This window comes from Haliotis rufescens, unplaced genomic scaffold, assembly GCF_023055435.1.
Source record: "Haliotis rufescens isolate VD_foot unplaced genomic scaffold, xgHalRufe1.0.p SCAF_15, whole genome shotgun sequence".
Classification (NCBI taxonomy): Eukaryota; Metazoa; Mollusca; class Gastropoda; order Lepetellida; family Haliotidae; genus Haliotis; species Haliotis rufescens.
The window spans coordinates 32,149,730-32,221,818 of NW_025963835.1; the positions used below are offsets into that span (position 1 = coordinate 32,149,730).

The following is a 72,089-nucleotide window of genomic DNA, read 5'->3' on the forward strand; positions in this document are numbered from 1 at the left end:
CAACCAGATCCTAGCTTCCGTACTGACCGGTGCTCTGAGTGCACTCAACCAGGTCCTAGCTTCCGTACTGACCGGTGCTCTGAGTGCACTCAACCAGTTCCTAGCTTCCGTACTGACCAGTGCTCTGAGTGCACTCAACCAGATCCCAGATCCTAACTTCCGTACTGACTAGTGCTCTGAGTGCACTCAACCAGATCCTAACTTCCGTACTGACTAGTGCTCTGAGTGCACTCAACCAGGTTCTAACTTCCGTACTGACCGGTGCTCTGAGTGCACTCAACCAGTTCCTAACTTCCGTACTGACCGGTGCTCTGAGTGCACTCAACCAGTTCCTAACTTCCGTACTGACCGGTGCTCTGAGTGCACTCAACCAGGTCCTAACTTCCGTACTGACCGGTGCTCTGAGTGCACTCAACCAGGTCCTAACTTCCGTAATGACCGGTGCTCTGAGTGCACTCAACCAGGTCCTAACTTCCGTACTGCCCGGTGCTCTGAGTGCACTCAACCAGGTTCTAACTTCCGTACTGACCAGGACATATTCTCCTGACACAAGACTTGCTCTGCCTGGAGAACTGGCCGGAGTGTCCCGTGTCTACCTGATTTCCAGTCCTTCCTCCCGGACCCTGCTGGCCCTGCTGGCTACACCAATCACAATGGGCTACTGGACTCAGCTACACCAATCACAATGGGCTACTGGACTCAGCTACACCAATCACAATGGGCTACTGGACTCAGCTACACCAATCACAATGGGCTACTGGACTCGCCGAGACCAGAAATGTCTAACCTCAATCAGTTCCACCATTCATAACTTGGTACAGTTTTCGCTGAGACCAGAATGTCTGAACCCAAGTGGTTCCACCATCCTTACAATAGTCCTATAGTGCAGCTGGATTCGCTGAGACCAGAATGTCTCAACTCAATCAGTTCCACCAGTCATAACTTGGTACAGTTTTCGCTGAGACCAGAATGTCTGAACCTGATTAGTTTCATTATCATAACAAGTCCTATTTGTGCTACTGGATCTGCTGGGACTTGTCTGAACCCGATCAATTCCAGCAGTCATATTGTGCCACTGTGCCCAATCAGTTCTACCATAGTCATAACGTGCTACTAGATTCACTAAGACTGGCACTTGACATATCTTGACAGAGCCGAGACTCGCTCATGTCGTCCGCGAGAGCGTCGACGATGTCCAACAATAGCTCTTTGCTGAGTCGGCGCATCTGGGGAAGACGAGCAACCTGGAACAACAAGTGCAGCTGTACTTCAGCAAAGAGAGGACATGATATGATGATGTTAAGAAATGTGCACAGAGCTCCAGATAAGCTGCGCATCTGCGTAAAATACGCATCAGAAATGCAGAAATACGCAGTAAAATAAAATCCAAGCGTATCAAATACGCAACGAACATTACAGATGCGCTACAAAAATAAAACTTGTGCGTATCATCAAAATATTGTGAAGTAACCCTGCGTATTCGATTCGCAAATCAGCAACTTATTTTGAAATTATAAACGGGCATTCCGCCAACCCTGTCAAACTCCACGATGATAGTAAAATCATGATCATTTGCCATCACACTTTCTTGTGGAAGTATCGTGGTATTTTTGAGTCCTACAAAGCTCTCGAACCCACACGACACCAGTTTGCAGGGACTAGATGAATTTAGTAAAATCTAAATATTTTTTACATTTGTATACTTATCCTGCATTACTCCGTATTGCATTTACTGCTATGTTTGACAGAGAGACGAACTGTGTGAGATCCAGCTGCTGAAGAAAGTTGTCCCAACCAGCCCAGGAGGCAGCGCCCTCTCACAGTCGGCACGTGACCCGGAAGTCATGACGTCACACCAAAAGACATAACTGCTTTAAACATAACATCTGAAACTTCGTGGGGAGGTAGCGTAGCGAAAGGGAGGGAACTTAGACTTCGTAATGCAGGATAAGTATACAAATGTAAAAAATATTTAGATTTTACTAAATTTTTTAACTTATCCTGCATTACTCCGTATTGCATCTTTATCAGACGGCTTGGCCGGTGGGCATACTTGCAGATGTGAACCATATTAAACCCTCGTCAAGGTCCGATGAATCCGCACCGCATACAAGTGATGACCGGAACATCTACGACCATTCCTGTCTTCAGGAAACAAGAGTCGATGCAAAAACGAAACGCCCGAATAGGTAACCGAAATACAATGAGGCGTGTAGCCAAAATATATAACTTACCGAAGAGCGAAAGCGAAACGCAGTAGAACCTAGAGCTAATCTGAGGTGATAAACACCAGAGAGTTCGACGGGCCCCGCTCGGGGAATCGAAGAATCAGCGGCGTCGGCGGCAAAATCTACGACCAATCCCAAGATCGAATGCGAAACGCAGGAGAGCCCTCTAGGCTGGAGGCAAGGAACACCGGTGAGGTCGACGGGCACCGCTCAGGTACCATAGAAGCAGCGGCGTTGGCGTCGGCGCCGGTGTCCACATCTACTACCATTCCTGTCGTCAGGAAACGAGAGTTGATGCAAAAAGTAAAACCCGGATAGGTGACAGCAATAGAATGAGTCGGGTAACCCAAAACTAAAACTGACCTAAGAGCGAATGCGGAACGCAAGAGAGCCGTCTCGTCTGGGGTGATAAACACCAGAAAGGTCGACGGGCCCCGCTCAGGGTATCGGAGAATCAGTGGCGTCGGAGATAGATGACCTGTTGGGCTACAACCAGGGACCAAAACTGTGAACGCCGGCGACAACTTTCAAGGCTACATCACGGAAGTAGTGGTTGGTGAAGGCGGTGTCCGATCGCCACGAACAGGCTTCCCTGAACGACGGGATGGAACAGTATACCGTGAAGAACCAGTGTAAATACGATCGCCCTGATCTCATTTTATTTCAGGTAATAGCCTTTGGGGGGAGGGTCCAATCCGGCGGCTCATACGCTTTAAGGATGACCGCCCGGAGCCACAGGGAAAAGTATTCCGGCTGACCAACGACAGCGACGAAGGGGAGACCGGCAGAAAAAGGTGTTTCCTAGACTTGCGGCAGTCTTTAGATCGTAGAATAACCTTCAGTGCCCTTACTGGGCATAATGACGCTCATCCTCATCCTCGGCACCCACACTGGACGAGGGGGGAGGGGACAAGGAATGATCTATCAGGCTGTCCTGGGCGTTGAGTCTTTACGCTGACGTCCCAGTACGGTCCATGATGAACGGCGCCCTGGGTACCGCATTCGAACCGGGCATGGGAGACGTCGAGGGCGTGCTGTACATGGACTCGAGCGGCAGTAGTCAAAACCAGTAGAAACACCCGTCTTCTACTTAAGGTCGAAGAAGGAAGACGAGGGGAGTGGTTCGAAGGGCATTGAAGACCACATTCAGATCCAACGCAGGCGGTCCGAACTTGGTCTTCAGGTCTTCAAGACTGAACGAGCGCAGCCAGGCCCGTAGGTCGGGAATTTTCGTCTTTCTCCGATCGTCCGGGATGGCCAGAAAGGAGTAGATGGCGACCAGGTATGTGGGGGTGGTAAGCCCTTCAACCGATGGGTGCTACACAAGTACAGAAGGAACTGATCCAGGATCTGCGGTGACGCTGTCATCGGATCCTGGTGTTTGTCAGAACAAAATGCCTGGAACAAGCATCATTTATCAGCATACAGTCCCCCTGTAGATGGACGGTGGGCTGAAGCAATAGCCTTGGTCGCTCTAGCCGAATAGCCCTTGGCTTTCTGCATGTGTGTCAGGCGTGCAGACGATAACATGCGGGTATGAGGGTGTGGCAACAGACCGTGTGGATGGAGCAGAAGGTTGGACCACACCGGAAGTTCCAGGGGTTGTCTCTGGCTATGTTTCGGAGGTCGATAACCCAACTTCTGGCTGACCAATAAGGCGAGACCAAAGTCAATGGCAGGGGTCGAGTGGCCTGGATCTCTGAAGAACCGTGGGAGGGAGAACCGGAGTCGGAAAAGCGTACGCGCGTAATCCTTCTCAGGAACGATGGAAGGCTTCGACTGCCACAGCGGTCGTATCCGGCACAGGTGGAATGGAAGACGACTGCTGGCCACATTCAGATATGAGGCAAACAGATCTAGGGTTGGGGTGTCGACCGTTTCACATAGTCTGGCCCGAGGCGCCGGAGAGCGTGAGGCGTCGGAGAGCTTGAGGCGCCTGGAACGCCTAAGATGGTGATTCTCGGGGGCGCCGGTCGAGTTTGTAGCGCCGGGAGAGGGGCGAGAACTCTGGGTCCGCAAACACCACACTACGGTGACGTCGTCAGTGGACACGTTCAACAGGGCGTGACCGAGAATGCACTGTCAGCAAGTGCCGTCCTGGATAAGCATTTATCTCGAGGCTGTTGCTGTGCCTATGGTGTTGATCTCTGGATCACAGGTGGTCACAATGTGGGCTGGCGTGGGCCACTAGCCACTGACAAGGTGGCAGGGGAGGTAGTCAGCAACAGGGGTCTGCGATTGCGTACCGTCGGTACGATTCGGAAAAAGGTGTGATCGCCTGCGAGCCAACCTCAAGTAGACGAAGTAAACTAGCTTCACAATCGACCGCCGGGGCATCGACGTAACCGGGTAGTAGGAAGTCGAGGCAATATGGCCATTGCACGAAGTAATGAGATCGTTTTCATCCCTGAAGCGGCGTATAAGTACTCCTGTTCTTATATCGAGGTGACGATGGAGGACGACAACACGATACGAGGCAGGTATGCAACAGGGGTCAGTGGGACGGCCGAGGGACTTTAAGTATCAAATCGACACTGTGTCCGGTAGTCAAGGCGGAAGATAGGAAGGTGTCGTAGTCGAAAAGATCAAACCGGACGAAGGAAGGCGATCTTTTCCATCCCTTGAACGCCTATAGGCGCTATCGTTCTTATAGCGAAGGGTTGATGAAACAAGGTTCCTCGTGACAGCCGTGTTGGTAGAGGAGGTCTATTGTTTCCAACATCCGTGCATGGATGGACTGCGACAGGCGCCTGGTTGAGTGGTATCACCAAGCGTACAGGTAGACATGGAAACCAATCTGTAGAAATACATGGCACCCCTTGCCATGGTAAGTTGACCTAAATCCGGTCGGAGTTGTTGACAGTCCGAGTACTTGACACGTGACATGTAAATCACTCTGCGCAGTAGCCGAGAAAACCGCCTTGGAGTCGGAACTGAGGTGCAAACTCCACACACAGACAATCCTCAATGAACTGTGTGAGAGACGATCAAGTGGTGTACCCGAGTTTTGCGATAAAACACGGAACCCCATGGGCGTCGTGTAAAACCCGGGGAGCGCCGAGGAAGAGTCTCTCTCAGGAACGCTGGCGCTAGGGTAGGGTAGAACAGCGTTGATGTCTGCGATGTCGACGAAGTAAACTCTTTGTAAGTGGATGTCGTCATCGAATCTGATACAGACGCTGTTCACATGGCGCTCTGTTTCGATGGAAACCCGCAGGTCATCTCTCCGGAATCATAGCGCTTTAAACGACGGGATTATGGATAACGTCTCAGTGGGCAAGCTGAATCAGACCAACTGTCTATTGGTTGAAATGATTCCACCCAGGAAGTAGTACGATAGTCACGATCCCGAAGACCGACGGGAGAGTAGCGACAGGAGCGGCGACAGTTGTTTCACCATGCTTCTCCGTGTGACGAGTTATGAGACGGCAGCAAGAGAAGAGGGCAGTGGCGCCGGGGAGGCGATTGCCGATGGTGCCCCTTAAGCCGCAGTAGAAGATCGGATGGTCGGCTCGTTGATCTGAGCTTGATAAAGCTTGTTGATCTGAAGCTTGTTGAGCGCCGAAGACATCAGAGGATGCGGAGGCGCCGGAGCGCGGAGACATCAGAGGCGCCGAGACATCAGCGGCGCCGAGTCATCAGAGGCGCCGGTGGCACCGAGTCATCGGAGGCGCCGGGAGCGCCGAGTCATCAGCTTGTCATGAACAAGTCATGAAGCTTGTTGAGCGCCGAGACATCAGCGGCGCCGAGTCATCGGAAGCGCCGGAGGCACCGAGTCATCAGAGGCGCCGAGTCATCGGAGGCGCCGGGAGCGCCGAGTCATCAGAAGCGCCGGAGGCGCCGTGTCATCGGAGGCGCCGGAGGCGCCGCGTCATCGGAAGCGCCGGAGGCGCCGTGTCATCAGAGGCGCCGGAGGCGCCGCGTCATCAGAAGCGCCGGAGGCGCCGTGTCATCAGAGGCGCCGGAGGCGCCGCGTCATCAGAGGCGCCGGAGGCGCCGGGAGCGCCGCGTCATCAGAGGCGCCGGGAGCGCCGTGTCATCAGAGGCGCCGGAGGCGCCGCGTCATCAGAGGCGCCGGAGGCGCCGGGAGCGCCGCGTCATCAGAGGCGCCGGAGGCGCCGGGAGCGCCGTGTCATCAGAGGCGCCGGAGGCGCCGGGAGCGCCGGGAGCGCCGGGAGCGCCGTGTCATCAGAGGCGCCGGGGGCGCCGGAGACATCAGCGTTGACGGTGTTGGAGACCGTGAACGGTCGTATGTCGTGCCAGGGGAGGCAGACTCTACGTTGGGAGCGCTGGAGCCGCCGGTGGAGTAGGAGACCGTGAACGGTCGTATGTCGTGCCATGGGAGGCAGACTCTACGTTGGGAGCGCTGGAGCCGCCAGTGGAGTAGGAGACCGTGAACGGTCGTATGTCGTGCCATGGGAGGCAGACTCTACGTTGGGAGCCGCCGTGAAGCTCCGCTGAGCGCTGCTGCCGTCAACGTAGGTGGGGGTCGACGAGCACGTTGAGCGAGGTGTGTCCTGGATACTCGCATGAGCTGAAGGATCACAGCGACGAATGACTGCAACATCGGCACTGCCTTGTGAAAGTACAGGGCGTCGTACAATCACGGCAGAAAGGGGCGGCCCCGGCCAGATTTGTTCCCGCGGCAACAAGTGCAGCGAGGCAGAAAATCTGGAATTTAAGCAAAACATAACTATGTGGCAAAGCCACAAAGTGCGGGAAGCATAATGTGTGGCCAATCACAAAGTATGGGAAGCATAAAGTAACTCAAAAACAGTATATTTTATTAAAGTTTATGAGATAAACAAGTACGCTAAAAGGGAGCGAAAAGGCAAAGCCTTAAGCAAACACGTAACCATGTGGCAAAACCACAGAGTACGGGAGACATAATGTAACTCATAAACTTCGTATTATATTGAAGTTTATGAGAAGAAACAATTACGCTTAGAGGTAGCGAAAAGGCAAGGCTTTAAGCACACCAAAACAACATACATAAATGTAATGTATTACCCAAGCCAAAGAGAGAATTCAAAACGCAGAACACGACATTACGTGGCCACGTGGTGAATGGCCAAAATGGCGGGAACAACATTGCGCCCGTAAATTACTGTGACGTGAGCCACAGACGAGCGATAAACGTTACAATTTACGAATGGGAAGACCCTAAGGTCACGGCCCATAACAGGTAACAATGTAGCAGCATATAATGAATGTAGAAACACGCAAAATATAAAAAACAAATAATAAGCTTTAATTTCCACAAGGGATACAAAGTACGTCCGTCCGTGGAGGTGACAAAGCAGTTATGTCTTTTGGTGTGACGTCATGACTTCCGGGTCACGTGCCGACTGTGAGAGGGCGCTGCCTCCTGGGCTGGTTGGGACAACTTTCTTCAGCAGCTGGATCTCACACAGTTCGTCTCTCTGTCAAACATAGCAGTAAATGCAATACGGAGTAATGCAGGATAAGTTAAAAAATAGTGTTTTTAAATATTTAACTTAAATACCCACATGTGTAAAAACTAGTGGGTAACAGAAATTTGAATACCCAGATAGAATTACTGATACCCAATGATTTTAAAATGCATGCGTAAAATACCCACAACACCAAGAGCTTATCTGGAGCTCTGGTGCACCTCAACCATTGCACTCTACTTACAAGCTGCTCCACAAGAAAATATAGAGAACAAAATCCAAAATAATGATTGTTCAAAATATCATAGAGAGAATGTAAAGAGTACCTTAGGGAAGTACCGGTAATATACTTCCCAGAAGTATAAGTATATATATAATGTACTATGATATTAAGTGCTCCTGTACTGTGATATTGAGAGCTGCTTACCTTAGGGAAGTAATGTACTATGATACTGAGAACTGCTTACCTTAGGGAAGTAATGTACTGTGATGTTGAGAACTGCTTACCTTAGAGAAGTAATGTACTATGATATTAAGCGCTGCTTACCTTAGGGAAGTAATGTACTATGATATTGAGAGCTGCTTACCTTAGGGAAGTAATGTACTGTGATGCTGAGAACTGCTTACCTTAGAGAAGTAATGTACTATGATATTGAGCGCTGCTTACCTTAGGGAAGTAATGTACTATGATATTGAGAACTGCTTACCTTAGGGAAGTAATGTACTATGATATTGAGAGCTGCTTACCTTAGGGAAGTAATGTACTGTGATGTTGAGAACTGCTTACCTTAGGGAAGTAATGTACTATGATATTGAGAGCTGCTTACCTTAGGGAAGTAATGTACTATGATACTGAGAACTGCTTACTTTAGGGAAGTAATGTACTATGATATTGAGAGCTGCTTACCTTAGGAAAGTAATGTACTATGATATTGAGAGCTGCTTACCTTAGGGAAGTAATGTACTATGATATTGAGAGCTGCTTACCTTAGGGAAGTAATGTACTATGATATTGAGAGCTGCTTACCTTAGGGAAGTAATGTACAATGATATTGAGAGCTGCTTACCTTAGGGAAGTAATGTACTATGATATTGAGAACTGCTTACCTTAGGGAAGTAATGTACTATGATATTGAGAGCATGTTTCCGCATATCCATAGCCTGGATCTTGTCTGCTGCTTCCAAGATCTGGAACCAGAAAGGATTGACTTAAAGTACAAGCAAGACATATAATTTCACTTAAAGGGCAGATCTGTTTCAGTCCATTATTAATGAGGAAATGTGTGAACTGGGTCATTTCTTCCAATAGTTTGAAATAAGGTGCAGCAATCTAATGTTTTTCGCGTGTTTTTTTTTAACGCAGCATTCAGCAATATTACAGTTATATGACGATGGTATGTACAAAAATCAAATCTGGACCTGACAATCAAGAGATTAACATCGTGAGCATTGATCTACGCAGTTGAGATACGATGAATCAAGTCAGCGAGGCTGGCCACTCAATGCCGTTAGTCACCTCTTATGACAAGCATGGTTGCTGAAAGACCAGTTCTATCCCGGAATTTTCTACTTTGTCACTAAGCCCCTGATCCATTGAGTTGCCCCTGAATACAACGGGCATAGGTTGCAGTAGATGTGTGCTAACCCGGAGTGCCACGGGGAATATTCAACTGACATAAATATAAGAATCCAAATGTGTGTGTTACTTAGCGTGATCTCACCTGGACCACATCATAGCAATTGCTACATATCTCACCTGGATCACATCATAGCAATTGCTACATATCTTACCTGGACCACATCATAGCAATTAGCCACATATCTCACCTGGACCACATCATAGCAATTGCTACATATCTTACCTGGATCACATCAAAGCAATTACGTACATATCTCAACTGGATCACATCATAGCAATTAGCTATATATCTTACCTGGACCACATCATAACAATTACCTACATATCTCACCAGGATCACATCAAAGCAATTACGTACATATCTCACCTGGACCACATCATAGCAATTACCTACATATCTTACCTGGATCACATCATAGCAATTACCTACATATCTCACCTGGATCACATTATAGCAATTACCTACATATCTCACTTGGATCACATTATAGCAATTAGCTACATATCTCACACGGATCACATCATAGCAATTACCTACATATCTCACCTGGATCACATTTTGGAAGGAGACATTCATCTCTAAGTTGTGTTTACAAAATGCCTGCAAACAAAAACAAAAATATCGATATTGATTATCGATCAGATCATCTTGACTGGTGCCACTATTTTGTTTGAAGCAAATGTAAGTGATATGAGAGGTGGAATCTGATTGATTCTATAGGAGGGACATAGAAGAGACATAACTACTAATAGCGACTGAGCCAACAAAGTCCAGCCTGGTTCGGCAAGGGTGGAAACTGGACTGTTATAGTCAGTAAACTCCCTTGCTTCAGGAAGATGGGTGCGGGATTTGCCTGTATGACCACCACAAAGCGTGAATGTGGCACAATGGTTAATAAGTGCACAATGACGCAATATAATGTACATTAAAGCTTTTCCTTTTTCAAATGGAATTCAACCATTTACATTTTAGAAATATGTCTCAGGAAAGTTAAATACTCTGAACACGTACTACTTGACCTCCATATAACATCAGTACTGTGATCACAAAACTTGGCTACCTGCAATCTGTTGTTGGTGAAGCCGTAGAAGTAGGGTGCGGGGAAGAGGTAGAGGGAGTCTTCGGGCGGCATGGACACCTCGCCGTAGTAGATGTAGCGGAGTAGGCTGTCGAACGCCTGGCGGGATGGCACCATCTCGCCGATGATGATCTGCTCGGACAAACAGTAACATTACTCTCCTAAAACCAGATGCTAGAATCATCCTTTCAAACACATAAGTTCAGTACACATCAGTTGTTTTTTGCTGGCACCTATATCACAGTTGGCTGTAAGTCTGACCAGACAAACCAGTGATTGACAGTGCATGCCTGGGTGAGGGAATGTTAATGTAACCCTATATGCATTGACACACAATCAACCAAGTCACCATGTCTGACATTCCAATCCATTTGGTTGCCCATGATGGCAATCACAGGTAGCTGGGACCTGTTTTAACCTGAAATCACTAGGGAGACAATCACAGGTAGCTGGGACCTGTTTTAACCTGGAATCACTAGGGAGACAATCACAGGTAGCTGGGACCTGTTTTAACCTGGAATCACTAGGAGAGACAATCACAGGTAGCTGGGACCTGTTTTAACCTGGAAATCACTAGGGGAGACAATCACAGGTTGCTGGGGCCTGTTTTAACCTGGAATGACTAGGGGAGACAATCACAGGTAGCTGGGGCCTGTTTTAACCCGGAATCACTAGGGGAGACAATCACAGGTAGCTGGGGCCTGTTTTAACCCGGAATCACTAGGGGAGACAATCACAGGTAGCTGGGGCCTGTTTTAACCCGGAATCACTATGGGAGACAATCACAGGTAGCTGGGGCCTGTTTTAACCCGGAATCACTATGGGAGACAATCACAGGTAGCTGGGGCCTGTTTTAACCCGGAATCTCTATGGGAGACAATCACAGGTTGCTGGGGCCTGTTTTAACCCGGAATCACTATGGGAGACAATCACAGGTAGCTGGGGCCTGTTTTAACCTGGAATCACTAGGGGAGACAATCACAGATAGCTGGGGCCTGTTTTAACCCGGAATCACTAGGGAAGACAATCACAGGTCGAGGGAACCTGTTTTAACCCGGAATCACTATGGGAGACAATCACAGGTTGAGGGAACCTGTTTTAACCCGGAATCACTAGGGGAGACAATCACAGGTAGCTGGGACCTGTTTTAACCTGGAATCACTAGGGGAGACAATCACAGGTAGCTGGGACCTGTTTTAACCTGGAATCACTAGGGGAGACAATCACAGGTTGCTTGGACCTGTTTTAACCTGGAATCACTAGGGGAGACAATCACAGGTCGAGGGAACCTGTTTTAACCCGGAATCACTAGGGGAGACAATCACAGGTAGCTGGGACCTGTTTTAACCTGGAATCACTATGGGAGACAATCACAGGTAGGTTGGGCCTGTTTTAACCTGGAATCACTAGGGGAGACAATCACAGGTTGCTGGGACCTGTTTTAACCTGGAATCACTATGGGAGACAATCACAGGTAGCTGGGGCCTGTTTTAACCTGGAATCACTAGGGGAGACAATCACAGGTAGCTGGGGCCTGTTTTAACCTGGAATCACTAGGGGAGACAATCACAGGTTGCTGGGACCTGTTTTAACCTGGAATCACTAGGGGAGACAATCACAGGTTGAGGGAACCTGTTAAAACCTGGAATCACTAGGGGAGACAATCACAGGTCGAGGGAACCTGTTTTAACCCGGAATCACTAGGGGAGACAATCACAGGTAGCTGGGACCTGTTTTAACCCGGAATCACTAGGGGAGACAATCACAGGTAGCTGGGGCCTGTTTTAACCTGGAATCACTAGGGGAGACAATCACAGGTAGCTGGGACCTGTTTTAACCCGGAATCACTAGGGGAGACAATCACAGGTAGCTGGGACCTGTTTTAACCTGGAATCACTATGGGAGATAATCACAGGTAGCTGGGGCCTGTTTTAACCCGGAATCTCTATGGGTGACAATCACAGGTTGCTTGGGCCTGTTTTAAAATGGAATCACTAGGGGAGACAATCACAGGTAGCTGGGACCTGTTTTAACCCGGAATCACTAGGGGAGACAATCACAGGTAGCTGGGGCCTGTTTTAACCTGGAATCACTATGGGAGAGAATCACAGGTAGCTGGGGCCTGTTTTAACCCGGAATCTCTATGGGTGACAATCACAGGTTGCTTGGGCCTGTTAAAACCTGGAATCACAATGGGAGACAATCACAGGTCGAGTGAACCTGTTTTAACCCAGAATCACTAGGGAAGACAATCACAGGTAGCTGGGACCTGTTTTAACCCGGAATCACTAGGGGAGACAATCACAGGTCGAGGGAACCTGTTTTAACCCGGAATCACTATGGGAGACAATCACAGGTTGAGGGAACCTGTTTTAACCCGGAATCACTAGGGGAGACAATCACAGGTAGCTGGGACCTGTTTTAACCTGGAATCACTAGGGGAGACAATCACAGGTAGCTGGGACCTGTTTTAACCTGGAATCACTAGGGGAGACAATCACAGGTTGCTTGGACCTGTTTTAACCTGGAATCACTAGGGGAGACAATCACAGGTCGAGGGAACCTGTTTTAACCCGGAATCACTAGGGGAGACAATCACAGGTAGCTGGGACCTGTTTTAACCTGGAATCACTATGGGAGACAATCACAGGTAGGTTGGGCCTGTTTTAACCTGGAATCACTAGGGGAGACAATCACAGGTTGCTGGGACCTGTTTTAACCTGGAATCACTATGGGAGACAATCACAGGTAGCTGGGGCCTGTTTTAACCTGGAATCACTAGGGGAGACAATCACAGGTAGCTGGGGCCTGTTTTAACCTGGAATCACTAGGGGAGACAATCACAGGTTGCTGGGACCTGTTTTAACCTGGAATCACTAGGGGAGACAATCACAGGTTGAGGGAACCTGTTAAAACCTGGAATCACTAGGGGAGACAATCACAGGTCGAGGGAACCTGTTTTAACCCGGAATCACTAGGGGAGACAATCACAGGTAGCTGGGACCTGTTTTAACCTGGAATCACTAGGGGAGACAATCACAGGTAGCTGGGGCCTGTTTTAACCTGGAATCACTAGGGGAGACAATCACAGGTAGCTGGGACCTGTTTTAACCCGGAATCACTAGGGGAGACAATCACAGGTAGCTGGGACCTGTTTTAACCTGGAATCACTATGGGAGATAATCACAGGTAGCTGGGGCCTGTTTTAACCCGGAATCTCTATGGGTGACAATCACAGGTTGCTTGGGCCTGTTTTAAAATGGAATCACTAGGGGAGACAATCACAGGTAGCTGGGACCTGTTTTAACCTGGAATCACTAGGGGAGACAATCACAGGTAGCTGGGGCCTGTTTTAACCTGGAATCACTATGGGAGAGAATCACAGGTAGCTGGGGCCTGTTTTAACCCGGAATCTCTATGGGTGACAATCACAGGTTGCTTGGGCCTGTTTTAAAATGGAATCACTAGGGGAGACAATCACAGGTTTGTCTTGTCCAAACTCAATTATTTAGAGGGGGCAGAGGTGGCCCAGTCGTCTAATGTGCTGCAATTTGCTGTGCAGACTTAAGTCCCTTGGCTACTCCAGAAACCTATGATTGTGGGTTCAAATCCTGGTTCGCCCTGATTATGTTTCTAGGTTTGCCAGCACCATACCCGTGCTCTTTCCGCACGTTCCGCTCTCCAGGCGGATGCTCTACCACTAGACCACTGAGGCGGTATGCTCACTAACAGGACAAACATGTTTCAACACATAAGTTCTTCAGCAATACCGAGACATGAGGTGATTTCCTATTAGTGCAGCCAGACAATCCCGGTGTGTCACTGTACTGCCTGCACTCACTGTGACGGTGTTGTTCTCCGGCATGAAGGAGCGGAACATGGCCTCGAAGTAGCTGCAGCGGGCCGCCAGGATGGCCTTGTGGGACCTGACGGGGGTGCCGTCCAGCATCAGTGTGATGTCACAAAACTCGTGGCCTGCAGACTTGAGGAAGACGTCCATATCCTTCTCCAGGGAGTTGGCTGCAACAGGCACATAACGATCCTTGTGTGTACACATGGACAACACCGTCCATGTCCATACACCTGGGATAACTAGTCATCTGATCTCAGCAGTGTGTGTGTGTGTGTGTGTGTGTGTGTGTGTGTGTGTGTGTGTGTGTGTGTGTGTGTGTTTGTGTGCGTGCGTGCGTGGTGTGTACGTGTGGTCTGTGCGTGGTGTGTGCCTGTCTGTTTCTGTGTGTGGTGTGTGTCTGTTCATGTGTGTCTGTGGTGTGTGTGTGTATGTATGTTTCTGTGTGTAAGTGTCTGTTTCTGTGTGTGGTGTGTGTGTGTCTGTTTCTGTGTGTGTGTGTCTGTTTCTGTGTGTGGTGTGTGCATGTCTGTGTGTGGTCTGTGTGTGGTCTGTGTGTGGTCTGTGCGTGCATGTGTCTGTTTCAGTGTGTCTGTCTGTGCGAGTGAGTGAGTGAGACATGGGGTAAGACATGTCATCATAAGAACAAAAATACATGCGAAAAGTTCAACGCCCTTCGTCTGGCCAGTTTACCGAGCCAAATATACACTCTGAGTGAATATAAGAGCATGGTCAAACAAGGTCAAAATTTTCAATCTTCCCCAAAACAGAACATATGTGTAGAATTGATATTATATTATACATTAACATACCACAGGTATCCAGGTTCTAGTACTTGCTCAAATGCAGATTTATCCATGTGAATCCCACGATAAGCTAAACAAAATGGGTTTTTAGAGTAATAATATCAATGATATTCATCCTGACTCAAACTACATCCTCTACCTTTTGGAAATAAGGTGACATAAGCGATTGGTATGAGTCAGGATAAGGCAAAATTGCTTAATTTCATTACAATTTGAACAAAAATGACTGAGTGATGGCCATAAAGCTGCTTATGACGGAGGGGACTCACTGATGACAGGGTCCTGGTACGTCTCCAACATCCTCTGGTGCGGCTGCTGGCGGCGGCGGATGATCTCCACCATCAGAGGCTGGTCAAGGGTCTCGAACTCCTTGCTCATCACGATCTGGTTGTAGTTGCTCTCTTTCACAATGAACCGCAGACAGTACTCCTGGAACATTAACATGTTACAATGAGCCCCAGACAGTTCTGTAACACACATACCTCCACAATGAACCCCAGACAGTTCTGTAACACTGATGACCAGGTGAGTCTGACAGTGGAGGACCTTGCTATGCTGATCTGCTGAATGCAAATGTAGACACCACTGAGGTTTATGTAAAATAACATGATGTTTGGATAAAACACTACATTTTCACTGGTCTCGGGCTGAAGGTCTAGAGACAGTGTCTATCCATGTGACTCACCTTAAGGAAATCCAGATTAAGTTTGGCAGCATTCCTCAGGGCCACGAGGACGTTCCTGTGTCCGATGCACGCCTCCAGGTAGTGAACACACAGCTGCTCCAGGCGACTCATGTGAAACTGAGGACACCAATAAGGCACATGTGTTACTGCATGCTACTGAGCGCTGTGGCAGCATGTGGTCTTGGTTACATTACAGCAGTGCCACGTCTACGAGGCGTGACATCATCACGCCATCAGTGTATCTGGGTGACGCCATTCTCAGTAAATGATAGACAGCGCCATTACAGATTTTCAGTGTTATTTGCTCCTGCCCCCAAAATACGACAACAAACAAAAGTCAGTCAACACAGTTTTCATAGCCACTATCTTCAATATCACAGTTATGTTTCAGCAGTTTGCAAATCTAGGCCAAAAAAGCCTGTGGCTGATAGTGAGCGAGTGAGTGAGTGAGTGAGTGAGTGAGTTTAACGCCGCTTGTAACAGTATTCCAGTTATAACATGGGGTGTCAGCTAAATTGGGGAGGAAAGCCCGAGGTGATGCAGGTGTGGGACGTTTACAACTTCGGTGAAACCCACGAGCACGGATATGGTGCTGACAAACCTAAAAACATAATCGGGGGGACCGGGATTTGAAACCACAATCATAGGTTTCTGGCGTTCCCAAGGGACGCAACTCTGCACAGTGAATCGAGACGACTGGGCCACCCGTGCCCCCTGTGTCTGATAGCAGGAGCGAGGATGACAGGGAAAACACTGCAACCGCCTGAATCTTACCAGCTTTATAACAAGCATGCCATCATCCTCTGTTTGACAGTATTGCATTGTTTGTTTGTAATTTAATGCCACACTCAGCAAAATTCCAGCCATATGACGGCAGTCTGTAAATAATCGAGTCTGGACCATACAATCCAGTGATTGACATCATGAGCATCGATCAACGCAATTGAGATACGGTGACATGCATCAACCAAACAACAAGTCTGTCCACCCGATCCTGTTAGTCACCTCTTACGACAAGCATAGTCGCCTTTTAGTATTTACCTAAGAACCAGTTTTATCATCCAAAACTGGCTTCCTGCTGATACTGCTGAAGTGAAATTGAATCACAATGCTTTGTAGCTCATTATGATGTCATCGGTTACAATCCCGACAAAATCAAATGACATGACTAATCTCTCTGCCACTGAAGTTGGTTAGCTGTATTTTTTACACTGAAGATACTGGTTATTACAGTTTGAAAACTGAAAAGGTTGAAAAATGATTCTGGATGATAGGTAGAATCTCACTCTTGTATCGTTTGATACCAAATCAACACTCATTGATAAAGCCTTTTAGTTTTCGACCCTTATTGACTCGTGTTGATACAATTGATACCCAACGACACTCAGGGTGGATTCTCTATACCATATCAGACTTCCAAGCATGACGGGGGAACAGGTAGCCCAGTCGTCTAGGGTGCTGCAATTTGCTGTGCAGAGTTGCCTCCCCTGGGTACGCCAGAAACCTATGACTGTGGTTCAATCCCGATTATGTTTCTAGGTTTGTCAGCACCATACCCATGAATGGGTTTCACCAAAGTACGTCTGCATTACTTCAGGCTTTCCCCGACATTAAGCTGACAGTCCATGATATAACTGGAATACTGTTCAAATCGGAGTTAAACCCAACTCTCTCACTCACTCCAAGCATGGGAAGGCACAGGTGGCCCAGTCGTCTAAGGCGCCGCAATTCGCTGTGCAGAGTTGCGTCCCTTTAGCAGGCCAGAAACCTATGATTGTGGGTTCGAATCCCGGTTCGCCTCGATTATGTTTCGAGGTTTGTCAGCACCATACCCGTGCTCGTGGGTTTCATCGAAGTGGTAAACTTCTGAGACCTGCATCACTTCGGGCTTTCCTCCCACATTAAGTTGACACGCCGCGATATAACTGGAATACTGTTAAAAGCGGCGTTAAACCCAACTCACTCACTAACTCACTCACTCACTCCAAGCATGAGAAGACTGACCTGCAGTGCGAGCCTGTACACGTCCATCATGCTGAGGATAACATCATTACTGTGAGGTTCCTGACCTGCAGGGCAAACATCAATGAAAAGACAAATACTGGAGGACAACAATAAAAAACAATACATCTGTCTAAATGCAGGCTATACCCCTTAAAGATTATTTGTATATAATTAATATTCCAACTTTACAGGCACAGAATGATTTTCCTATGAAACCTTGTCAATATACCTTTCTTTGTGGGGTGGATTCTGTCAGTGTAAATGTAGGACAGCACCATCTCAAAAGCGTTGGGACTTGCGTCCGGGAGCGCGACCTCGAGCCGATTGTTCTCCCCGTACTGCTGCTAGGATGAGATCACATGATGTACACACTTCACAACAACATGGTATCATGCACTTAATATCGTGCAGTAGCAGCAACTAGTATTAATACAGTTTCGCCTTCATCTTTTTGTTTATAAATCAATGAACCAAACTACAATAACAGTGATTCCAAGAACACGTCAGGAGAAGGCTCGGCATATTGGCAGTCAAAGAAATCTGAACTCAGTCCTTAAACACACCCTGATTGTTAACTAACTAAAACACTCTAACTGAAGGATGACCCAAATAACATAGTGACATTGTCTCAGTTTCCAAACATGCACTATTTGTTTGTTTGTTGTTTAACGCCACACTCAGCAGCATCCAAGCTACAGTGATCCCTCGCTATTGTGCTCTCCGATAAAGCGCTACCTCGGTTACTACGGTAATGCGGTAACGCATGGCTCCCAAAATTTATGTACACTTTTAATACTGAGAGTTTTACACAGACATGATTGTATTGTTGTTCGTTGTTCACATAACACCTCTCATTGCATAATCAACCGTTTATCGCTGAATGGAGTTCTAATAATCTGTTTGAAAACATCCGTGGCAAGTCCCGGAAATACGATTGTTCTACTAGTTAACTTTTCACACTATACATCCTTTGATTTTAGAAGCACATGCATGCAATAAAAGAGAACCACAAGCGAAGTTTATATTCTTAATTAGTGGGCAATCCAATTTGAGGCGACACTGTCAACTCACATGTTGCTGTCACAACACGACGGTCATTCTTTTTGATTCAGATCAAGTAACCGTATCAAACCAATTAATCTGGCTTGAATGTGTATCTATATTTGTATGAATGTGTATGAATGCGCACATGTAAATATTCTTGTTTTCCATATTTTAAGCAACATGACCAATCAATGCCACTGAAACACTCTGTACTTGTGTAATGAATTGTGATTGGCTCTTCACTCATAGCGTCTGTTACTACCATTATCGATCAATATTTTCATGTAAGTAGACTACATTCACATTGAATGTGACAGTTAAGGCTTGGAAATAATAACCAACGGCGAAAACATAATGGATATATATTTTTACACTATGAACGGTAACAACAACATTGCAATGTGCGAGACAAGGCAAAGATGGTGAGATTTGCCGAGCGCGCTCCCCCGCCTCCGACTCCGCCTCGGTTAAACGGCTCATCGTCTATAACGCCCACAAATTATTTGGACTCCATTGGTAGCATTGTAGCGAGGGACCACTGTATATGACAGCGGCCTGTAAGTAATAGTCCGAACCTGACAATCCAGTGATTGATATTATGAGAAAAGTCAAAGCTGTTGGGGTATGAAGACATGCAATCAACCAAGTCACCGAGGCAAAATTTACAAGCTGCAATATCAAGATGAAGACAGAAAATGGACAATCGATCATCAAGGAAAGTCCATCTTTACATCCTTCAAAAACATAATTTTTATGGCCCCCAACAAAACATCATAACTATGGTCTTGTACAGGCAAATGTTTTGTCTCATAATATGCTTCACTTGACGTACAGTTCCGAGCTGTTCAACTTAATCATATTTAACTACATCTATCTATTCAAACTTTTCCTAAGGATACAGTGAACTTAAGAAGGATACTGTCAAATTAAACATGATATTACCAGACATCCAGCACTTTTTGTCTTGTCTCGCAGCCATCCAGACCGTGCTGCTATCAGTGCGATGTGCGCTGATATCTTCACATTTTCCTACAAGACAAATATCAGTGTTGCTCAGACTGATGGAAAAAGCCTCCTGCAGTTGTCATGCCATACCAGGTACCTCACCTACTTGACCAAAGCCTGGGCCTAGTAAATATTGTCCAGTCCGTATCAACAAAGCTACTTGGACTAATTGGCACTACCTCTGTTGTGCTGCAGCCACAAATCTTAATTAACACTTCAAATTGTTTGGGTTTTCTTTTGTCTTCAAATAAAAGTGATACCTAATTTCTTTAAGCCCAGAAAAACTTGAGTTCTAAATTGGCCATCTCATAACACAAACTACTTGTTGTTTGAGATCTGCCATCACACGGCTACAGTGACTGTCTGCAATATCCCTACTCCACTGCTGTACATGGGACGTTACAGGTGATGGAGTAAGCCGGATGGAGCCAAGAGCTCATCTAGGATGACAAGTTATCTCGCATGACTATAAAAAAAGATTATTTGTGAAACAGACTTAAAAAAGTCTAGATTCTCCCTCGACAAGTTTGTGAAATAGGTACTCACAGATCCTACAATGAAGTCTACATCACAGAACTGTCGGCTCTCTAGAAGTCGGCCATAGTCTTCATGTAAAGTACACTTCGGATAGCTGGAAAACTGTAAAGACAAACGGTCAATTATGAAACTCATTTGATTTTTTTCATATTTCTACATTCATATTCAGCTCAGTACAAACAGCAGGACATGTCTCTGTAGAATATGTAGCATGGTTATGTAGCGGCCATAACATCGTGATGGGATTCGAACCACGGACCTTCTTAGCCCGTGGTCGGACGCCTTGCACACATAACCAAAAAGGTTAACCCCTTCATCATATATCTATTTCTAATCCAAAAGGTGACAAACTTTGAGCTGTGCGTGACACTGGACGTACCTGGAATCTGTATATTTCCCCACTTCTGACGTTGTTGTCCACCGTTCCCCCAAATATGTACATGGCGTCCCCGACGACAGCCGCAGCATGGAATAGACGGCCGGCCGGGATCTGGCTGTCACATGATGGGTCCGTGATTGACCAGGTCTGGGAGTCAAGGTCAAAGCTAGATAACAAAACAAACATCACTTGTGAATTGTGCTTTGTGAATTACCACATGGGTCAGAGATCCAGATTAAAAGGAATCACCATTCCCCAATTGATTTTGATTAGCTTGCAAACAAATACGCATGAGAAATTTCAAAACCCCAAAAGTATAACAACACTATGTATTAAGCCAATGCATCCTTTTCAACTTGTACCTGTTTTTCTTTATACAGCTTTATTTACAGGAATCACACATCACACATACAGGAATTCTATTGCATGAATAAATTGCCATTTTAAGGGTTTCGCTCTCTGTTATCATTATAAGGACTAGAGGACTGAAAATGTTCGTTTCTACTCCTGGGCTACCCAACCTCTCCTAATGAATAGTGAGTGAGGTTTTACGCCGCTTTTAGCAATATTCCAGCAATATCATGGCGGGGGACACCAGAAATTGGCTTCACACATTGTACCCATGTCGGGAATCGAACCCGGGTCTTCGGTGTGACGAGCAAACGCTTTAACCACTAGGCTACCCGACCGCCCCATAATGAATAGGAAAGGTGCTATGTCTGACTTACTGTTAACAGGTTAATCAACCTTTAGATGGGCTTCACTGTGCACAGCGTTATTATTTTGGTTTAAGAATTGAATCGTGCATGAACTAAAGGTGTGGCGCCCCTCGACACACAGAACCACTGACATACTCTCCCTATAAACACTGCAGTTGCGAGTTTATGTGATGTGTTTCCCACTTGCGGCACCACACACACAGATACAAATTAGAAGTTACCTTCAACATTATTTTAAGTACAAGTATTTTATGAAGCTGTTTACCCATCGGTGTAAAAATACCCAACAGGCAAGACCCAAATGATGTAAAACATATTGAATACTCAAAGAAAACTATCAATCCCCAAAATGATCATCTGTTAATTACTGAGTCATCAGTTTAACATGTTTCTTGTTAAACGCCACACAATATTCCAGCATTATGGCGTCCGCCATCTTCCCGACGCAGGAGAGTTAACTGACTTAAAAAGTCCAGTTTCTACCCTTGCCGAACTAGGCTGAAATCCCTGCCCAGGAATTAGTTCAGCCAAAATATAACTCCATGATACCAGCCTAGTTCGGCAAGGGTGGAAACTGGACTTTTATAGTCAGTTAACTCTCTTGTCTCGGGAAGATGGGCGTCTGCTGTACATGATATAGTGTGGTCATCAGACTGCTGCCACTTGAATATTAATGAAATAACATTACAGTTTCATTACTGACAAGAGTACTGTGATATATATCTCAATACATAACATGTCTGTATCACTTTGCCAATAACAGAAGCTATTAGGGAGACAGGAACAGTATCTGTATACAAAAAGTATGTCAGAAATCTGATAGTGTAGTTAGGACCATGCACTGACCAGTGTAGCTCATTGGGAAGTGTTTGACCCGTAGCTCCACCAAACACATACAGGTGACGGTCAAATGCCACCATGGTGTGGCCATACCGCTTCTCCGGGGGAGGAGGGGCACCTCGGAGGATGTGCTCAGTAGAGATTCTGGTCCACCTGAAAACAGAACATAGGGATCAAATACCAGCGATTTCTTCAAAAGTTTCAAAAGTTCTTTGTCTTTTGATCACTGAATGTTTAGATTTTATTGGTATAATCTACACTTACATTACCATATATTACCGGGTTTGGGTCGACATCGGATATAGGCCAACCCTTGACTCGAGCCTTGACATCAATACATGAATGACATGCCTTGGAGAAACGTTGACCCCACAAGATACACAACATACCAGGGAACAACTGGAATCTATATAACATGTATTGTGTGACCCGTGAAGATTCCGGGGTAGAATAGGTCTTCCCATGCTTGCCGTAAAAGGCAACTATGCTTGTCGTAAAAGGTGACTAACGGGATCGGGTGGTCAGGCTCACTGACTTGGTTGATACATGTCATCGATCCCAATTGCGTGGTGATTTGGTTAATAATTACCCAATAATATAACTTTATAGAATTTTGATACAATAATCGAAAGAATTGAATCTGAAACTATTATTTTATTTGGATTATTTTATTCTAATATCATGTTATTTTAGTAGTATTTTACTATACATATTTGAAACAAATTAATAACCATAAGCGTAGCACTTTAGTACAGCTGATCGCTATTGCCGGATATATTTTTGTATGGAACAATTTGACCAATCTCCGCCGATGCTTCCGCACTCGCGATAGGGAAAACTTTATGTTGACAAATAATAGTCAAACTACAACAAATATGACCTTCAGCGAGTCAAAGTATGGCATGTATGATATATATATATATCCATTCTCTATCAACGAAAGTTCGTTTCAGGGCGTCAATTGCGGTAATATGACTGTGGTTGCTGTAAATAACGGTGAGTTGTGCGATCTTCCGATCACTTCACATATGATTTTGCCGAAATGAAAATAAACAATATTGAATGAAATTTTGAATAAAATTAATAAAATAGATTACAAAGGTAAGTCCAGATATATAATGAACTGTTCTTACAACCAGACAGTGTAATTACATGATTAGTTTGCATTCTTCATTACAGATTTGTTGACATGGTATTTCCGGTGTTACGTGCTCACAGTTATGTCTGTGTTGGGGGAAAAACATCAAAACTCTTCAACCCTGTGTATAAGACGACCCCCCTTGAAAGCCCCCTAATTCAAGGTAGGAAAAACTTGCCTTATACATAGTGGAATACGGTATTCATGACAAGTTTCATTTTTCAGATGCTGGTTTGGTCTAACTTTACATTAAATTGTATATTCATAAACTTATCCTATTTCACAAGCTATATGCCCTCCCCACCATCCCGCATTACAGCTCCTTAGGGCTGTTAGCTCTAAGAAACAGAATGAGGAGGCAGGTGTCGGCATGCACAGGATTATAGTGCATGACCCATTTGTTTGGATGGTGACCATAGTGATGCTGGGATGTGTTTGGGTGAATTGTTTTTAGAAGCTGGAAACTTTGTTCAAGCACATTTTCCGAGGAGGATCGAAAGAAGAGGGAGGAAATGCACTGTGTGAGATAGGATAAGTTTCAAAATTTAACTTTTCAAATCACAAGTGTATTGGTTTTCTTACAGTTTTTCTTTAAAGTTGAACTCAAAGAGGTTGTTTGTGATTTTGGCTCCACTCTGCCCCGAGAAGACATACATGCGGTCCCGCGCCACCGCCAGGGCAAAGTTGCAGCATGTGGGCGGGATGTCTCCGCTCTGGTTCACCTGCAAGCATCAGTCAGCACAAATACATACAGAATCACACCCCAGTGTCTTTTGACATCAAGATATCAACACAAGCTGCTGAAAGTTTAAAACTGCTAGGCTTGCTGACGAGTGTTCATATATACTCACCGCCAAAAGAAAAGCGAATCATAGAAACATATAGAGAAGTATGTATGTTAAAAAGAGATGTTTCCAATGTGTACCAATTAGTGACAAAACTAACAATCAAGGGTTACCACAGAGTGTCTTTATTCATATCACGATATGCTGCACATGATTTCCAAACTTTACATGCTAATCCTGCATGAGACAAGTGGTGAGTCTCGAGTAATGGATCTATGACGTCACATGTGATGCGTTCATAAGCGTCGGTACACATAATGACCAGTACATTTGTTTGTGTATCGAACCAATCTAATATATCTTGTATATGAGTAAGTCTTCATATATAAACCAACATGTATGTTTTTCACGTTTCTTTTAGCGGTATATTTGATATCAGACGACACGAGGGTGAGATGCTACTTATCATCTTAAATCTTTCTTCCAGATTTCTCAGTTTGTACACAGTAATAAGAAGGATCCCGAGTGTACAACAGTACAGCTGACCAGCAGGGCTGGGACACGTAACTCAGGTCAGGTGGGTACTGAGGAGGACCCAGGTACCCAACAGGACTCCCCGGACCCATGGCTAGTCATGTGATATACTGTTTAATGGCAATAACAATAATACTCCATGGCTACACTACAAGTCACTAACGTTTGTATGTTCTGACTGGGCATGCATTCCTTCTGACTTTTTTGTATGTTTGAGTAAAGATATAGCTTCAGTCAACTTCAGTATATGCATGACCAGATTGTTTTATATGTGTATCTTTTTGTCTGAGCTGAGTGAGTGAGTGACCGAGTGACGAAATGTGAGAGAGTGAGTGAGTGAGTGAGTGAGTGAGAGAGTGAGTGACCGAGTGAGTGACCAAGTGAGTGAGTGACCGAGTGAGTGAGTGACCGAGTGACCAAGTGAGTGAGTGAGTGACCGAATGACCAAGTGAGTGAGTGAGTGACCAAGTGAATGAGTGAGTGACCATGTGAGTGACCGAGTGACCAAGTGAATTAGTGACCAAGTGAGTGAGTGACCAAGTGAGTGATTGACCAAGTGAGTGAGCGAGTGACCAAGTGAGTGAGTGATCGAGTGACCAAGTGAATGAGTGACCGGGGGCCAAGTGAGTGAGTGACCGAGTGACCAAGTGAGTGAGTGACTGAGTGACCAAGTGAGTGAGTGACCGACCAAGTGAGTGACCGAGTGACCAAGTGAGTGAGTGACCAAGTGAGTGAGTGACCGAGTGAGTGAGTGACCAAGTGAGTGAGTGACCGAGTGAGTGAGTGACCAAGTGAGTGAGTGACCAAGTGAGTGAGTGACCAAGTGACCAAGTGAGTGAGTGACCAAGTGAGTGAGTGACCAAGTGACCAGTGAGTGACCAAGTGAGTGAGTGACCGAATGACCAAGTGAGTGAGTGAGTGACCAAGTGAGTGAGTGACCCAGTGACCAAGTGAGTGACCGAGTGACCAAGTGAGTGAGTGAGTGACCAAGTGAGTGAGTGACCCAGTGACCAATTGAGTGACGGACCAAGTGAGTGACCGACCAAGTGAGAGAGTGACCAAGTGAGTGACCGAGTGACCAAGTAATGGACCGATTTAGTGACTGAGTGAGTGAATGAGTGACCGACCAAGTGAATGAGTGAGTGATAATATCTCCACATTGAACAGTATTTCAAACACATCACAGCACGTAAGCTTGATGTGGAAGGAAAGCCCAAAGTGATGCATATGTCTACCAATCATAATGCAAGTGAAACAGTGACAGAAACAGACCTCTAAACATGTACCCACCTCCTCCCAGCAGCGTTTGTCTCCGTGCAGCGCGATGGTCCACATGTCATTCAGTCTGGCGTTCCCGTCATACCCAGCAAATATCCACAGTTTCCCATCATACACTGCAGCACCATGGGCTGCACGGGCTACCGGCGTCCTGTTGACAAACACCAGAACCTTAATCTCTGATTTGACGATGTGTATATCACAGTATTTCACAGTTTCGCAGTTACTGATTACCAAAATTACGCAGAGATAATGTCTAATTAAGTATTAATTACAAAATCTACCTACAAGCAGAAAACAGTCCCTGTTTTTTTGGTCCATTGTTCATTGTCATGATTACGTATATTTTGAACAGCTTCTACTTTGCATTTTAATTAACTTTTATGTCAAGGGAAGATCCATAGAGAGGATAGGTGAGCGTTGGGACTTACTTCAAATCAAATTTCCACTCCACCCACTGTCCATTATTGAAGCGGTACTCGAACAGATCGTTCTTGTTGGTGAGGTTACAGTTGGAGTGGATGTCCCCGGTGTAGCCCCCTGGGAGACATTGACGTGGTTACCATTCAACAAGGTGAAGGTCAGATGAAATGGCGTTTAAGGTACCGGTACAAGGAATGAGTTGCATGCATCAGATCAATGTGGGGAGTAACAGCAACATCTCTGGAGTGACAAGCATATAAGCCTGTCATACTGGAAACCCTTCCAATCTGGAATCTGTTATAGTGGAAACCCTTCTAATCCATGCCTTATTATACTGGAATCCCTTCTAATCTGGACACTGTTATACTGGAGACCCTTCTAATCTGGACCATGTTATACTAACGACCCTTCTAATCTGGACCATGTTATACTAACGACCCTTCTAATCTAGGCCCTGTCATTCTGAAAACCCTTCCAATCTGGACAGTTATTCTGGAAAACAATCAAATCTGGACCTTTGTACTTGAGATCCTTCTAATCTGAACCCTGTTATTCCAAAAAATCGTACTAATCTGAACCCTGTTATTCTGGAAACCCTTCTAATCTGAACCCTGTTATTCTAAGGCTTTAGATCTGTCCCATGTTCAACTAGAGACCCTTCTAATCTGGACCCTGTTATTCTAGAAACCCTGCTTCAGGTAATTACAGTTGGGAACATATAAAGACATCCTCTGCACCTAGACTTTGCTTATCCAGAAATGTGTTAATCTGGGCGTCACCACTGGCAACTGTACTGGCAGATTATACCATGCAGTGTGTACCATGTGTGCTCCATGTTCAGTTGCCATCATCTTCCCCTGCAGGATTTGCAAAGCATGTGTACCATCAACTGGATATAGACAGATATTTTCCAAATATTTTCATGACCCGTTTTATTACAATATAGATCTTGATTATCGATCAGATCGTCTTGACTGGGCGTCGCCATTTTGTTTGAAGCAAATGCAAGCAATATGAGCGATGGAATCGTATTTGTCATTAGGAGGGATATAAAGGGATATAACTCGAGTAATATAATAGCGAGTGGTGGTGCTACGATCGAGTCCAGGAATTCCAGCCTAGTTCGGGAAGGGTGGAAACTGGACTTTTAAAGTCAGTTACTCCCTTGCCTCGGGAAGACGTGTTGCCATGCACTGTTGCCATGCACCGTTGCCATGAACTGTTGCCATGTACTCACCGAACACGAACATGCTGCTCTCATGAACAACAGCTGAGTGGTGATACCTGGGGGCGGGAGGTTTGCCAGTTGTGAACGCCCTGCAAGAAATAGACAATATGGTGATATTTTCTAATGTTTCTTCATTCATCATGCTGAGACTCTGTCCCCCTGTCTTCATGGTCTTAGAGCATGTAGTGAAAGGTAATTAAATAGATGCAATATCAGACTTGTTTTCCATGGCTCCCTTTTGTTCAAAATTGAATACATCCTCATTGATCAAGTGTATCCCTATTATTATCACCCTCTCCGACCACACTTTCATCATGGAGGTGACACCACCATCTGACGTATCAGTAAATTCACAAAAAAAGGACTAATAAATTTCTGAATGTTTTTTTCCCAATCTTCATCATTTTAGGGTACGTGGAAAATGTAAATCAAAACTTGCCTAAAATGCATGCTCTAGTCACTTAACATAGAGTTTATAATCTCTCTCTTAGTGAGTGAGTGAGTGAGTATGGTTTTACGCCGCTTTTAGCAATATTCCAGCAATATCACGGCGGGGGACACCAGAAATGGGCTTCACACATTGTACCCATGTCGGGAATAGAACCCGTGTCTTCGGCGTGATGAGCCAACGCTTTAACCACTAGGCTACCCGACCGCCCCTCTCTCTCTCTTAGGGAGACGTATTTCCTGGTCATGTGACCCACATTGAATCCCAACATGCCCACAGCAGTTCCTGTCAGAGCAAAGCAAAGTGAGGTTTGGCACAGTTTCCAGTGGCCTCGTTTCGAACCTTAACTTCAAGTAAACAACCTTACTACGAAATTTACCTGTGTAACAAACACTAACAATGGAAAGGTTACAATAAATAAATTAAATAATATTTCTGTAGATTAAAAAAAACAAATCTTTGCTTTGCAATATTTCAAAAAGATGTTTGTCTGAGATACAAAATTGAGAAGAATATAGCCTTTACAAATGGTAATGTAGCAACATTTTATAAATCATGGATCTTTTATCACATATTGTTTGAAGAAGCAGAACAGGAATAACTTATGTATCTCTTTCTCATATTTGTTTCTTGCCAGGATCAGTGTTTGAATAATATTTTGAATACTTGACTGTGTGTATGTTTTGTTATATTTCTTAAAAATCACCTTGGCACCATTTCCAATACTTGTATTTAATTTTTCCCAAATGTATACATACATCGTCTTCAGAATGTGAGGGTGACCATTGCCCTGGATGGCCATCCTCCTCATGTAACAGGGAAAAGGGGAAATAAAATGTATAAAACCAAAAAAAACAAAAAAATTAAATAGATCTAAACACTTTATTTTAAGATCATGATCTTAGTGATACATACTGCTCAAACTAAGTTAACAAACGCCCAATTCTTTCATATTTCTATCGTTGATCTGCCATGGCAGTTTAACCATGGTAATATGAAAGAATTGGGCAGGGATTAACACGGACTAGTATATATTCAGGGCCCTAATCGATGAAGTCCTACAAGCCATGATAATCATCAGTCGTCTAGGCCCCATAGTAAAGGGTTGTTTGTTGGTGAACACAACACTCATCAGTATTCAAGGTATGCAAGGGCTGCCTGTAAATTATCAAGTCTGGACCAGACAAAATAGTGATTGATATTATGAGCACCGATCCACTACATCAGGTAGGATGACAAGGATCCAGGTCACAGAGCCATTATGTCACCTCGTCATGAACCCGTAACCCCCACAGGGATATGATAGAGATAAAAACCAACATGATAAAGTGCTATTGAAATCAACACTAAAACTTACCTGCTAGTGCAATGACATTGGCATAAAGTTGTCTGAAGGGCTTTATTTTAGACTATATTTCATAACATGATAGTAATTCAACTAAAGTCATGAACTCAATGAACACCCAGAAAATGCCAAAATTTGAAGACAGTTGTACAAGAGGAACATATACAGCTTTGACAGATGTTCAGGTAGGACAGGTAGTGCGTTCTGATATTTGATGGTTTGCCTGACAGCGTGATGAAGCGTGTTACTACGAGCGTCAGAATGTTCATGTTCTATTTAACCTGTTCAAGCAGAAATGAAATGCTGCAATGCAGGGTGTTTATTGATGTGGCAGTGCTTGACAGCGAGGGATATTGTAGGCGTACCTGAATTGTTCTCTGTAACAATAATTGATACAATATTGAGAATTTCCATATACATGATCATGTTGAACATATTTCCAGAAATAAGTTTTACCCTACGATATACAGTATAAGAAACACTTTTCGAGGGAACACAATTCTTAGTGTCAAATGCATGTGTTATTTCATTATTGTGTTCACAGTGAGTGAATTAGTTGTGATTACTTTGAACACAATAATACAGCTTGGAACAGTTTATTGCACTGGTTGTATATAGGAGGAATGCACAAGTTGTATAAGGAAAGAATACACTGGTGACATATGGGAGGAATGCACAAGTTGTATAAGGAAGGAATGCACTAGTGACATATTGGAGGAATGCACTAGTGACATATGGGAGGAATGCACTAGTGACATATGGGAGGAATGCACTAGTGACATATGGGAGGAATGCACTCGTGACGTATGGGAGGAATCCACTAGTGACATATGGGAGGAATGCACTAGTGACATATGGGAGGAATGCACTAGTGTCATATGGGAGGAATGCACTAGTGACATATGGGAGGAATGCACTAGTGACATATGGGAGGAATGCACTAGTGACATATGAGAGGAATGCACTAGTGACATATGGGAGGAATGCATTCGTGACATATGGGAGGAATGCACTAGTGACATATGGGAGGAATGCACTAGTGACATATGGGAGGAATGCACAAGTTGTATAAGGAAGGAATGCACTAGTGACATATGGGAGGAATGCACTAGAGACATGCGAGGAATGCACTAGTGACATATGGGAGGAATGCACTAGTGACATATGGGAGGAATGCACAAGTTGTATAAGGAAGGAATGCACTAGTGACATTTGGGAGGAATGCACTAGAGACATATGGGAGGAATGCACTAGTGACATATGGGAGGAATGCACAAGTTGTATATGGGAGGAATGCACTAGTGACATATGGGAGGAATGCATTCGTGACATATGGGAGGAATGCATTAGTGACATATGGGAGGAATGCACTAGTGACATATGGGAGGAATGCACTAGTGACATATGGGATGAACGCACTAGTGACATATGGGAGGAATGCACTAGTGACATATGGGAGGAATGCATTTGTGACATATGGGAGGAATGCACTAGTGACATATGGTAGGAATGCACTAGTGACATGGGAGGAATGCACTAGTGACATATGGGAGGAATGCAGTAGTGATATATGGAAGGAATGCACTAGTGACATATGGGAGGAATGCATTTGTGACATATGGGAGGAATGCATTAGTGACATATGGGAGGAATGCATTAGTGACATATGGGAGGAGTGCACTAGTGACATATGGGAGGAATGCACTAGTGACATATGGGAGGAATGCACTAGTGACATATGGGAGGAATGCATTAGTGACATATGGGAGGAGTGCACTAGTGACATATGGGAGGAATGCACTAGTGACATATGGGAGGAATGCACTAGTGACATATGGGAGGAATGCACAAGTTGTATAAGGAAGGAATGCACTAGTGACATTTGGGAGGAATGCACTAGAGACATATGGGAGGAATGCACTAGTGACATATAGGAGGAATGCACAAGTTGTATATGGGAGGAATGCACTAGAGACATATGGAGGAATGCATTCGTGACATATGGGAGGAATGCACTAGTGACATATGGGAGGAATGCACTAGTGACATATGGGAGGAATGCACTAGTGACATATTGGAGGAACGCACTAGTGACATATGGGAGGAATGCACTAGTGACATATGGGAGGAATGCATTTGTGACATATGGGAGGAATGCACAAGTGACATATGGTAGGAATGCACTTGTGACATGGGAGGAATGCACTAGTGACATATGGGAGGAATGCACTAGTGATATATGGAAGGAATGCATTAGTGACATATGGGAGGAATGCATTTGTGACATATGGGAGGAATGCACTAGTGACATATGGGAGGAATGCATTAGTGACATGGGAGGAGTGCACTAGTGACATATGGGAGGAATGCACTAGTGACATATGGGAGGAATGCACTAGTGACATATGGGAGGAATGCATTAGTGACATATGGGAGGAATGCACTAGTGACATATGGGAGGAACGCACTAGTGACATATGAGAGGAATGCACTATTGACATATGGGAGGAATGCACTAGTGACATATGGGAGGAATGCACTAGTGACATATGAGAGGAATGCATTAGTGACATATGGGAGGAATGCATTCGTGACATATGGGAGGAATGCATTCGTGACATATGGGAGGAATGCACTAGTGACATATGGGAGGAACGCACTAGTGACATATGAGAGGAATGCACTAGTGACATATGGGAGGAATGCACTAGTGACATATGGGAGGAATGCACAAGTGACATTTGGGAGGAATGCACTAGTGACATATGGGAGGAATGCATTAGTGACATATGGGGGGAATGCACTAGTCACATATGGGAGGAATGCATTCGTGACATATGGGAGGAATGCACTAGTGACATTTGGGAGGAATGAATTCGTGACATATGGGAGGAATGCACTAGTGACATTTGGGAGGAATGCACTAGTGACATATGGGAGGAATGCACTAGTGACATATGGGAGGAATGCACTAGTGACATATGGGAGGAATGCACTAGTGACATATGGGAGGATAATAAGAGCCCAGGGTGCTCTCAAATTTGAAATAGGGGTCTCTGATCAGAATTTTATTTTGGTGAATGGTGAACGTAAATTTTGTGGTTTATGCTTACACCCTGAAATGTTAATATACGACAGATAAATTTTTCCAGAATTTATTTGCCCATAATTAAGGGTACACATAACACACGAGTGTGTATTATACACGAAAATATAAGTCTTGCGTACAATGATCAATCAGAAGGGGTGCTAATTGGGATTGTTCACTAGCCAATATTGCTGTAGGCGCTTATTAGAGCAGGGCCTTTATTACGTCGAATATGGTAATATGACAGGAACACACTAGTGACATGGGCATCGTGTGTTTGGTACAGACAAACCAGGGATCACAAGCAGGTAGAACTGAACCTGCAACCAGTAGACAAATTCTTGTTACGGTGTACAACTCTGCCATAACCCTGCTATGGTACAAATAATAATTCTACCTTGTCGAGAGTAATGGTATATAATGTTTAGTATGCATATGAAAGTCAACAATAAATAAGATCTTTCCATTTCAAATCTTCCTCACTGATTGGTTAAATAAACATGATAAAGACTGACACTATGAAATACCAACCTTCCCCAAGATTTATCCTTCACATCAAATCTCAGCAAATCATTCAGCATATTTTTCCTGCAGTCAAAAACAAGATAAAACATCACATTCGTAACATGTATTAACATGAAGAAAACAAAGAAAAGACATTACAAGCTGCTAGAAAAGAATAAGTGGACACAGTCTGCATGGTCAGCCATATTCCAGCTAAATCAGCAGCCTGTGTCTAGCTGGATCTGCAGAACATGAAATAATTTAGATTCTTACAAGCATAAACATGATAAATGTATCATGTATCAGTGAAGTAAAGTCACTCACTCTGAACAATGTGAATTCGGAGGGTTGAAGAGTGAACTTTTCATTATCTTCACTTGGGCAGGGTTTGACAATTAGTGTCTCAACAAAATGTTCTAAATAGACATGATAGACAATGACAGATATTATCAGTGATTATTACCATTAATTGGCATGTTCATTGTCTTATACCACAGAGAGCAATATTCCAACAATATCGAGGCAGCCTGTAAATAATCAAGTCTGGGTCAGACAATCCCGTGCTTGACGTCCTAAGCAATGTCCCGTGCAGTTAGGATACAATGCCATGGGATCAGCTATGTCGCCATGTCTGACCACCAGATCCATTTTGTCGCCTTGATCTTACAACAGGCATCTGTTACTGAACTTAGTGGAAACTAATTCTAACAGTGAATAGTATTAGGAAATGAACTTTGATGTTGCGGATATGACATCATGTATGAGGCATGCGTTTCATGCTGCAGTCTCACCCATTGTCTCCTCCAAACACATACAGAGCTTCCTTGTAGGCAACAACCGTGTGTTTACTCCTCCTGTTAAAAAAAGAACATGGAATTACTAGTAACCATGGAAATGCTGGACTTCTAAAACTCTAAATAATAAACCCTTCCCAACCACTCCCCAAACCCATTTCTTGAAAATAACAAGTAAGTCAAAAGTTCATTGATGATTTTTGAAGGTACAGTTCATGCTACTACTAAATGTACTTGGCTATTGCTGTTTATGAGACAACAAATCTGTTAGCAGTGTTTAGCCTGTGCGTGTACAGTTCAGTCAAAAGTTGAGAACAGGGGCCCCTGAAAGTTTCCCCTGAAGTTGGTCACTGAATCCCCCCAGATTTATGAAGCTCCTGTTGTTTGCAGTGTTGCAGGGTCTTGACTGTTGGAGACACTAAAAGCTCTCGACTAGTGTTTACCCTACTGATAACCCTACTTAATTATCTGAAGAACTTTGGATATAAATGTACACTGAAATGTTATGATTTGAAAACATAAGTAACTAAAATAACTTAAATCAGACATGTCAGAATATTTTATACATATAATTGACTGATTCGTATTAGTTAAACTGGTATGCAGTATGACATTATAAGTCGAGAGTAGCCACTGACAAGATGTCCAGAACTGTTCTAGGGAGGGCCTACCTGGCACCGACAAATTCATCACACTCAGGCATCTGCTTCCATCTGTGAACAGTTTCAAATGGTCCGAAATCTAGTGTCAGACACTCTGTACTTTCAGGCCAGTTGTGGTCAAATTCCATTCCTGGGGGCCTGGCTATTGCCATTTTGTTTTAGTTTTTGTCTTGACAGATCAGTTCTAAATGACAGAAACAGATTTATTTGACGCAAACTTTTTCACCGGAAACAATCGATTTCCGGGCACCTGTTCCTCGGAGTGAATAAGTTTCCTCAGTCTTGCTAAACAACGGCATAAGGAATAATACCGACACGTCGCTATATTACAGCATTATAAAGAAGTCGTTGGCCACACGTTGTTATCCATAAAGTGTGTCTACTTCAACTTTATTATCCGTCAACCTCCCAAGAAATGCCTATGAAAGATTATTTTAGATTGGTTAAAAATCTTCAGTTGTAAATACTCTCTGTACAACTGTTTCTATATATATTATTTGGTACAAAAACATTTTCGAAAATAGCTATTTTTCGATAAAAATATTTTTAAAATCAATACAATATAATGTGTATACCAAATTATTTTATAAGCAATGACATGTAGATACGATTATATCAAATTTTATCTTTGTTTAGAAACACAAATACAACATGTTTTCAAGATAATCTACTCTAGAGTAACCCGGAAGTATTAGCAGACGACCCGCAATGTTTACGATTCTGCCATGATAAATATCAGACCGTACAAAGTCCGATGATGTTGATGTAGCTGTCAGTGCAAAGCTCCACCAAACAGAGCGCCGCAATGTCAGTGTTTCTCACTGTGACAGTTTCGATCGGCTTTTTCTCCGCCATCATCTACGCTGCCATCAAGTTGGCCCAGAGTGTAATCCGCTTCAGACGATACGCTGATGCTGTTAATAAGTTTCCACAGAGCAAGAAAAATCCGATATGGGGACATCTTGGTGATGTAAATAATCTTTTGAACTCATAATGAAAGAAATTTAATTTAATGGTGTTATGATGTCTTGAAGTGAAATTACCTAAACATGTTCATATGTGCATGTAAAATACTTAGGCCAAGTCAACATCGCATCAAAGTATTAGAGTCTATGTCTATCTCACACACCAATCAATGTGTGAATGTTTTTGCGATATTTCATTTGAGAAACATAATTTTAGTGATTAGTGAAGTTGTTTTTTTATCATGTTACCCCGTCATTCATAAATAGCCTAACATCTTCACTTTGAGCCAACAAGTATTTTGAGAATATGTTTGCCTCAAAATTAACATATCAGAAATTACACTCTAATCAGGGTATTAGCACTATAAACACACAATGTGGTGAACATATTTGTAGATGACTATTGTTATGAACACACAATGCCATTTAGAAAGTGGTCAAATGTAACAAATGTTATATTTTGGGTAACACTTTCTGAGTAAAGTACAGATTCTCATACTTTTTGGGGTTGAGTCCAGTCCAAGATTCGAACCCACACTGCCAGCGTGAGGCACCTAATCGCCAGCCAATTTACTCAGAAAATGCTATCCCAAATATAACATTTGTTACATTATCACTATAACTATTTTAGGTTAATACACGTCCAGTGATACATTATCCTGATTGTACACTGATTGTGCATGGCTATCACTGACCTGTTTAAGAAAGGCTCACATCACCGTTATCTCTGTCATGTGAACAATTAAAATAATGAGAACCTGGTCAAGGTTAATGTGTGTGTTTATCAAGTTTCATAAACAGAACCATGGTATACCCAGGTTGAAGTGGTCCCAATAACCACTTCCGATGTACATGTATCCAAAAGAATTGTCTTTGCAGAGATTGAACCCTAGTTAGGATTGGTCCCCAGCACCTTGACAAGGTTCTTGTCGTTGAATGCTACTACCAGTACTGGCGAAAATTGCTTATCATGGTGCAACCAGTAGTTCCAGTAAACAAGGCAGTAAACGGAGGCACTTTTGTGGTTTACGTTGTTTATTCCTTTAAAAGACATTGCAAGTTTTAGCTACCATAATCAACAGATAATTATGAACAGTGGTTTGTTTTTCATAAGTAGACATTTAAGGATAACAGAATAGTGCATTTTTTTTATAATGAAGACCATCATCGTCAAAAGCTTTGTGCACAAACTCAGTTTGATTATGAGGGTCCTCACTAGATTTAAATGTGCACTTTTCTTTTATGTCTAAATGGATACTTATGAAGTTATGTGCACAGAGCCTTTGATGAACAGAGCCTTGTCTGTCCAGCACCACTTTTCTGGTCACAACTAAACTGGATCCTATGTGTCTCCTGATAGCGTGGATCAGTCACTGGTTGTTTGATCTCGACTCAATTGTTTCCTATCACGAATGTGGCAGAGTTAGACTAATTCGGGCAGCTTAACAATGTTCAAACCCCGACAATAGGGTGCTGGGTACATATTCTAACCCATCCCCACAAGTTTTTAGAATAAATACAACAAACATGACAAAGTGGACTTTAGATGCAACACTGCAGAGATGTGCAGAGATAGTAAGCACCCTGGGCACTTAGAAAATTGACAAAAGGAGATGCTAATTAAGGGACCAGTTCAAAAGTTTGATGTCTGATATAGCTCTTAATTCCTTAAGTTTTGAGACATACCCCTTCCCCCAAAAAAATTAATTTTGAAAATGTTGAATTTCCATGTTTAGTGGCCTCTTTTGTCACCCATTCTTGTGTTTTGACCTGGGATTTTTTTTTGTTTTTGGGGGGGGAACATTTATCGAATGAAGTTTACTCCTAACACCATATGAATAAAAATATGATCGGTTGAGTTCAGTTACTATGTAAAATTGAGAAACCAGGTAAGTTGATTTTGTTTCCCTTATTCTCCATGTGTCATTTGTCGGTTTTAGTAGGGGACGTTTATAAGTATTATTCCCAGATTGGTCTAGAATGTGGTCAGTGGGCACTGAATGCAGCAGGGTGCTTATTACGGTGAATTCAGCACTTACAGATTGGGGGGGCACCTGTGTCCCTGTCATTTAAGATGCCACAATTTGCTGTGCAGAGTTGTGTCCCTTAGGCACGCCAGAAACCTATGATTTTGAGTTCTAAAACCTCTGTTCGCCGCAATTATGTTTTAAGGTATGCCAGCACCATACCAGTGCTCATGGATTTCACCAAAGTTGTAAATGTTTGAGAGCTGTATCACTTTAGGCTTTCCTTCCACATCAAGCTGACACACTGTGATATAGCTGGAATACTGTTCAAAGCTGTTAAACCTAACTCACTCACTCAATGATAAACTGGTCTAGAAGCTGTCAGTGGTCACATAGTGGATCAAGGCACCTATGACTTAAAACACTGGAAATGTTTTTTTCCCACAAACTGCTTGTGTTTCTAGTTTCCTGGACCCAATGAAGAAGGTTTAAAGTTCCAGCGTGAAATGACAGCACAGTTCCCTACATGCTCACTGGCCTGGTTGGGTCCGTTTCTTAGCATGCTGATCGTCAACCATCCAGACACTGTGAAATCCATCTTGAAAACATCAGGTAGGTTATTTCCATCTGTGCACCAATGCGAGGTCTATGTTTTGAGAAATGGTATTTGACCCAGTAACATGCTGAAAGGTAGCCATCAAACGCTAACAAACATTTGCTGCACAAGAACTTTCTCACTTTCCTGAATCAAGAGAGTTAACTGACTTTAAAAGTCCAGTGTCCTTGTGGGCTTTTATAGTTACTTAATTCCCTTGTATTGAGAAGATGGTCTCACTATTGGAGTGAGTGAGTGAGTTTGGTTTTACGCCGCTTTTAGCAATATTCCAGCAATATCACGGCGGGGGACACCAGAAATGGGCTTCACACATTGTACCCATGTCGGGATTCGAACCCGGGTCTTCAGCGTGACGAGCGAACGCTTTAACCACTAGGCTACCCGACCGCCCCCTCACTATTGGAGGAGTGGATGGCCCTGGCTTCCGAAGTGTTGGATTTCACTTTGCAGAGTTATCTCCCATAGTCATGTCAGGCTCTGCTGATTGTGTGTTCAAATCCATGATCTAGGTGGGAACAAGGGGGTATTAACTTTTCCGTGATATTCCTTAATTTCCACTTATGCAAGATTATCATCATACTTTAAAATAAAAAAATATTGTTTTGAAATTTTATTTCAGTTTTCATTTTAACCACCAACCCTATGTTTTGAGAAACAAAATCCATGAAACCAAATTTGAAAAGTGAAAGGCCTAATTTCAGAGCCAAATTTGCCCCGGTCTACAACCTTATCCGGTCATTGGTTGGTAACAGGTAGCTTGACACAATCAAAGCAGGTTCTTGGTTCAGTCCTGACATGACTAAATAATTTCAGAGCCAAAAGCCTCCCAGATCTACAACCTGATTCGTCCATGGGTTGGTAACAGGTAGCTTGACACGATCAAAGCAAATTCTTGGTTCAGTCCTGACATGACTAATTATTTCAGAGCCGAAAGCCTCCCAGATCTACAACCTGATTCGTCCATGGGTTGGTAACAGGTAGCTTGACACGATCAAAGCAGAATCTTGGTTCAGTCCTGACATGACTAATTATTTCAGAGCCGAAAGCCTCCCAGATCTACAACCTGATTCGTCCATGGGTTGGTGATGGCTTACTACTGAGCAAGGGAAGCAAGTGGGCGAGAAACAGACGCATGTTGACGCCAGCCTTCCACTTTGACATCCTCAGACCTTACATCAATGTGAAAAACAGGGCTGCAGACATCCTTCTGGTACTTAACTAAACTTGTTTGTTGTTAACACTGCTTTCACCAAAATACCAGTTTAATGACGGTGGTCTGTAAATAACCAAGTCTGGACCAGACAATCCAGTGAGTGTTTTATGAGCATCTCCCGAAGTCACTGAGGCTGATCACCAAGTCCAATTGGTTGCCTAATATAACCAGCATAGGTTGCTGAGGACCAAATCTATCCCAGAATATGATGGGGATGGCAATAAGGAATGAAAAGATTGTCTTGCTTCTGGTATTCAATTAAAGTTGTTTGTTGTTTAACAATGAAATGAGAAAAATCCCAGCTATGTGACGTCTGACTGTAAATAATCAAGTCTGGACCAGACAATCCAGTGATGATGTTGTAAGCATCCCGGTGTAACACTGTCGGGCTAGGATGACATGCTCTCATCCAAGTCACTAAGCCTGAGTCACTCAGTCCAATTGGCTGCCTAGCATATGTTTCAGGGGATCAATTCTCTCCCAGAACCCCACAAGGATGGTAATAAGGAACAAAAGATTGTATATTTGTTAGTAATAAGAAAATAACATATTACTTCCCAACAATGTGCTGACATTCCTGTTTCATATTATTATTATCCCCCGCCGCGCGAAAGCGCGAAGCGGGGGATATAGTATTCACGACCGTCCGTACGTCCGTCCGTCCGTTCGTACGTCCGTCCGTCCGTCCGTACGTCCCACCTGTTTGTTGCCGCGATATCTCAAGAACTAAACACTGGATTGTCTTCATATTTGGAACTATGGTGTATATACAGACTCCGCAGACACCAGTCGGTTTTGGTGACCTTGATCCCATTTTCAAGGTCACAGCAGGCAAATCTGCTTTTAGAGTTGGAAAACGGTGTTGCCGCGATATCTCAAGAACTAAACCTCTCGATTGTCTTCATATTTGGAACTATGGTGTATATACAGACACCGCAGACACCAGTCGGTTTTGGTGACCTTGATCCCATTTTCAAGGTCACAGCAGACAAATCTGCTTTTAGAGTTGGAAAACGGTGTTGCCGCGATATCTCAAGAACTAAACACTGGATTGTCTTCATATTTGGAACTATGGTGTATATACAGACTCCGCAGACACCAGTCGGTTTTGGTGACCTTGATCCCATTTTCAAGGTCACAGCAGACAAATCTGCTTTTAGAGTTGGAAAACGGTGTTGCCGCGATATCTCAAGAACTAAACACTGGATTGTCTTCATATTTGGAACTATGGTGTATATACAGACACCGCAGACACCAGTCGGTTTTGGTGACCTTGACCCCATTTTCAAGGTCACAGCAGGCAAATCTGCTTTTGGAGTTGGAAAACGGTGTTGCCGCGATATCTCAAGAACTAAACACTGGATTGTCTTCATATTTGGAACTATAGTGTATATACAGACTCCGCAGACACCAGTCGGTTTTGGTGACCTTGATCCCATTTTCAAGGTCACAGCAGGCAAATCTGCTTTTAGAGTTGGAAAACGGTGTTGCCGCGATATCTCAAGAACTAAACCTCTCGATTGTCTTCATATTTGGAACTATGGTGTATATACAGACACCGCAGACACTAGTCGGTTTTGGTGACCTTGACCCCATTTTCAAGGTCACAGCAGGCAAATCTGTTTTTGGAGTTGGAAAACGGTGTTGCCACAATATCTCAAGAACTAATCGCTGGATTGTCTTCATATTTGGTACTATGGTGTATATGGCGGGGGATATTTCGTCACTCTGTGACAAATACTTGTTCTTTTTTAAGATGATTTGATATCCAAAGTGAAATTGTTTCCTGCCTATATGGAATATTGAACAGTGCATTCCCAACACAGGTATTGGCTAAATATAGATCAGTAAAATTCTTCAACATACCAGTATTCATAAAAGAAGCAATCTTTTCACATCAAAAGATACCAGTGTGCAAAAAAGCTGCTCATATAAACAAATCAGACTGAGAAATAATGGAAGAATCTCTTGTCGACTAACATTTCAGAATAATACTAAGACAAATATGAAAATATCCAAATCTTTCCTGACAAATTAGTTTAAAACAGTGCTAAGAGTACAAGATCAGGACAAGATGTCCTGTTGTCGTTGATTGATATTAAATTTGGAAATCCCTGATGACAAAAAGGCTGCTGATTGTCGTTGCCTACACATATTATACATGTTATTATGATTGGAATATTTATGAAAACAAACTAACATCTAAATAGGAATAAGTCCGTTTATAATGTGCAGAATTCCATTCACGGAGTTAGTTCTCATGGTGCCACGTTAGTATTCCCCCGATCAATGGATCAGTTTTCATTGATTTTCATTCTCAGCTCCCTGGGAGGACACAAGCCAACCCAATTTGACCAACAGTGTCTACCCCTGGAGTGGGTTATGGTTTAGAAGTGTATCAAGTAGAGCGAGCGAGTATGGTTTTACGCCGCTTTTAGCAATATTCCAGCAATATCACGGCGGGGGACACCAGAAATGGGCTTCACACATTGTACCCATGTCGGGAATCGAACCCAGGTCTTCGGCGTGATGAGCCAACGCTTTAACCACTAGGCTACCCAACCGCCCCTGTATCAAGTAAAGAGAGACAGGCTTGTTCTTCCTACTGGATAGCTTCACAGTACTTCTCCCTACAGTGCATAGTTAAGGCCCCAAGTTATACATGTATTTGCAGATTTAAACACAAACCAAAAAACTGCCTGTCGTGCCTCGTTTTGGATGGACTGTAACTTAAAACACACATTGTATTGTTTGGCCTTTTCACATAAATTATTGTTGTTATTTATAATAAAGATGTTTTCCTTTACTGGAGTGATGCTTCTTAATAGAATAGTAAGAATAGTTTCAAGTTGTACTCCTCAGGATTTATCCATCCTGGCACTGCATTTAACTGAAGTGGTAAATATCTTAGACCGGCATCACGTTGAGCTGATAGGCTGGGAATATAACTGGAATACTTACACATCAGGCAGCACAATACTCACTCACTTGGTCACTCACTTGGTCACTCACTTGGTCACTCACTCACCACCCAAGCACTAACTCACTCACTCACTCACTCGCCACCCAAGCACTCACTCACTCACCCACCCAACCACCCACCCACTCACTCACTCACTCACCCACCCACCCACCCACGCACTCACTCACCCACCCACCCACCCACCCACCCACCCACCCACTCACTCACTCACTCACTCACCCACCCACCCACTCACTCACTCACTCACCCACCCACCCACCCACCCACCCACCCACCCACTCACTCGCTCGCTCGCTCACTGTCCACTGCAGACTTTGGGTGTATGAACTCCTCATTTTGAAAGATTAGCTGGACCACTGAATTCTAATTTTCATACATTGTTTTTTCAAACTCTGTTAACCATCCCACACTGACCACTAACAGCGTAATCATCTGTTGTACAGAGCAAGATACAAAGATTCTCAGAGCAGGACAAGTATTTTGAAGTATTCACGGAGGTCAGTCTGTTCACGCTGGACGTCATCTTGAAATGTGCCTTCTCTTATGACACAGACTGTCAGAACATCGGGTAGGTGTTATGGGTGTTCACAGTATTGGGTAGGTGTCATGGGTGTTCACAACATTGAGTGAGTTCAATGTGGATTGTGAATGTTCAGATATATATTCTAATATCAGTGTATAAATTCCCCCAAATATCAGTCAGACAACCGGACTCGCAGCATTGCAAAGTTACCAGACCAGACAAAATGTTGCCAGAATTTTTCAGGATTAACAACAAAAGTAACAAAAGGTTAAACAAGAATAGTATTGTGTGATGTGAGTTCTTGGAAAATAACAATAAACTGGTGGATTGTCATCTTAGTAACTAAACTCCCAACCATTGGGCGTGCAACTTTTCAAAACTGACTGTCCATCAGCAAATTGGACCGCTTCGGACTGTCGGTCAGGCGGGTATTTAAATACTGCTACTATTACAGTAAACTACACTTATAACAAACACAAAGAGACCACAAATTTGAGAGTGTTATAACCGTTGTTCATTATAAGCATATATACAGCATATATACAGCAAATGCCCAGGACCAAAACATAAGTTTGTTATATCCGTCAGTTGGCAATAAGCGTGTTCATTATCAACTTATTTTACTGCAAATTGCGCTTGAAGTTACATCATATATACCCAAAAGATATGTTTAGTACTTAGAGTAAAGTTCCACTTCTAACATATTTGATGAATAGTTTAGTGCTTAAAATTATATATCTACCTATTTACAGTATTTATTTCCATATATAACTTGTATTGTGTGATTTTCCACTTCAGAACGAATCATCCCTATGTGAACGCAGTGAACACACTGTCCCACCTGGCCACAGACAGATTTTTGTGAGTGACATGTTCATGTGTATCGTGTACATAATTGTTCATGTGTATCGTGTACATAATTGTTCATGTGTATCGTGTACATAATTGTTCATGTGTATCGTGTACATAATTGTTCATGTGTATCGTGTACATAATTGTTCATGTGTATCGTGTACATAATTGTTCATGTGTATCGTGTACATAATTGTTCATGTGTATCGTGTACATAATTGTTCATGTGTATCGTGTACATAATTGTTCAAAGAATGTAAGGTGGGTGCCATTTTTTAAAATTAGTTATTTTTAAAGTGCACAGCGAATCGCGGCACCTCAGACTACTGGGCCACCCGTGCCCCCCATTTGTGCATTAACTGTCAACAGATGTGATTCACGTTTGGTAGAACTACATGTCAGTATATGTAAACCAATTAGCACAGATAAGTGCTGACAAACATGGTAAAATAATCAGGACCATCTGGGATTCAACCCCCCCAAGTTTGTGAAGAGAATACACTGTAACTGATATACATAGTTTCAGCAAGCAATGTTGTGGATTAACTTGTTGTGGTGTGTGTAGATTGACTTCTGGTGGTGAGTGTAGATTGTCTTCTGGTGGTGTGTGTAGATTGACTTCTGGTGGTGTGTGTAGATTGACTTCTGGTGGTGTGTGTAGACTGACTTCTGGTGGTGTGTGTAGATTGACTTCTGGTGGTGTGTGTAGACTGACTTCTGGTGGTGTGTAGACTGACTTCTGGTGATATGTGGTGTGTGTAGACTGACAGCTGGTGGTGTGTAGGCTGACAGCTGGTGGTGTGTACACTGACTGCTGGTGGTGTGTACACTGACTTCTGGTGGTGTTGTCGGTGTAGACTGACTTCTGGTGGTGTGTGTAGACTGATTTCTGGTGGTGTTGTCGGTGTAGACTGACTTCTGGTTGTGTGTGTAGACTTACTTCTGGTGGTGTGGTCGGTGTAGACTGACTCCTGGTTGTGTGTGTAGATTGACTTTTGGTGGTGTGGTCGGTGTAGACTGACTCCTGGTGGTGTGTGTAGACTGACTTCTGGTGGTGTGGTCGGTGTAGACTGACTTCTAGTGGTGTGTACACTGACTGCTGGTGGTGTTTCAGCAAGCCGTGTAGACTGACTCCTGGTGGTGTGTGGTGTGTAGACTGACTGGTGGTGGTGTGTACACTGACTGCTGGTGGTGTGTACAGTGACTGCTGGTGGTGTGTACAGTGACTGCTGGTGGTGTGTGGTGTGTGTAGACTGACTGCTGGTGGTGTGTAGACTGACTGGTGGTGTGTGGTGTGTACACTGACTGCTGGTGGTGTGTAGACTGACTCCTGGTGGTGTGTGGTGTGTAGACTGACTCGTGGTGATGTGTACACTGACTGCTGGTGGTGTGTACACTGACTGCTGGTGGTGTGTACAGTGACTGCTGGTGGTGTGTAGACTGACTTCTGGTGGTGTGTGGTGTGTGTAGACTGACTCCTGGTGGTGTGTGGTGTGTAGACTGACTGGTGGTGGTGTGTACACTGACTGGTGGTGGTGTGTACAGTGACTGCTGGTGGTGTGTAGACTGACTCGTGGTGGTGTGTAGACTGACTGGTGGTGGTGTGTACACTGACTGCTGGTGGTGTGTACAGTGACTGCTGGTGGTGTGTAGACTGACTTCTGGTGGTGTGTGGTGTGTGTAGACTGACTCCTGGTGGTGTGTAGACTGACTTCTGGTGGTGTGTAGACTGACTGGTGGTGGTGTGTACACTGACTGCTGGTGGTGTGTACAGTGACTGCTGGTGGTGTGTAGACTGACTGCTGGTGGTGTGTGGTGTGTGTAGACTGACTCCTGGTGGTGTGTGGTGTGTAGACTGACTGGTGGTGGTGTGTAGACTGACTCGTGGTGGTGTGTAGACTGACTGGTGGTGGTGTGTACACTGACTGCTGGTGGTGTGTACACTGACTGCTGGTGGTGTGTACACTGACTGGTGGTGGTGTGTACAGTGACTGCTGGTGGTGTGTAGACTGACTTCTGGTGGTGTGTGGTGTGTGTAGACTGACTCCTGGTGGTGTGTGGTGTGTGTAGACTGACTGGTGGTGGTGTGTACAGTGACTGGTGGTGGTGTGTACAGTGACTGCTGGTGGTGTGTACAGTGACTGCTGGTGGTGTGTACAGTGACTTCTGGTGGTGTGTGGTGTGTACAGTGACTGCTGGTGGTGTGTACACTGACTGCTGGTGGTGTGTAGACTGACTCCTGGTGGTGTGTGGTGTGTGTAGACTGACTCGTGGTGATGTGTACACTGACTGCTGGTGGTGTGTACACTGACTGCTGGTGGTGTGTGGTGTGTGTAGACTGACTCGTGGTGGTGTGTGGTGTGTGTACACTGACTGCTGGTGGTGTGTAGACTGACTCGTGGTGGTGTGTAGACTGACTCGTGGTGGTGTGTACACTGACTGCTGGTGGTGTGTACACTGACTCGTGGTGGTGTGTACACTGACTGCTGGTGGTGTGTAGACTGACTCGTGGTGATGTGTACACTGACTGCTGGTGGTGTGTACAGTGACTGCTGGTGGTGTGTGGTGTGTGTAGACTGACTCCTGGTGGTGTGTGGTTTGTAGACTGACTGGTGGTGGTGAGTACACTGACTGCTGGTGGTGTGTACAGTGACTCCTGGTGGTGTGTGGTGTGTAGACTGACTCGTGGTGATGTGTACACTGACTGCTGGTGGTGTGTACACTGACTGCTGGTGGTGTGTACAGTGACTGCTGGTGGTGTGTAGACTGACTTCTGGTGGTGTGTGGTGTGTGTAGACTGACTCCTGGTGGTGTGTGGTGTGTAGACTGACTGGTGGTGGTGTGTACACTGACTGCTGGTGGTGTGTACAGTGACTGCTGGTGGTGTGTAGACTGACTCGTGGTGGTGTGTAGACTGACTGGTGGTGGTGTGTACACTGACTGCTGGTGGTGTGTACAGTGACTGCTGGTGGTGTGTAGACTGACTTCTGGTGGTGTGTGGTGTGTGTAGACTGACTCCTGGTGGTGTGTAGACTGACTTCTGGTGGTGTGTGGTGTGTGTACACTGACTGCTGGTGGTGTGTACACTGACTGGTGGTGGTGTGTACAGTGACTGCTGGTGGTGTGTAGACTGACTTCTGGTGGTGTGTGGTGTGTGTAGACTGACTCCTGGTGGTGTGTGGTGTGTGTAGACTGACTGGTGGTGGTGTGTACAGTGACTGCTGGTGGTGTGTACAGTGACTGCTGGTGGTGTGTACAGTGACTTCTGGTGGTGTGTACAGTGACTTCTGGTGGTGTGTGGTGTGTACAGTGACTGCTGGTGGTGTGTACACTGACTGCTGGTGGTGTGTAGACTGACTCCTGGTGGTGTGTGGTGTGTGTAGACTGACTCGTGGTGATGTGTACACTGACTGCTGGTGGTGTGTACACTGACTGCTGGTGGTGTGTGGTGTGTGTAGACTGACTCGTGGTGATGTGTACACTGACTGCTGGTGGTGTGTACACTGACTGCTGGTGGTGTGTGGTGTGTGTAGACTGACTCGTGGTGGTGTGTGGTGTGTGTACACTGACTGCTGGTGGTGTGTAGACTGACTCGTGGTGGTGTGTAGACTGACTCGTGGTGGTGTGTACACTGACTGCTGGTGGTGTGTACACTGACTCGTGGTGGTGTGTACACTGACTGCTGGTGGTGTGTAGACTGACTCGTGGTGATGTGTACACTGACTGCTGGTGGTGTGTACAGTGACTGCTGGTGGTGTGCTGGTGGTGTGTGGTGTGTGTAGACTGACTCCTGGTGGTGTGTGGTGTGTAGACTGACTGGTGGTGGTGTGTACACTGACTGCTGGTGGTGTGTACAGTGACTGCTGGTGGTGTGCTGGTGGTGTGTGGTGTGTGTAGACTGACTCCTGGTGGTGTGTACACTGACTGGTGGTGGTGTGTACACTGACTGCTGGTGGTGTGTACACTGACTGCTGGTGGTGTGTAGACTGACTGCTGGTGGTGTGTGGTGTGTGTAGACTGACTGCTGGTGGTGTGTAGACTGACTCGTGGTGGTGTGTACAGTGACTGCTGGTGGTGTGTAGACTGACTTCTGGTGGTGTGTGGTGTGTGTAGACTGACTTCTGGTGGTGTGTGTAGACTGACTTCTGGTGGTGTGTACACTGACTTCTGGTGGTGTGTGGTGTGTGTAGACTGACTTCTAGTGGTGTGTACACTGACTGCTGGTGGTGTTTCAGCAAGCCATGGCTGCACAATAAGTGGGTGTACATGCTGACACCTGCCGGCCGCCAGTTCCGGAAGTGTTGTGACCTGGTCCACACCGTGGCGGAGGACATCATTGAAAACAGGAGGAGAGCCTTGGTACTTTGACCATTTCATTTACAATATGGCCATTCATTATTACACGCGTTTGTTGCTGGCTCTAGTTTGCAATGAAAATATATCAATGTTTTTGAGTATTTCAATTTCTTTGGCATAATGTTGAGTCTGTTTAACAGGGAAAATATTTGCTGAGTCAGTTAAAAGTTCACAATGTTTATTATTAAATATTTATTTGTGGCGGTTTACTTCTGTTGGGGAAAGGGTTCTCCATAAGGTGTTATCGGTGGCCAGATACTCTACAATGCATTTCATAAAGTTATTGTCAAAAGTAAATCTTTGGAATTATATTTATTGGATCTTCTTTGTGAGATTTGGAGAAACCTTTCACAGTTTTACTGAAAACCGTTTGACCAATGTAGATTGACAATGTTTTGTTTTGAAGTTCTGTTTTTCCTCGTAAAGATTTGAATTTGTAGTGCAGTGGCCTTTTAATATTTTTGTATTTCTGTTTTAATTCATTATTGAGAGGAATAACTTTGCCGTATTTACGTCCCTCTTCACAAAAGCACACTCTGACCGACTTCTTAACCAATCTGTGTACCCGTGTCCCGTACTAAGCCTGTAAATGTATTTTGTCGCTGTATGGGACATCTTGTAACATTATGACAGGTCACGCACACTCTGAGCATACATGACTCGTCATAGACTAGAGTAGCTCCCCTTTGACAAAGGGCAATTACTCAAGAAGGGGTACCGATGGATTGCTGTGAAAGGCGATCACTAACATTGAAAATCATGTGTTGGCAATTGTCCTTTTGCCTATATGTAGTTATGTATACTATCTGAAAACCAATTTTCAGTTGGGACAATATTGACTGACTGACGCCGAAGACCCGGGTTCAATTTCCCACATAGATACAATGTGTCTCCCCCACCGTGATATTGAGATATTGATATTGCTAAGAGCGGCGTAAAACCAAACACACTCAGTCACTCACTGTATATCTATACATTGTCAGCTGTCCCACTCGGTGGAGCAGGATGTGGTCAAGAGGCGGCGCTGCATGGACTTCCTGGACCTCCTGCTGACTGCCAGGGACGATGATGGGGAGGGGCTGACCCCACAGGAGATCCGCGATGAGACGGACACCTTCCTGTTTGAAGGTGAAGTCACTTTGCCTACAGCAGCAGCTCGTGCTGTAAACGACTTTGCAATGTTTTATATATTTTGATTATGAGGTCGCAATACAAGTAGGAAATAACCAACGAGCTACAAGGGATTACGGCTTTTATGTCCGAAGTTAATGAATGGTGTTATTCCCTAGTCTTTGGTGAGGGACTTACAGCATTCATTAACGAGGGACAGTTAATCCGTAATTCGTAGTTTTCAGTCGGTTATTCTATGTATAACTAATATTTTTAGGAGATTATTCTATGTATAACTCATTAATATTTTTAGGAGGTTAATCTATGTATAACTCATTAATATTTTAAGTAGGTTATTCTATGTATGACTCATTAATATTTTTAGGAGGTTAATCCAGAGCTGCAGATAAGCAAATATTCAAAACCTAATTACTTTCAATTAACTTGCGTACAGAAACGCATGCATGAAATGAAAAACTCAAACGTTTAAAAACAGCTGATGTAAAAGAAAAGATGTATACAATGTCAGCCTGACAGAGAAACTTCACTGAAGACATGCTGTTGTTCAGATGACGTCATGTAATCATGAACAAAGGACAACATCATATCGTTTTTTTTCTTGACAACGAAGCACTGTGATGCCATATGGACTATGCATCTTGGACAATAATTATGAAATGGCTTTGTCATCCAGGAGAAAGTTTAAGGAAATTGAGCATTATTTTAGCAAATTTGTTGTCATTGAATTACTACAGAAAATAAGATTCTGCAGTTGGCACCTCGATAACAATCTCTTTAAGGGATGTTTGAGAAGCTGTAGTAACAGTGATGACAGGGTGCGGAAATGTAGTAGTTGTGTTGTTACAATACAGACACATCATGATGTGGTATCATACTGATACACTGCATTAACATACTGTAATATGGTTATTATCCCCAGTCATGGATTGGAAGGGGGATATAGGAATGTCTGTCCGCCATTCCTTAACATTTCGTTTCCGGATCGGAACTCAAAAGCCATGAGAGATATCTTAACCAAACTTGGCACATACATAGGTCAAGTGGTGAACTGGTGCCTTTTGATAGTTTGGGATTTTGGAAAAAATTAATTTTTGAGTTTCCATGGCAATGACTTTGACTTTGACTGGAAATGGTGGTAGTGCTCCACTCAACAGGACATGTCATATTGGCGGGGGATATGAGTATTTCAGGCTTGTTATGCATGGTATCAGTCTTGTAACAACAAACTGCATATACACTCTGATATAAAAATTGACATTATTTCTTGCTCGGGAAATACAAGAATTCTCATTTTGTAAAATCACTTAAATCAGTATGACACACAGGATCGTATAATATTCTCTCTATGATATGTAAGGAAGTGTCACATTGAGAGTATTTCAGAAGTTGAAATGCGTAAGACAACTTTGTCTTCATCAACAACAGTCTGATGAACAAAGGATTCACAAGTCCTGTGGCGTTAAACTGCTCTTTGCTAGATTGGGGGGTCGGGTAGCTCGTCACGCCGAAGACCCGGGTTCGATTCCCGACATGGGTACAATGTGTGAAGCCTGTTTCTCAAGTCCCCCGCCGTGATATTGCTGGAATATTGCTAAAAGCGGCGTAAAACCATACTCACTCACTCACTTTGCTAGATCAATGTTAAAATAGCTTGGAATTATTGATGCTTTGCAACCTAACCGCCACGATGTATATTGTCAGGTCACGACACCACCGCTAGCGCCCTCTCCTGGGCACTGTACTCACTAGCCGAACACCAGGAGTGCCAGGAGGCAGTCTACAGAGAGGTCGACGACCTCATGTCCCGCAAGCAAAACACCGATATCGAGATGTATGTGTAGCTGGTAGAAACTAGACCTCTGAGCCAATCAGGGATGTGTGTGATCTGTAGTGAGAGCATGAAATCACACTTTACTGAGGAAGCATATAGAGATATCATTCCCAGTTTCACTGTATGCAAGTACAGTTACCGTAATCGACGTAATAAGTGCCCCGCTCTAATAAGCGCCCACGGCGATATTTGCTAATATATTGGCTAGTGAACAATACCAATTAGAACCCCTTCCGATTGATCAATGTACACAACACTCATTTATTCGCGTATAATACGTACGTGTGTTATATGCACCCTTAATTTAGGGCATTTAAATTCTGGAAAAATGTATCTCTCGTATATAAACAGTTCAGGCTGTCAGCATAAACAACGAAATTTATCTTTCAACTCTGTCTTTTTCACCAAAATAATATTCAAATAAGAGCCCCCTATTTCTAATTTTGAGAGCGCCCTGGGCGCTTATTAGGTCGAATACAGTAATATTGGTTAACTCATTGAAATATGTAAACCACATATGGGGAGAACATTGCAGTGAGGGACCAACCAGTGGATAATTTGTGTCATTTTTTATGGAGACTGGATTTTTTTTTTAGCTACATCTGTAAAACCAGACATTTTTTAATTTATAACTATGAGACTAAATATAATATTGTTTTAACATCCACAGCAATTTATTTACTTTTGCAGAAAATGTCTTTTTTCTTTTTTCAACAGTCTGAAGTCTAATTATTTTTTTCGAGCATTTTCTAGAACACTGTATTATTTTCATGAAATCTGCAAAAACTGGAATATGTTCATTTTTTGCCGTATCTTTGACAGTTTGATTTAAAGGGACAGGATGTCGACTGTTACTCAGCTCTGCTCGCCTTATTCCGTGACAGAATGTTCTGCTCCAGTGGTGTAGGCTTATCACATGACCAGACTTTTCTTTTGTTTGTAAACAAATGCACTTATTCTGAAATATGTACAGTCAGGCCTGATGCAAGCCTTTCGGTGCCCTCTTCATATTGTTTTGTATAATTATGAAGACGTACTACTGTGAGAGTGAGGTGCATGACAATATAGCTTTATATACTGAACAACAAAAGTTCCTGTGACATTGAATAAGATTTAATGCAAAGTTATGTTTTTTACCAAATCTGAAACAATTTCGGTTTGCAACAGATAAAAGACTCCTGTAAGTGTTCAAATGGTTTAATTTGCCATACTGACTTCAGAAAATGCGTGATTTCATAAAAAAACATGAACATGCCAAAATGTCAATTTACAAATCAATAGCGTGTGAGTCCACCTCTGGTTGCGATGCAAGCAACACATCTTTGTCTCATGGAATGGACCAGGCGTCGCACAGACCTGTGGGATATCTGTCCACATCTGCTCGAGCATGTTTCCAAGTTCCTGGAGTGTCTGTGGAGCACGTGGTTGACGTCGAAGGTGCCGATCCATCTCATCCCACATGTGCTCCATTGGTGAGAGATCAGGGGAGCGAGGGGATGACATTCACGCTGTTTTGTTTAAGAGAATCCTGAACAAGTCGAGCAATATGAGGCCGGGCGTTGTCATGTTGAAAGGTAATGCCTGGGCCATGACGACGCAAAAACGGTAGAACAACAGGGACGATGATCTCGTCGCAGTAGCCCTGTCCATTGAGATTTCCCTCTACCACTATCAAACGGGTCATCTGTCTTGCTGTAATCCCACCCCATACCATAACGCTGCCACCCCCGAACCAATCTTCTTCCATGACACAATGATTGACGTAACGTTCACCTCGACGTCGGTAAACTCGAAACCGTTCATCGCTGTGGCTGAGGTGAAAACGAGACTCGTCAGTGAATAGAACTTGTCCCCATTGCATGGCCGTCCAGTGTAGACGTTGTCTGCACCACTGTAGACGTGCTTGACGGTGGTTTCCTTTCAAAATGGGACGTCTGGCGACAATCCCTGCACATCTGAGGCGACAACGTACGCTTTGTGAAGATATTCGTCGAAGGCCAGGGATGCTTCTTGCAGTCCCTGTTGAGGGCTGGAATCGATTTTTAAGCTGTGTTGTTCGAATCCAGTTGTCTTGTCGATTATTGGTTACCCGTGGCCTGCCACTCCGAGGATGGTCTCTCGTTGCCATAAATACCAAATGGTGTTTCTGTGGACGTTAAACATCACGTTGACTCATAAGACCGCGGCATATTTATATTGTACTCTAGGCTTTGATAAACTTTCACTTCTAATCTAATCAAACAGTCAATTAGTATTTTGTAACTCATCCCTTAGAGAAACAAACAAGGTTTCTCTCTTATTTGCCTCTAAAAAAACATTAATGAAGCCAGTGTATCAAGCACAGCACTTGCGTTGCTGGCTTGGCTATACGGAGCTCTATTGTTTTGGCAAGTCACAATCGGAAATTGTTTCATCCATGAGTTAGAAACACACAGAACTGTCGACGTACTGTCCCTTTAAAAATTTTAAATTTTTTTTCGGTGTTTACTGATTCAAAAGGCCAACAGATTGACTTTCCCTCTCTACTCCACTGAAACCATGGAGACATGTTTTCTCTGGGGATGTATCTGAACCTGCTCGGAGGCCGATATTTAGCCCCCAGTCTGCAAGTGACAGTACAATTCCCAGTTTGAATTATACTTTCCCAATTACTCATAATCTCAGTGTTGCCTTCTAGGGAGGATCTACCACAGCTGCCCTTCCTGACAATGTGTCTGAAGGAGAGTCTCCGACTTCACACTCCGGTGCCCTTCATACAAAGGGAGATAACCCAGGACATGCATGTTGATGGCCAGGAGGTGCCCAAGGGGACTATCGTCAGTGTAGTCATCTACAACCTGCACCATAACCCTACAGTCTGGCCCAACTCGCTGGTGTGTATCCTTCAGTAGAGTCAAGTCCGTGATACAGAGATTATTGATAAGCATGCTGACTTGTAGAGGTTGGCGACCAATCTCATTAAAATCAGATCTTAGTTCTCGCTGTCGCTAAACAAAGATCTGAAGACATCCCATTACAGGTCGCATCAGAACGACCTTTCGCGAACTTTGACTGACTACTGAAATGACTAACAAGATGTCAACATCAGCCAATTAGAAAGCAAATTTCTAGAGCTTTACGGCACTCGTTTCAAGTTGGCGACTTCCATTTTAGACAACGCTTGAAAAATATGTTGACACAGTTCTCGATTAAAATCTGGAAAACTGAACAAACGAACATTCCAGAATGTCTAATATATGGTTGAGATTTATGACAGTGATTCACACATACTGTTCAATGCCTCCTCCGTTCAAATGTTTATCCCACAGAGGCGAGAGATAGACGATAATTTTGACGGGAATCAGCCGTACAGGCCGTAATGCTTTTTGAGGTTGCATAAGTAGAAAACTCATTCCGACTGTCACTTTCATGATCTGGTAAGCAACGCTTTGATTGGTCGGATGAAAGGTCCTTCTGACCCGAAATGGGATGTCCTCAGATCTTGTTTTAGCGATAGCGAGAACTTACATCTGTTTTTAATGAGATTGGGTTAGTGAAACTCCCTGGCTGCTATGGGATTCTCCATCCTTGGCTTCAGCTTGCACTTTAATCCAAGGGAGGTTGCTAACTGTCTTACACAACACACCCAAATGGAGGTTGCTAACTGTCTAACACAACTCACCCAAAGGGAGGTCGCTAATTGTCTAACACAACACACCCAAAGGGAGGTCGCTTATTGTCTAACACAAAACACCCAAATGGAGGTCGCTAACTGTCTTACACTACGCACCCAAAGGGAGGTCGCTAACTGTCTAACACAACACACCCAAAGGGAGGTCTCTTATTGTCTAACACAAAACACCCAAATGGAGGTCGCTAACTGTCTTACACAACACACCCAAATGGAGGTCGCTAACTGTCTTACACTACGCACCGAAAGGGAGGTCGCTAACTGTCTTACACAACACACCCAAAGGGAGGTCGCTAACTGTCTTACACAACACACCCAAATGGAGGTCGCTAACTGTCTTACACTACGCACCGAAAGGGAGGTCGCTAACTGTCTTACACAACACACCCAAAGGGAGGTCGCTAACTGGCTAACACATCACACCCAAAGGGAGGTCGCTAACTGTCTTACACTACGCACCCAAAGGGAGGTCGCTAACTGTCTTACACTACGCACCGAAAGGGAGGTCGCTAACTGTCTTACACAACACACCCAAAGGGAGGTCGCTAACTGTCTATGTGAGGGTATGTTACCACATGAACAGTAACACCCTTTTTTAATCCTGAATTGTTGAGAAATGTTGGCTATCTTTCCCAGGAGTTCCAGCCAGAGAGGTTTGCACCTGAAAATGTTGAGAGTCGAGACCCCTACTGCTTCGTACCTTTCTCCGCTGGGCCAAGGTAGACCAGATTTTGTTAACTAGGAAATGTTGATTTACTGTCGCTATTTATGTGTTTGCTTCAAAACGATTACTTCACAGTTCAACAGTTGAAGACTGATTGTAATATTCTTATTATTGTTATAACCCTGACCTAAAAGGAATACCGTCCGTCTGTCCTGGGGACATTTTGTTTGTGACCTCTACCTTGAAAACTACTACGAAGATTCTTTTTAAACTTGGTGAACACGTTTTATACCTATTGGAGAGGAGCAGTGCAAAGTTGGATTTCAATATTGGACTTTCTGAAAAAATACAGCTTTTTTCATTTTTTGACTGATTGTTATTCCGTGTTAAGAAAGATATGGCCAATCTCATTGGTACATCAGTGGAAACAGTCTGAGAGTTTTTGATGATCGAATTATGTTTCTAGCTTCAGTTCTGCATCTGTCAATCGAACCCATCAGATGCCTTGAGCAGTTTCTTTAAACAATAATATTTAATCTTCTGCCCAACATTTCTTTTCAATTAATCTAAGGAATCTATTTATTGTGGCCGTAGCCATGTTAGCATAAATAAAAAGGATGCTAATCATATGAAGAACAGAAGAAACTTTGGATTGTTTACATCACAACAGAATGAAATGTCTGACAAGACTGCCAAGCCTGGAGCTGACCATGTTGTGTGTTTCAGGAACTGTATCGGCCAGAACTTTGCCATGCATGAGCTGAAGATTGCCCTTGCTAGGGTGATACACAGGTGAGTAGAGCTACTGGATCAGAGAACACATGGACCCCAGTGGCACACAGCATCCCTCCCACAAAATACATCTCAATCCCCTCTCAAAATACACCACCACAACATCTCAAAATGCATCTCTGCCCCTCCTCATTTCTCTCAAATACACCCCCACCCACCCTCAAAATACACCCCTCACTCTCTAAATACACCCCCAACCATGCACCCCAACCTCTCTCAAAATACACCCCTACCTACGCTCAAGATACATCCCCCACCCCTCTCAAAGTACAACCCCACCCGGGACCGCCTCCGTGGTCTAGTGGTAGAGCGTCCGCCCAGAAAGCGGGAGGTCCGGGGTTCGATCCCCAGGCGCGTCATACAAAAAGACGTTAAAAGATGGTACTTGTTGTTACCCTGTCTGGCGCTCGACATTAAGGGGCTGAAACAAGGAATGGTCGGCTCAGAGTCAGAATACTGTGTCTGAGTGGGTTATTCATGTAAAACTGCGGCATCAGTCCGGACTAGTACAAGCAGCCACACACACACACTTGTATGCACATCGCTATATAAGTGCAATAATCTTGGACGCGACGTTAAACTCCATTTCATCTCAACTTACACCCCCACCCACTCTCAAAATACACCCCCACCCATTCTCAAAATACACCCCCACCCACTCTCAAATACACCCCCTTACCCTCTCTCAAAATACAACCCCATCTTCACACAATATGCATCCACACCCACTCTCAAAATACACCTCAACCAACACTCAAAATACACCCCCACAAAATACACCTACCACTCTCAAAATACACGGGTGCCCCAGTCGTCTAAGGCGCCGCAATTCGCTGTACAGAGTTGCGTCCCCTTGGGCATGCCAGAAACCTATGATTGTGGGTTCGAATCCCGGTTCGCCCAATTATGTTTCATCACTTCGTGCTTTCGACCCACATTAAGCTGGCATGCCGTGATATAACTGGAATAATGTTAAAAGCAGCATTAAGCCCAACTCACTCACTACACACGCCTACCCACTCTCGAAATACACACCTACCCTTTCTCAAAATACACCCCAACCAACTCTCAAAATACACCCCAACAAAAAACAGTCAAACCCACTCTCAAAATACACCGCCACAAAATACACCCCCACCCACACTTTTAAAATACGCCCCCCATCCACTCTCAAAATACATCCCCACCCTCTCTCAAAATACCCCAACCCACTCTCAAAATACACCCACACAAAATACACCCTACCCACACTTTTAAAATACACCCCCACCCACTCTCAAATACACCCCCACCCATACTCAAAGTACACCCCCATCCACTCTCAATTAGAAACAATTTCACTAGTTCTGTTATGAAGTGATTTTCCATATTGAAAAGCAGGTAAACCCCACAGAACTAAATTGTTAAACAGAAAATGACCACACAAGACCAATGAATAATCAACAAATTATATTCAAACACACTGTATTAGGTTTACAATACAAAAGGCAATACAATGGGGGGAGTAAGTGGCAGCAGCTATAAGTCACAATTCCTGGAATTACTGCACTCACAAATCTCCAGATTTTGTCCCTGTTGAATGTCTCAGACCTGTTAGAAGCTTGCAGGTATTTGGTGTTTCCAAATAGGTATTCCAGCTAATATTACTCACACATGACAATATTATATTTCACAATTTCTGAACTGCTTATATCCCATTGACTCACTAACATAACAGTCTACCTTTACACTTAAAGACAAGTCCCCTGAAGATTCCCTGTTAGAAATCCCGGTCTTCAGCAACCCATGCTTGTATAAGGGCAACTAACAGGACGGGTTGTCAGGCTCGCTGACTTGGTTGATGAATGTCATTGTATCTCAGTTGTGTAGATCGATGCTCATGATGCCAATCACTGGATTGTCTGGTCCAGATTCGATTATTTACAGACCGCCATCATATAGCTGGAATATTGCTGAGTGCAGCGTTAAACAACAAACAAACAAAAACAAACAAGCAAACAACTTAAAGACAATAACGACCCGCATGAGACTCACTACACCTGCAACTGTTTCTTCAACTCTGCGGGGCGGTCGGGTAGCCTAGTGGTTTAAGCGTTCGCTCGTCACGCGGAAGACCCGGGTTCGATTCCCGACATGGGTACAGTGTGTGAAGCCCATTTCTGGTGTCCCCCGCCGTGATATTGCTGGAATATTGCTAAAAGCGGCGCAAAACCATACACACTCTCTCACTCTTCAACTCTGCACCTCATTTAGATTCCGCCTGGAGTTGGACAAGAACCATACCGTGAGGAAGAAGGAGGACCTGGTGATGAGAGCCGAGAACGGAATCCGGATGAAAGCCACGCCCAGGGTCAAGGTCACTTAAGCCTAAAACATGTTGTCAGTCAAGGTTTTGTTTATCTTACATATTCCTTGATTGCTTGTACTTAAAGGGGGTCTGTGCTCCCGAGTCAGACGCCCACACTGGAGCTGGGCTTGACATTATAAATAGTGAGTGAAACTGTGACATTGACTATGTGTAAATGGATGTACATCCCATAATGTAATTAACAAAGTCAGGTTGGAATTACCTGCTCATGCTGGGGCTGCCAATTTGCCCCTGCCTTGTCTCCCTTTACGGATTTAATCATGGAAGTAATTGTGTTGAATCAGACCAATTCCAGTATAGATCTGATACTGATATATAGAATACTAAGAACAAATCCTATCTGGGCTTGGTTTTATTGTCATCCTGAATGTATTATTATTGTTAGTGCCATACAGCAGGGAGGAAATCTGTCCTTTAAAGACCAGGCTACCCATCAGAGCATATGATATGGCTGGGATATTTCCGACAGCTGCATTTAACACCAATCACTTCACTCTTGCCAAACATAAGAGTTATCTCTGCTAGTCATTATAATGTGAACAAACGGCAGCTCCTTAATTTTTCTGAGTGTTTTTGCGGCAAGGCTAAAGCTAGGATAAATACAGATATATATTACGAGTGTGTTTTCGAAGAAAACATGTCATATATCAGGAATAAAAATTGCCAGTCTTCCATGATATATCTACTTTTATTTAATATATGATATTTACGATTCAAAAGCACGCTTGTTTTGACCAGGATATGTAACATGGTAAGACTATGAAGATCCGGGGTATAATACGTCTTCAGCAACCCATGCTTGCCATAAAAGAGTGGTCAGGCTCGCTGATTTGGTTGATGCATGTTATCGATCCCATTTGCGTGGATCGATGCACATATTGTCAATCACTGGATTGTCTGGTCCAGACTCGATTATTTACAGACCACCGTCATATAGCTGGAATATTGCTGAGTGCGGCGTTAAACAACAACCAACCAACCAACCAACCTTCACCCATGTGTACGTCCTTCTGTTGGCAACCAGGGAGAAACTACCAGGTGCCCTGACCAATGAGTGCCCAGATTACAGCGACAGTACTTCCGTGCATGGCCTTATGGTCAATTGCTCCACAGGTTACTTCAACTTAGGGTAATCGAAGGCTTTGCTCAACATTCACTGCCTCATATCATTAGTTGGCTAGTGTGAGTATGGTTTTACGCCGCTTTTAGCAATATTCCAGCAATATCACGGCGGGGGACACCTGAAATGGGCTTCACACTTTGTACCCATGTCGGGAATCGAACCCGGGTCTTCTGCGTGACGAGCGAACGCTTTAACCACTAGGCTACCCGACCGCCCCCATTAGGTGGCTAACACAGACACAATTATGTCCATGTTTGTTTTATTTTGTTTTTGTTTAACGCCGCACTCCAGTCAATGACAGCGGTCTGTAAATAATATTCTGGACAAAACATTTCAGTGATTGACATAAAGAGCATCGATGTACGTAATTGGGATACGATGACATGTATCAACCAAGTCAGCAAGCCTGACCACCCGATTCTGTTGGTCGCCTCTTACGACAAGCACAGTCGCCATTTACGGCAACCATGGGTTGCTGAAGTCTATTTTACCCCGGATCTTCACGGGTCGAACCTACGAGTGAACTTAAAACACTCCAGTGAAAATGCAAGTGTTTCTTGTACCCAATGGTACAGTTTCACTGATACATTTTTTCTTCCATACATTTACTATATTTGTTGTGAATGGAACTGATCATGTTTACTATAACACAGCCAAGCTGCTGTATTTATTCACAAGTGATGGAAGAATATAGTTTGTACATACCCGTGAAGTATTGACAATGGAGTATCAATTGTATTTTTGTACACCCCAGTGAGAACGTGCTAACAAATATTTAGTATTTAAATAAATACTGAAATTCTGATAGTTCAGTTTCAAATCATCATGACAACTGTTCTATATATATAATAACCTATAAACCGGTGTACCTCATACAACTGTGATATGGATACAGATATATTGTTATTCAAACTTGTCGATATTGACCTGTAAATTGTAATACTGAAAAATGTTATTTGATTTTCAAAATGGTGAATAAATTGTTTTGATCATACCAGTTCTTTATTCTTTTCTTCATGCTATATGGACATTATACGTGCTAGAGGGAGATCGGGAGATGCAGCACTGAACCCAGGGCCAACAAGTGATTAATTAAATGAATTTAAAACAGCAGTTATCAATCAAATCAAGAATACGGAGGATGAACTTCCCAAAGATATCAGTTCCATTAAAGAGGACATAAAATCCATGAAGGACGATATCAGTGAGTGAGTTAGTTTTTGAGTGAGTGAGTTGGTGAGTATGGTTTTACGCCTCCTTGAGGAATATTCCCGCAATGTGACGGTTGGGGACGCCAGAAATGGGGTTTACACCATGTACCCATGTGTCGAATCGAACCCGGATCTTGGGCGTGACGAGCTTTAACCACTAGGCTACCCCACCGCCACTATCAGTGAGATAAGGTCGGAGGTCAGATTAGTTTAACGTTCAGCGATTCTCAGCTGGCAAAACTGTAAATAATTTCGGTAAATGTCTGTTGTTATCTATATCGCTTTTCGAGTATACGTGTGATTTTACGATACCGTCACCCACTGAATCGGAACATCTTCCGCTCATAAAAATTACGCGCGCCTCACGTGCGCCGACAATTATCAGACGAAAGCAAGTGCGACAGCAGATTTAAGTTTGTATGAAATGACAGACAAGAACTCTTTCGCCAAAACTTTTTGACAGATACTGTCCAAGAATTACTTAATAAATCTGTCGAAATAGCGTTTAACAATATTGACAGCAGTATAGAATATTTATTTATATACAGTAGTGTATAAGCTATGTCTGCCGATATGAAACGACAAATCCGTAATATGAAATAAATCAGATGTTATTGCTAATAAATAGTTTGACGCTGAGTGTGAGAGACTGAAAAGGGAAAGATGCAAACTTCTAAGTAGGTTTAGAAAAGATAAAGACACGAGTTCGCTAGATGAGTATAATTGCATTAGAAATAAGTATAGTGCTACCTGTAGACAAAGAGAGATGAATTTTATAAACAAAAACAACAGTGTTTGGAAAAGAGTATGTATGATTCTAAAGGATTCTGGTCTGTCCTCAAAAGAATAGATGGAAAGGAAACATCTAGAAATAATATTACCACCAATGATTGGCACCAGCACTTTAGAACTCTTTGAACATCCCCCGACCTTGAAGACCAGTCAGACGCAGAGCCTGCACGATGTGATACAAACCTAAATGTTACCGAGGATATTTTGTATTCTCTCAATAACGAGAGATGATATTTTAGATAGCATACATCATCTTAAATGTAACAAGGCAACGGGTGTACTACTTCCATACTTAGAATAATTATTATTTAATTTGTTTTTAGAAAATGGGCACTTTCCAAATTGATAGTCGATTGGTATTATCGTCCCAAAACAAGGTGATATAAATAATTTAACTAATTACAGCTGTATCACTTTTTTAAGCATATTCAGTGAGACATTTCCATCTATCCTTCACAAGAGATGAATGTTCTGAGATAATACTATGGTTAAAATAAGTGAAGCCCAAGCTGGATTTAGAGTAGGTTGTACAACTATTGATAATATGTTTATAGTACAAACAAGCGTACGAAAGTATCTGAGTACAAAAGGTGGAAAATTCTATGCTTTATTTGTTAACATTGCAAAGGCATTTGACTCTGTACCACGACATAAGTTATGGTCACTTCTGTACTCCCATGGTCTTAGTTGTAAAATGAGCAAATGTCTATGTAATATTTATGAAAATGTAAAAGTGTGTGTCAAAAATAACTGGGAATTGACGGGAATGTCCTTTCTTGTTCTCACTTTTGAACTAGCAACGGAAATTCAAGATAAGAGTACAAATGGAGTTCAGTTACTTCCTTGCATAACGGAATTGTTTTCGCTATAATTTGCCGACGATATTTATATTATTCTCAAGTCTTATTGGCGGAGACAAATTTACGAATCAGAACAGTACTGTGATGAATGGACATTAACTGTAAACAAAGTTAAAACGAAGGTTGTTCTTTTTTTTAAATGGAGGGAAATATGCTCAAAAGGAAACTGTTTCGACAAAGAGGAACGCCTAGAAACTACCTCTTTCTACAAGTATTTAGGTGTATATTTTACAAATCATCTTACTTGGCCTATGCATGCAAAGCAAGCATTGATGCAAGCTCAAAAGGTACTGATTGGTGTGTTAAAACAAATCTATGCTCTTGGAAATATTAGTTACAAGTCGTTCTTCAAGATATTTGATTTAAAGATAAGTCCGATATTACTCTAAAGAGCAGAGATATGAGGACTGAGTAAGCTTGAAAATAGAAAAAGTAAATTTTTATGCGTGCAAGAAATTCCTTGGTGTTAAGGTTAATACACCCAGTGTTATGGAACATGGTGATTGTTGCAGATTTCCAATGTATATATACTCATATATTAGGGTATTAAATATTGGTTACGATTATTGAATATGCTATCTTATAGGTTCCCGAAAAGCGTTATATATGATTGTAAGCTCGACCAAAATGGAAAACTAAATTGGGTAACAGATGTAAAAGACTTGCTGTTTTCCGTTGGTTATTGCTGGGTATGGTGTGAACAAAATATACAATGTCAATCTTATTTCATTAGATCATTAACACAAAGATTAAAAGATGTGAATTTACAAATCCGTATCCGAATCAAACGAATGTTTTTATTACAAAAAGGTAAAAAAAAAGATTTATATCCAGAACAGTATTTATATTGTTTAAATGTTAAAAAAGTCCGGGTTTCCTCAGCAATATTTCGATGTTGTTCACATGACCAATTTACTGAAACTAGGCATTACATGGGTTCTAAAAGGGAAGACCGCATTAGTCAGTTGTGTGCCCTGAATGACCTTGAAGATGAATATCACTTCCTTTCTCATGTGTCCATTTTATTCAATATTAAGGACAAAGTATATCCCTGAATATTACTGTGCCAATCCCAATTTCCTTAAATTCACATCTCTGTTAAAACAACTAGAATTGCTTACTTTTACAAAATGTGTCTATGTGCATTTATCATGCAATGATGGGAATATATTATGTTACAGACTCTACTGCTCTGAATGTACTACTTATATTTGTACTACAGGCCTGTGGCCTCCTCAGTACTTCAATAAAGAACTCCCAGAGATGCTAACCATTTCCATTTGGGAGGAATTATCAGGATACTGTGAACCGAATGCTGCTAATATGATTGTGTGATATATTTCAAACTTTTTCAAAACTACATTTCTAGTATTTTCTACTAGATATTGACCTCACTGCAGTTATTGTCACATATACACCTAAATCATTATAGAGCAATAGTCACTTGCTTCAGCTTCTGATGGGGCGAACGTTTAAAGTTTTTGAAGAATTTGATAAATATAATTAAAAAGTTTTCATCAAAACCATAGTCAGAATTTAATAATGATTACTGATTACTAACTTTAGACGTTAATCATCCCACATCCCAATTGCTTCAATTTGATGTTTGCATATCTGTATCTATGTCCAAGTGTCCTGAGGATCTGCAGTCCATTGCTGCCCATCAGTAGTTTGAATGAGTTGTTTAATCCCGCGTTGAACAGTATTTCTGTTAGGTCGTGTCAGCTTGATATGGGAGGTCTGTCCTGAGAGTGGAAGGTCGGTGGTTCGATCCCAGGCAGCATCATACCAAAATACGTTCAAAGACGGCACTCCTTACCCTGCGTACCCGGCATTAAGAGGATAATACAAGATATAATCAGGGCGAATCAGGATTCAAACATGATCATAGGTTTCTGGCACGTCAAAGGGAAGCAACTCTGCACAGCTAATTGCGGTGCCTCAGACGCCTGGGTCACCCGTGCCCCCTGTTGGTCAGTATCTTGTCATCCGACATAAATGAGGAATGAAGCTAAAACATGTGATGATGTCACCAAAGCATGTTCAGATTACTCTAAAGGTTATTGCACTTTAACTTCAAATATATTTTGTGAGAAATTAAAATCAAATCAATTGATAAAATCAAACTTATTATTTTGCCTCTTGCACATTTGCATATTGACCACCTGTCTTTAAATCAAGATAAAAACATTAACTTGCGGTATTGTTTTAGAATGAATATACAAAGACCGCTTGAGACAATGGTACTGACTTAAGGTAGTTTCCAGATTCAAGCGCTGACTACACTGTTCCAAATGTATGTGTTTCATATTCCAAGAAAACACTGCCCCGAATGTACTTATAAAAATCGGTATGGGTATTTTATATATTCAAGGCCAACTTTTCTTATCACATAAACACGTGGACTGTTCATACTTTCGTAACAGCAGTTGTGACCCGTCTTCTGTTTGATGTTGCCTTTGCTTGTTTGATGTACACAGCAATATTAATATTCCCGCCATATGGCAGTGGTCTGTAAATATTCAAGTCTGTGCCAGACAACCAAGTGATTGAAATTATTGATTGAGCAACGACGAACGACTGCGGAGTACGCTGACACCAAATCAAACAAGTCTTCCACCCTGACCCCACGAAATTAAAACGATAAGGGATGTCCCGTTTATCATTCAAAACAAGTGTAACACCGTTTAGAAGACGCTTCGAAGTGGATATAAAATATCTCATAGCTTTTATGTGCACTTCAAGCAGTACATAACGACAGGCAAACCCAGTACTATTTCATTCAGGAGCGGTTGTTTGAAAGTCACGAAGGGTCGAGGGACGGGGTGATGGTGAGTTGGATAAAGTAATTTGTTTCCGAAGATACCTGAAATACAAAACTAATTTTCCCGCATGTTATAACAAAAGAAAACTCGTTCACATGCAGGAGTGGTTGAATAGGTCTTCAGCCACCCTTGCTTGCCGTAAAAGGCGACTATGCTTGTCGTAAGAAGCGACTAACGGGATCGGGTCGTCAGACACACTGACTTTTTGCGTAGATTGGTGCAATCACTGGATTGTCTGGTCCAGGTAGGTTTCATGTAAGCAATCATTATTTGATGTAAAGTAGCTCAATTATTTATTCCATCATAAACAGGTGCTCAAATTGTATTTTAGTAAGATGAATTATGATATTATAATAATGCACTTCTTCAAGATCAGTGAAGAAAGTTATGGCAACTGTAATATTGCCGGCAACGGGTGTGATCGTTGTTCTTATTATAAAAGAAAAACGGCGAGGAATGCTGACTGCTGGAGTTCTACTATTTCATGACAATGCCTCTTCTCACACCTCTCGACTTGCAAAGGCTGCTGCGCGACAATTTGAGTTCGAAGAGCTTCCTCACCCTCCATACTCTCCAGACCTGGCACCAAGTGATTTCCACCTGTTTCCTACACTGAAAACGCGGAAAGCGTTATGATGATAACGATGACCTTAAAGCTGCTGTGAATGGGTTTTTCAGGGTGGCTTCAGAAAACTTCTCCCTAACTGAAATTGAAAAGCTTAACCGTCGACATGAGAAGTGTATTGAAAAGTAGGGAGATTATGTTGAAAAATAAAATTTTCACAATTGTTGGTTTATGACCAGCCCTCGAAGTTGGTGTCAGTGAGAGGTTCGGCGCAACGGCTGCACGTGAATTACACGATGTAAATACCTGGACAACGTACACACTTAAAACAATAGGATGACGTCATGAGAAATAATTATCTTCATTTGTAACGAGATACAACGCGGGCTGGTTGATCTAGCATACATTCCTACCTTTATGCCTTAAGACAAATTTCAGTGACTTTCTTTTCGTTTTAATACTGATATAGGTGTCACCAGGAGACTTTATTTTGAAACCAACCTTAACATTTCTCTCACCTGTGTTTGCCCTTGTCATTTAGGTGCGGCTGTTGAAAGCGACTACAGCAAGCATCTGGTTACAGTCAGATATATGCAACGTTACGCGCATTGAGTCTCGGCCCACCCTGACGCACCAAATAACCCGTTGCCGTGAGCAGGGGCTGTATCTACTACAGGAATGTCCTCGCGCACAGTTTACATTTTTCCAAGCTTTAGTCTTCCACCTGTAGAGCAGAGACATTTTGATTTTGTTTCTTCAGGAATTTCAGCCGGAGAGGTTTGCACCTGGGAATGCCAAAAGCAAGGGGCCATGCTCGTTCGTGCCCTTTCCAAGGGGTCCAAGGAAGGCAGGCAGGCATTGGCGAGATTCTCCCGTGCTATTTGATGTTTGCTTGTCAAACACCAGCGACACAGTCTGTGTAGATGGCATTTGTTTTGGGGATTACCATCCACAAAGTCGCCTCTCTAGCGGGATTAGAACTCACTTGTCACAGATCACAGTCCCCGTGCTGTTGGAGTTGGTTTGTACCTACTATTGTGAATCCTTTTCACTAACCTTTCTGTCGTGTCGGCCTTAATCAAGACTTGTTTAGCGTCCAGGCATCATCCCCGTCACTGTAATCAGTGGTTTTGTGGGTATTAATTAAGTACATAATTAACTGATTTGAGACCTGTAATGACGGGTTTAGCACCGCACTAATGGCGATGACTTTGTGATGGGCCGAATGCTCCTCGGGGGATGCACAACCGGATCAGGTAAAGGTTGTAATACAAAGTATCTGGTCTAATGAGGTTGTACTTTTGATCTAATGAATGATCTATGGAAGGCATTTTCCCGAACAGGTACAGTTGAGCGATTTCATGGATTGAAGTGGCTTATTTGGAGTGAGTATGGTTTTAGGCCGCTTTTAGCAATATTCCGGCAATATCACGGCGGGAGACACCAGAAATGGGCTTGACATTTTGTACCTATGTGGAGAATCGTGAGTGAGTGAGTGAATATGGTTTTACGCCGGTTTTAGCAATATTCCAGCAATATCACGGCGGGGGACACCAGAAATGGGCTTCACACATTGTACCCATGTCGGGAATCGAACCCGGGTCTTCGGCGTGACGAGCGAACGCTTTACCCACTAGGCTATCCCACCGTCCGGCTTCACTAGAACACTCATTCTACTCGGTATCCAAGTGGGAAGCTCTGGGTGAGTTTTTTTAAAATTATTTATTTTTTTCACGCCGCACTCAGCAATATTCCAGCTATATGACGGCGGTGTATAAATAATCGAGTCTGGACCAGACAATCCAGTGATTGGCATCATGAGCATCGATCTACACAATTGGGATACGATGACGTCCATCAACCAAGTCAGCGAGCCTGACCACCCGATCCCATTAGTCGCCTAAGACAAGCATGGGTTGCTGAAAACTACTCTGAGTGAGTGAGTGAATGTTTTTTAACGCTGCAATACTCAGCTATACGGAGTTCTTTATAAATCGATTCTGAGCCAGGCGACCGACTTTTACTTCAAACACCAGGTAGTTTGGATCGATTCTACTCCAGAATTCACAAAAGGGTGTCATGTCTGAGAACGTGGATGAGTCAAGGTTTTCGCCGCTTTCTGATTTATTCATTTCACACTGGCTTCACAAATGGTTTGTTTGTTTGGTATTTAACGCTGCACTCAGCAACGTAGTCCCGTGCATGGAGTTTCCTGGCTAGATTATGCCCCAGCATGATATGCGTGTCGACGACGCGATTAAATGAATCGGGTGGTGAGGATCGATGACTTGGTCTATTGCATGTCATCGTAGACCCGTGAAGATCCGGGTTAGAAATGGTCTTCACCAACCCATGCTTACCGTAAGATTCTGTACCCCACAAACTGGCGATTGATATTATGAGCATCGATCCACGCCGCTGAGGTACGATGACATGCTTTGTTTGTTTGTTTGTTGTTTAACGCCGCACTCAGCAATATTTCAGCTATATGATGGTGGTCTGTAAATAATCGAGTCTGGACGAGACAATCTAGGGGTGGTCGGGTAGCCCAGTGGTTAAAGCGTTCGCTAGTCACGCCGAAGACCCGGGTTCGATTCCCGATATGGGTACAATGTGTGAAGTCCATTTCTGGTGTCCCCCGCCGTGATATTGCTGGAATATTGCTTAAAGCGGCGTAAAACCATACTCACTCACTCACTCACTTGACATCATGAACATCGATCTACGCATTGGGATACGATGACATGCATCAACCAAGTCAGCGAGCCTCACCAAACGATCCCGTTCGTCGCCTCTTACAAGTTTAGTTGCTCCCCTGATGTGAAAAGATTCTAACGGAATATTGCTAAAAGCGGCATAAAACATTACTCACTTGTATTATACGTTACGTGTCACTCAAAACTAAGGACAGACTTGTCCTAATTAGATTCGACAGACCAACATAAGCTGGTCAACCTATGAAAGCACGTATTTACATTTGGCTGTTTTTAGTCGGCGTGTTTGTTTACAAATTACTCACAGTCAGCCATTCTGCTTATCTTCAAATATAAAGATCAATTGTCGAGTCGGCGGAATTAGAGGGGCAAACACTCCCTCAATCTCGGGGGATCAGAGTTGGTCACACCCGGGAGTTTTCGGAAGATTTCGGGCGGATTTCAACGAGACTGTTGTACCCTAGGACAAACAAAAGAATTTTTGAAGGAAAGCAAAGGCACACGTCGTCTTGATCAGAAAGTCAACATATTTATTTGTGTTTCTAATCTCGAGCAATCATTCCGAAAATATAATGCCTAGAAGATGCTTTTTACTGCTCCGCGCAAAAATTTCCTCTTCCTCATTTTGGGCAAAATTGAGATTATTGGCATTCGTGAATGTTTTTTTCAAATACACGGGGGAAAAAATTAAAATGTCACAGCCGATGGTTACATTTATATATAGTGTTTTAAATGGTACTTGTTGCGGAGTGTTTTCCTTAATGCTTATTGTAACATTCTTCTGGCATGCTTTAGATTTATTGACAAGTAGAACGAGAAAAATAACAGTAAACATACGTGCTTGAAAAACAAAAACTTTTAAGGATTGATAATATAATCGTGGATTGAATAGCTACCCAAGAACATATACCTTTATATTTTCAAAAGTGATTTTATCATGAAATTATTATTCGTTATATATAAATCAAAAGACAGACAGCTTAGGAGGGGCAGGTAACCCTGAACGGCGTTGTTCAGCAAGTCTGGGAGTGATTACCTCCCTTATACTGTAAACAGAGGTGTGTCTCTTCAACACCGCCTATTCACAACCGGATCGATAAATGTAGTTTCTAGATACATGTCTCGAATGACGTGAGTATACATGAATAACATACATGTCATGTCGATGTTTCTATGATAAATACACCGAGTAAGCTGAACCAAAGTACGATATTTTCTTCAACGCTAATCGAGTTCATTGTCGTCTGCTTCTATCGCGCCATTAGTTTTATCATCCGAAACACGCAGCTCGTGCCAAAAACAAACAGCAACGGTTTCAAACGGATTTTAATTTTGAAAATGCATATTTGCGTTCGCATATGGCGACTAGAGGGAATGGGATAGTCTAGTAGTTCAATTCATTCGTCATGCCTAAGACCCGGGTTCGATTCCCCACATGGGTACACTGTGTGAAGTCCATTTCTAGTGTCCCCAGCCCTGATATCACAGGAATATTTCTAAAAGTGAAAACAATACTCACTCACGGCGGCTTGTTGTTTGTTTTACGCAGAGAACCAGTTGTTACGAGGCGGTTAATTGCCAAGAGTGTGAATTAAATTATGAAACTGAAACGGTTTATGAGTAAAACATGAAACAGACATTTATGTAGATTGCAACATGCGCTCCAGACTATACCCCGGGAGGATCCCCGTTGAAAAGACTGCTAGCGCCTCCACACTTCTCAAGCCAAATTGCAACAAATACTCCCCCGAGAGCAGAGCAGAGCCGACTGGTAATTCTATCGTGTCAATAATTATAATTAGCTACTTTTGTTGAGTGTTTGTGTGGTTAAAAACGGCAATATTAAAACCTGCATTGAACTAGTTTTCTTTAATATGCAATCTTCATAAATTGTGAGCGCTTATGTTTGCTTTTTGTGACATGCTAGCCAAGTTGAACAGAAATCATTGGATTCACATATCGTGGGGACTCAAACCCGGGTATTCGGCATGACGAACACTTACACCACCGAACTGCCCCCTTTTTTGTCTTCTACCCAGGTAATACAGTTGATGAGACGGGATTAATTATTTGGTGAAATGATGTGTTAAACTATAGCTCCATCTAACATACGAGTGTTTGTTTGTTTGTTTGCTGTTTAACGCCGCACTCAGCAATAGTCAAGCTATATGACGGCCGTCTGTACATAATCGAGTCTGGACCAGACAATTCAGTGATTGACATAATGAGCATCGATCCACGCAATTGGGATACGATGACATGCATCTACCAAGTCAGCGAGCCTGACAACCCGATCCCGTTATTCGCCTCTTACGACAAGCATAGTCGCCTTTTACGGCAAGCATTGGTTGCTGAAGTCTCGTTTATCCCGGATCTTCACGGATCGAACCTACGAGTGAACTGAAAAAACTACAGTGAAAATGTAATTTTGTCATCATGGAACTAGAGTAGAAGTGCTGTAAACAGAAACAGTCTATTCTCTTAAAACCACCAACGGTAGTACAAAAGCGTTCATACAAACATATAATTAATAAATAAAGGAAACATCAAGGCCAGTGAATAACCAGTCTCCATTTTCCGACGAAACAGATTGGTCGTAAAAGACAAAATAGCGGTGACAATTATATGAATGGATCACTGACAATAAGTGATGACACCAGGTGTTCGCACAAAGGGTAATCATGTCCTACCCAAAGAAAATATCAAACGGACCAAGGGACAGTCGACCCGTAAGATCCATAACAGAATAGGTCTTCAGCAACCCATGCTTGACGTAAGAGGCGACTATGCTTGTCGTAAGAGGCGGCTAACCGGATCAGGTGGTCAGACTCGCTGACTTGGTTCATGCATGTCAGCCTTATATCGTACGTTGTCCGAGAGCCTTGAATATTCACCTTAGACATTCGGGTTTTTGAGACGAGTCCAGAGTTTGTAGCGAGTCCTGTTGGAACAAGACAGAAATGTTACTATGTTTATATTTTCTGTCAGTTATATTCAGTTCCAATTTGTAGCAACATTGCAACATTGAGAACTGGTTCAGAATTAAAGCCCTCAAATGTTAATGAGTCAATGAGGACCACCGTCATTGGATTTGTACTTGTCCTCAGCACAATTTAGTAGTCTCGGGATAGTGGACTAGCGTGAATTTCGAAAGCTGATGTGGTTGTATATAGAAATATTTATAATCCGTTTTATTATGGGACGAGAGAAGTCTCTTTAACAGAAGAGTTTTGGCCAAGCATCGTTAGCGTTCTTTCCGTCTACACCTACATGTAAATAAGTGTGATGCGAAGAGGCGTGCCATGTCACGATTTGCTATAAATCGTTAAGTCGTATTCAAAGATTATGTACATACATGCTTGAATATAACTTGACCAAGATTGATATAAGCTGGAGTGTCAGTATTCACAGCAGATAATTATATTCAAGGAACTGATGCACACTTTCCTCTGGCAGCGTCACCGCATGTGGCCACGCCATAAAGCGACTTGTATATCTGTTTCGTTTTTCACCCGCCTTTGTATTGAATAGCTCTAGACGAAACGGATGAATATATATCCCGTTTGCCACAGTAATGTCTGTTTTCTCGATCTAAACAAAGCTGCAAGCATA

At 43.4% G+C, this 72,089-nt stretch overlaps 2 protein-coding genes across 4 annotated transcripts; one reads left to right on the forward strand and one right to left on the reverse strand.

Annotated features, from left to right (window-relative positions):
• Positions 1 to 758: 758 nt before the first annotated feature.
• LOC124132036 (leucine-zipper-like transcriptional regulator 1) lies at positions 759 to 34,904 on the reverse strand. 3 transcript variants are annotated; one of them, XM_046495617.2, is made up of 20 exons: positions 34,466 to 34,904; positions 33,792 to 33,854; positions 33,028 to 33,084; positions 27,625 to 27,704; positions 26,396 to 26,504; positions 25,977 to 26,115; positions 23,950 to 24,089; positions 22,236 to 22,382; positions 20,671 to 20,836; positions 20,301 to 20,393; positions 19,692 to 19,778; positions 17,935 to 18,046; positions 17,706 to 17,770; positions 15,702 to 15,818; positions 15,286 to 15,445; positions 14,202 to 14,380; positions 10,343 to 10,492; positions 9,829 to 9,882; positions 8,750 to 8,830; positions 759 to 1,244 (listed from the first exon to the last, which is right to left on the reverse strand). In XM_046495617.2, exons 1-20 carry the CDS (start codon positions 34,606 to 34,608, stop codon positions 1,101 to 1,103), a joined length of 2,286 nt encoding a protein of 761 aa, XP_046351573.1. In that variant the 5' UTR covers positions 34,609 to 34,904; the 3' UTR covers positions 759 to 1,100. The 3 variants fall into 3 exon arrangements, 2 of the variants coding, with proteins under 2 accessions (XP_046351573.1, XP_048252431.1); XM_048396474.1 differs by having other exon boundaries at positions 17,935 to 18,049; XR_007221072.1 differs by having other exon boundaries at positions 1,125 to 1,244; positions 8,190 to 8,830; positions 17,935 to 18,049.
• A 241-nt stretch (positions 34,905 to 35,145) lies between these two features.
• LOC124132037 (cytochrome P450 4F4-like) lies at positions 35,146 to 59,885 on the forward strand. The gene is made up of 12 exons (XM_048396475.1): positions 35,146 to 35,426; positions 37,853 to 38,000; positions 39,042 to 39,214; positions 42,644 to 42,768; positions 43,522 to 43,584; positions 47,811 to 47,934; positions 48,915 to 49,059; positions 50,764 to 50,893; positions 53,571 to 53,766; positions 55,200 to 55,282; positions 55,954 to 56,019; positions 58,273 to 59,885. Exons 1-12 carry the CDS (start codon positions 35,262 to 35,264, stop codon positions 58,382 to 58,384), a joined length of 1,530 nt encoding a protein of 509 aa, XP_048252432.1. The 5' UTR covers positions 35,146 to 35,261; the 3' UTR covers positions 58,385 to 59,885.
• The last annotated feature ends 12,204 nt before the right edge of the window (positions 59,886 to 72,089 follow it).

What these genes read in the sequence shown, in the direction of transcription:
- LOC124132036 (XM_048396474.1), bottom strand. Translation starts at nt 34,608, where the DNA reads ATGGCAATAGCCAGGCCCCCAGGAATGGAATTTGACCACAACTGGCCT. An exon ending in AAGGATAAATCTTGGGGAAG is followed by an intron (nt 27,705 to 33,027) that starts GTTGGTATTTCA and finishes TATTTCTTGCAG; the next exon opens with GGCGTTCACAACTGGCAAAC. An exon ending in GGGAAATATACAGATTCCAG is followed by an intron (nt 20,394 to 20,670) that starts GTACGTCCAGTG and finishes TTGTCTTTACAG; the next exon opens with TTTTCCAGCTATCCGAAGTG.
- LOC124132037 (XM_048396475.1), top strand. Translation starts at nt 35,262, where the DNA reads ATGTCAGTGTTTCTCACTGTGACAGTTTCGATCGGCTTTTTCTCCGCC. An exon ending in ATCCATCTTGAAAACATCAG is followed by an intron (nt 38,001 to 39,041) that starts GTAGGTTATTTC and finishes TAATTATTTCAG; the next exon opens with AGCCGAAAGCCTCCCAGATC. An exon ending in CAGTCTGGCCCAACTCGCTG is followed by an intron (nt 53,767 to 55,199) that starts GTGTGTATCCTT and finishes TATCTTTCCCAG; the next exon opens with GAGTTCCAGCCAGAGAGGTT.